This window comes from Mercenaria mercenaria, chromosome 5, assembly GCF_021730395.1.
Source record: "Mercenaria mercenaria strain notata chromosome 5, MADL_Memer_1, whole genome shotgun sequence".
Lineage (NCBI taxonomy): Eukaryota > Metazoa > Mollusca > Bivalvia > Venerida > Veneridae > Mercenaria > Mercenaria mercenaria.
Window position 1 is genome coordinate 20,862,506 of NC_069365.1, and position 72,089 is coordinate 20,934,594.

The 72,089-nt window shown below is 35.6% G+C and overlaps 1 protein-coding gene and 1 long non-coding RNA gene across 3 annotated transcripts in view; one reads left to right on the forward strand and one right to left on the reverse strand.

The window, feature by feature from the left end:
* LOC123556592 (uncharacterized) overlaps positions 1-9,855 on the reverse strand; it is a 24,312-nt gene extending 14,457 nt beyond the window's left edge. The window contains exons 1-3 of the mRNA XM_053544476.1: positions 8,981-9,855; positions 2,389-2,497; positions 1,041-1,179 (exon numbers count right to left, since the gene is read on the reverse strand). Coding sequence (XP_053400451.1) covers positions 1,041-1,179; positions 2,389-2,497; positions 8,981-9,660 — 928 coding nt within the window. The 5' untranslated portion in view covers positions 9,661-9,855. The remainder of the gene's footprint in view (positions 1-1,040; positions 1,180-2,388; positions 2,498-8,980) is intronic.
* A 7,919-nt stretch (positions 9,856-17,774) lies between these two features.
* Positions 17,775-60,282, forward strand: LOC123556593 (uncharacterized). 2 transcript variants are annotated; one of them, XR_008370898.1, is made up of 9 exons: positions 17,775-17,923; positions 27,525-27,670; positions 28,403-28,496; positions 38,055-38,233; positions 40,208-40,366; positions 49,769-49,871; positions 55,522-55,628; positions 57,852-57,955; positions 59,551-60,282. It is a non-coding gene; the product is annotated as an uncharacterized LOC123556593 (long non-coding RNA). The 2 variants fall into 2 exon arrangements; XR_008370899.1 differs by lacking the exon at positions 57,852-57,955.
* Positions 60,283-72,089: the final 11,807 nt, after the last annotated feature.

Genomic DNA, 72,089 nt, shown 5'->3' on the forward strand with positions numbered 1-72,089 from the left:
TGATGTATGCGAGCAACTCCATTCCCAGTGCGCACCCCATTCCCGATTATTTTTTTGTCAAATATGTCCCCGTAAGCAGGATTTGAAGCAAATAATTTTGATATTCGTTACTTTATAACAGTTGAGTTATCATAAAAAGCATCAAATGTCCTCAGATTAGGCATATGAGGTCAGAAACGTCCATCTTTGTTGATTTCATACTTTTTTCACGCTTCTTGCCCCCTGAGTTTTTGTGATAATAGAGCCGAATCATAACTTACAAACCAGATATTTTACACATATGATGTATTATCATATCTGTGTCGAATAGCATTTTGCTTTTTTCAAGAAAATTCATTCTAGTCTCATACTAAGCAAAATCATAACTTCACATACCTCAATTTCGTCTTTTTTTACGCGCAACACCAGCACCGGACGTTGCGCATCCCATTTTAAGCGTATTCCCAGCGGGAATTGGATTGCGCATTTACCACCCATGATTTGAGTCACATTCAAGGATGTCATGATATTTTAGGTGTATGTACTAATCAGGACCGATACTTTCTCACAGAGACAATGACAACTGACCATTTATAAATGTGTTTACTATATGGTATTAGATAACAAATATCGGGTAATATCTGCATTTCTTTTCTAAAATGATTCTGTTGAAGTAATATAAGATTGTATTCAAAATGATGCTTAAAGTGACTAACTCAAACTTTCTAGGCAAATTATTTTCTCTAAAACGTTTATAATAAAACAGAAGGGAAAAAACCGTATTAATACTTTTGATATAATGGAGAAAATCAACATTCTTTTTGCTTTTTTACTAATTTCAAGCAATTATTTTCTCTCACTTTATCATTTCACACAATGTTATATATATATTCAATGCCAAACTTTGTGGAAATGAACATGCTGAAAAAAAAAATCACCACATCTGTGGGCAAGCAGCTTTAAAATTTGGACAAAATACTGCATCATATGGTTTTCATTGAACAACCTTGACATAATGTCATAATCCTAATTATACCATCCAAGGACATAAATCTAAGTACCATCTTCCATTTGTGAAGATATTGTCTCTAGCTGTGCAAATTTCTTTTCTGGTTTTGACTTCAGTTTTGTCACCATGGCTTTCACAAAATCTTTTTTTACTTGTTCTGCTTTGTTGATCTGCTCTGCCTCGATCCTTGCCTGAAACAGGATTAATCCCTAGAATAACATTGTAACTTCTCTCACATTATATTTTATTTAACTGTTACTGCCAGACTTTGTTTAAGCAAATCTTGTAAAATGTAAATCTCAGAGCACACAAATATCTAGGATGACATCGTTTTAGCAGCCTCCTTTCACATCTGTTAGAGTCCAGTATTAACAATGCCTGACTACAAAAAGCAGGGGTCATGGATTCAAGCTCCTACTCTCCAACTAAAATTTCTAACATTGGGATAAGAGTCCCATGTAAACGTGCCTCACACCTGGCCTGTTAGAGAACCAAGGAAGCTTCAGACATTGGGGTGTTTTCTGTATCCTGCACTACCCTTCAAGTAAAATAAGTAACAGTCTTCTGGAGGAGTCTCACATTTTGATTTCCAGCAGCGACTATAAATGAGCCGTGCCATGGGAAAACCAACATAGTGGGTATGCGACCAGCATGGATCCAGACCAGCCTGCGCATCCGCGCAGTCTGGTCAGGATCCATGCTGTTCGCTAACAGTTTCTCCAATTCCAATAGGCTTTAAAAGCGAACAGCATGGAGCCTGACCAGACTGCGCGGATGCGCAGGCTGGTCTGGATCCATGCTGGTCGCATACCCACTATGTTGGTTTTCTCATGGCACGGCTCAAATAAGCTTACAAAAGGTTGGACATTAGTGCAACAGGACCTGACAAATTTGTGCAAAAATGAAGACAGGTGAGACTGAGAGCTACAGTCAAACCTGTATTACACAGACAGTCAAAGTTGTGACACGGTCTTGCAGGTGACTTCTTAAGACTATCTGAAATTAGAATAAAATGTCAATTTAGGAAGTAAGCTGACCCGCTGCTTAAGGCAAGTGACTGCAGATGGTTGTTATGGCAGGTTAAAAAGTCTCTTCCCCCCACCCCACTCAAAAAAAGACAAACTCCTGAAAAAATTATCAAGCGTAAAACCTGCTAGAATTGTGCATATGTCCACTTGATGATTTATAAACAAGTTTCATTTAAAATGAAAAGAAACTGTAAGACAAGTTTAGTACACAAGGTGCAAATGAAGCTGAAGAATAGTAAAGTAAAAAAGTGTGACAGTCAGGTTCAACTTTTAAATCTTGTAACTATTCCCTGTAATTTGTTTGTTCAGTGAATACTGTAATACATGTGTAGAATACATACTAAACCATACAGTGTGCACTGAAATGCTTACTTGTTCTGGATCATGATGAATGTATGTTGAAGGTTCAGTTGGTTCAAATGTATAACTGTAATCATCATCATATGTGGTACCAGCAATATCATCTTCATCATCTGTCAAACTATCATAAAGAAAATTTAATGTAAATCTAATTCACAAAAGCCAGATTCCAAGTTCAAAGGTAAATACCCCTATAAACTCATTTATTTTACTGTCAAATTCAAAATAAGAGTAAATTTGTTTACAAATGTTTTACAAGATAACGGGCTTACAGGATTCTCAGCTCAACAACAGAGTTTTCTGTCAAATCATTTTAAACAAATTTGTTATCAAAACAACAAATTAAAAGAGCTGTCTAATGATGGCATTGTCAACTAATTATTTTACATGGAACAAGCTTACATAAAAGTTTTACAAAATTTTGAAACAAGAGCTGTCACAGGAGACAGCATGCTCGACTATTTCGATGCTGGATAGTGAAACTGGGCATATCTGAGGAAACTAGAGCTATCACTGGAGTGTTTAATGACTCCAATTGTGGATGAAGATATTGCACAATAGCCTGAGTCTATGTCAAAAATATCAACTTAAAGTAATAAGAGAGGTAAAGATAAAATGTATCAAAACACTATATAAGTATATCCTAAGCAAAAAGGGGCATAATTCATTAAATATTGGTGCCAGAGTTATGCAGCTTGTGTCATATAGTGTGGGTGATGATGTTGAACAAATGTTTTAAGTTTGAATCAAATCCATTCAGTTATAACAAAGACAGAGTGAAAGTGCATCAAAACTTTAACCTAAAATTCTAAGTAAAAAGGGGGAATAATTAATAAAAGATTGGTGCCAGAGTTATGCACCTTGCATCATATGATAAGGGTAATGATGTTGAACAATTGTTTAAAGTTTGAATCAGATCCATTCAGTAATAACAGAGATAGAGTGAAAGTGCACCAAAACTTTAACCTGAAATTCTAAGTAAAAAGGGGAATAATTCATGAAAAATTGTGCCAGAGTTATGCATCTTGCATCATATGATAAGGGTAATGATGTTGAACAACTATTTTAAGTTTGAATCAAATCCATTCAGTAATAACAGAGGTAGAGTGAAAGTGCACCAAAACTTTAACCTGAAATTCTAAGTAAAAAGGGGGAATAATTCAGGAAAAAATGGTGCCAGAGTTATGCACCTTGTGTCATATGATGTGGGTGATGATGCTGAACAACTATTTTAAGTTTGAATCAAATCCATTCAGTAATTACAGAGGTAGAGTGAAAGTGCACCAAAACTTTAACCTGAAATTCTAAGTAAAAAGGGGGAATAATTCATGAAAAAATGGAGCCAGAGTTATGCACCTTATGTCATATGATGTGGGTGATGATGCTGAACAACTATTTTAAGTTTGAATCAAATCCATTCAGTAATAACAGAGGTAGAGTGAAAGTGCACCAAAACTTTAACCTGAAATTCTAAGTAAAAAGGGGGAATAATTCATGAAAAAATGGTGCCAGAGTTATGCACCTTGTGTCATATGATGTGGGTGATGATGTTGAACAACTATTTTAAGTTTGAATCAAATCCATTCAGTAATAACAGAGATAAAGTGAAAGTGCATCAAAACTTTAACCTGAAAATCTAAGTGAAAAGGGGGATAATTCATGAAATATTGGTGCCAGAGTTATGGCCCTTATGTCAGATGATGTGGGTGATGATGAGGAATAAGTATTTCAAGTTTGAATCAAATCCATCAAGTAATTACAGAGATAAGTTGAAAAAAGAGAAAGCGCACCAAAACTTTAACCAAGGTGGGGATGCGGAAAGACGCCGACGCCGACGCTGGGGCGAATAGGATAGCTCTCCTTATACTTCGTATAGTCGAGCTAAAAATTGGAAAAAGGGCATTTCCCAAAATGTATAGATATGAAACCTGCTATGTGAGACATCTCATGATAATAAAACGTGTGAGGAGTTTGAACGCATTTGGTGTAGCAGAAAAGTTCAGAAAACTGCTTACATGCTATTGCAAAACATTCACCACAACTTCTTAGTCAAAAAGGGACATAATTTTGATAAATGTAAGCTAGAGTTATATTGCTTATCCTGTGGTGAGGTCATATACAGATGTGGAAGACATGTGTGAAGTTGAAAGTATTCACCTGAAAGGGCACAGAATTCTACTTTATACAGCCAAGCTAAATATCATTTACTTGTGTAAAAGTACTCAACAAATGAACACAAATATTTCAAAATTATATTCAGAATAATCTCAATTGTATGATGATCTGTGTGTTCTTTAAAGCAATACACTTTTTTAAAATGATGTATCGATGGGTATGGAACCTTACTGCTAGAAATTAGAATCTGATTCTGGAGGTTCAGATCCGCATCTCTAGACAATACTATAAAAGATTGTCCAGGAGTACAGAGTACTACAGACATCCTTCTATCAGATACTATAGTACATACCGGTAGCTAATACATACAGGTAGCTAATTTATGTGATTTTGGCCCCATTTCCCTCTCCAAAAATGTTCCATTTCCCCATTTTTAACAAAAATTCCCTCAATCTTTTATACATATTCCCACAAAAACTCGCAGATCTACATATTTATGTAAACTATACCTTCTATTACACAAGATGATGTGATTTTAAGTAGATTTCTTTTTCAAAAGTGTCTATAGGCAGTGGGCATGACGGTCATGCCTATTATTTTTCTTATTCATACGACGGTACTGCCAATTTTGTTTGTTTTGGGTTTTAAACGTCATTTTTCAACAGTATTTCAGTTATATAATGGCGGGGTGGTGCCAATTAGTATCATTATCCACATGACAGGTGTTTCATTAGCGTTTCTAGTTTTGGCATAAGTTATATCATATGTGTAGTAAAAAGACTATTAGCTTCATGTTTACTGTTTAAGATATTATATTAAATCAATAGACATTAATCAGATACATGTATTAAAACAACACCACAAAAAATGATAATATTACAAACCATTTTTTATTAGTTAAACTAAATAATTCATTCATTAATTGCAGAAGAAATCAAGACTGCGCAGAAAACTTATACCTGCATACCTTAATTAGTTAATTATCAACCTAAATTCCTTAATGTCATGTTTCTTACTTTTTAATTCAATAAACTGCGGTCACACATTAAACCGGAATCCACCTAAAAACCGGAATACACCGGAATACACTTTGCATAACCGGAATACACCTGTGTTTTTTAATTTAAAGGTATTTTTGAAGTGTTTTTGATATAATTCAATCATATTTATCATAAATAATTAATATATGAAAGGAAAATAAAATACGTTCACGCAAAATAATTTTATACGAGATTGAAGTTCGGCTTCCGCGCCGGAAATTTCCATAACCGAAATATACCCGTATTTCAATAATAAATGGTATTTTTGTAGGGGCTAATGCAGAAAACATTTGAGTATAATATAAAATAAGTTTACAAAAGGAAAATAAAATACTTTAATTAACGCAAAATGATTTTATACGAGATTGAAATTCGGCGAGCTTACGGAAATGTTGCACGCTTACGTCGCTGTGACTAGATACCGGAATGTTGATTATTGGAAATTATTTAATAGTTTCTTCACATTTTATTTAAAAAATGAAACAAAGAAAATAATTTATGATAAAAAAAATATCGATATTCAATTTATAAATGAATTATAGACAAAATACGGGTCATGACATAACCGCGCTGATCGGAAAGGGCCTGTCATATGTTTATTATTTGAAATTATTAATTGTTTCTTCATATTTCATTTAACAAATAACACAGAAAATAAATTAGGAATTATAAAATAGCAATTTTCGATTTTAAAATGAATTATAGACAAAATACGAGTGGCATAAACCGCGCTGATCGGAAAGGGCATAACATGATCGGAAGGGGCATGTCACGTGTTTATTATTGGAAATTATTTAATTATTTCTTCAGATTTCGTATAACAAATAAAAAAGAAAAGAAATTGAGAAAACAATATCAATATTCGATTTTTAAATGAATTATACACAAAACACATGTCAGCGCATAAACCGCGCTGATCGGAAAGGACCGACCATATGTTTATTATTGGAACTAATTGAATTATTTCCTCAGAATTAATCTGATAATTTAACATGTTTAAGAAGAAAATATATTTTGAAAAATCAGTTTTCAAAAGAATTATATCATGTTTAATATATAAATATACAAACGTTTACTGCGTTCATTGCCATAGCACAATTAACATCCTTTAAATGTATGCAGCGTAACAAACACGTGTCTCTGATTAGTCCCGATAGAGTTTGATTGGATTATCACACCTATTGATAATCAATTAATCAGTATATTTGAAAGCACACACAAGTGACATGTGACAAATAATGTCTAACGAGGGAAGTGCAGATAAATATGATAAGCTTTTATTTAATTTCATTTAATTGTCGATATGATTGCAAATTGAAAAATTGAAGAAAAACAGGAACATTCAGTATATTTTTTATTTTTGCACACGAAAAGCTTATATAGCCATATACATATATACTTAAATGTATCAACACTTATTCAATGTTTTACTAAAACAGCGATGAATTGTAGATTTAATCATACATTGGCCTAAATTTTTTACGAGTTGACATTCCAGATACACCATAGAAGGCACATTTATATATTAATGCATATTGCCCTTGGTATGATTTTCCAGGCGTGTAACATAACTGTCACCAAATATTTTTGTCTATGGTGAATATATCATATTATTGAATGAAGCATATTTACTCGACGGCAGATTATTTTGACAACGAAAAGCCGTAAAAACATCTTTAACTTTCTTTAAATATTTTGATTGATACTATAGCAATCAGTGTCCACTCAACATGCTCAACTTGTTGATTGACAGGTGACACTCGAATAACATGCCTGTTGTTATTAACAATTATAAGGTACTTACGATTTGAAAGTATATTTCAAGAAAATTGGTTATTATTAAAGCTCAGTAAATAAAGAGTGGTCTGAAAGAGAGAGGAAAAAAACGATGATTTTAACAACTCAGAATTTATACAAGTATCATTATTTCTTCATTCATGGCGGTAAAATAATTCCTCTGTTTCCTGAAATATGTCATAAAGGAATATCATATTAGAATATAAAAAGATATTTTGAAATAATTTGAACTAAACAATTGAAACTTGAAATTTACCTACCTAAGTTGAAAGCTAACAAAATTATGGCGATTGTGGTTCATCAAAGAATGCGCAAATTTCCCGTGCGCTCAACAAATTTTCAACCTCGTATAAAAACGTTTTGCGCGTGTTAATTTGCTTTTGTAAATTAATTTTTCATTTTAGATATGATTTAATTCTGTCATTAACCCTAAAAATACGATTGATTTAAGAAATACGGGTGTATATTACAGAATTTTAGGACATGGAAATTCATCCACGAATGCGCAAATTTTCAGTGCGCACGCCGATTTTCAATCGTGTACAAGACGTAATGCGCAAAAGCATTTTAATATCCTTTCGAAAATTAATTATTTATGATAAATATGTTTGAATTCAGTCATAAACCACTTCAAAAATACCATTTGTTGAAGAAATACGGGTGTATTTCGGTTATGGTAATTTCCTGAGCGGTCGCCAAATTTCAATCTCGTATAAATCGTTTTGTGTTAAGTATTTTATTTTCCTTTTGTAAACTTATTATTTATATTAAACACGAATGATTTCTGAAAAAAAAAAAAAACACTACAAAATACCATTTATTAATAAAATACGGGTGTATTTCGGTTATGGAAATTTCCAGCGCAGTCGCCGAATTTCAATCTCGTATAAAATCATTTTGCGTGAACGTATTTTATTTTCCTTTGGTATGTTAATTATTTATGATAAATATGATTGAATTATATCAAAAACACTTCAAAAATACCTTTAAATTAAAAAATACAGGTGTATTCCGGTTATGCAAAGTGTATTTCGGTGTATTCCGGTTTTTAGGTGGATTCCGGTTTAATGTGTGACCCATAAACTGCACATAAGTTATTCAACATGATTATTATAGGCATCGTAATCGCATGCAAAGAGGTACATGCTAAACTGTAAAATAATCAGTACTATGAGGATCTGATGAGCAAGCAAATTACTTCAGAAAATCTTAACTGAATTTTACATAATATGTATACAGTACGTTTAGCCCCATGTATAACAAAAATAATTGGCATGACTTTCAGACATGATCATCATGATTGTGAATAACGAAAATAATCGGCATGACTGTCATGTGAATAACAAAAATAATCGGTATGACTGCAATGTGAATAATGAAAATAATCAGCATGATGGTTTCGTGGATGAAGAAATTTATCAGCACAACCGTCGTGCGGATAGCCTTGACCTATTTATGAAAAATACTGAAAATTCATAATTTCATTACGACGTGGTTGTTTCTCCAATATAGTTGTTATGTCCCTCTTTCCCCACCTAATGGACCCTACCAAAATTACCCCAAAATTAAAAAAAATCAGTGTTCTAGAATCAGAGTCTAGGGGTACAGATCCTATTTGTAGACACTCCTTTTTTAAAACAGCTGTTACTTACGACTTCCCATCATAGTCTGGAGCAATGTAAGATCTATCAAGAAGGCTTTCATCTTCTTCTGAATAATCAGTGTATGTCCTGGTGGAATATGAGTCAGAGTTCTTTGACTGCTCAGATCTATAACTATGTCCTTCTGTCTCATCATATTGTGACTCTGCCTTAGTTCGCTCACTAGACTCAAATGTATCAGAATATATATGTGAATCAGATGTATGTGTATCTAGAAACTCCCGAGATAACTCTTTAATTGTATCCAGTTCATTGCCAGTTTTATGGGTCTCTGACATTCCTTCTGAGCATGAAGCATCAGAGTCCACCTCTATGACAGTTTCCAACATCTCAGTTTTAGCAGTTTCAAGGTAAGATGCATCCTGTACCTCAGATGCATCTACAGATGTTCTCAAAGATATAATTGTTTTGATATCTGTAGCCGAGCTTTTGTCAGAGCCATTTCCTGTATGTGAAGAACCATTCACAAATGTATCAGAGTATGAATCACTCACAAATGTATCGGAGTATGTTTGCTGTTCTGAAAGGTCTTCAAAATTTTCAGAGTAAAGATATTTTTCTGATACTGAGTCATTATGGACTGGCACTGTCTGAACAGGTCTATAACTGTGTCTGTCTTTCATATTTTGTGGAATATTCCATTTTACAGACACTTTTCTGTTAGAAGCCATTTTACAGAACCGCGAAAATACGTGATAAATCAGTTTATAACAGAATTTGCTAAACCGAAATGTTTAATTTCAATAAAAAATTATCAGCTATATACTTTAGATGCATTCAATGGCTAAATACTGATGAAACACACGTTTCATTATAATAAATCATCTTTAATATCTCCATGCAAACTTGCCCAGACAGAAAAATCTGAGTAACCAAACGCTTTTGAGGCTAGTTTAAAGACTGTCCTAAGTCGTACTTTCATACGGAAGATGCTAAATACGGAATAGTTAATGCATGAAGCTATTTGCCAAATATTTACTGCCAAACCGGTAAAGTAATTGTCAAACGGAAAAATGATTATTAAATGCAAAGTGCTTATGAAGGACTGAATGTATAAGTGGAGGAATGCATCGTTTAAATAGTTGCTATTGGCCTTCGTTGCACAACCTTAACTCTGTTAAAACATTTTTGTAAACAACTTTGACCCTATATTCCCATGACCGGCAGAACGTTTTATTGATTCAGATCATACTGGTAAAAATACCCACTAGTATACATTTTCATAGAATTAAAAGTTAAAAAGAAACAGATCATTAACTGACACGTTAAAACATTTGATGATTAACAATAGGCCATTAATGATTGGCAATCGTTCTGAAATCAAGTTCACATTTAGCATTTGGCATTTAGCAAGACATAAAACGTGCGTATGTAGCATTTAGCATTAATTAATTTGCCTTTAGAATTAAATATTTGGAAATTAGCATCATGCAAGTCATTTGATATTGTCATGCCTAACCATAACAAAAGCTCGATCTTTGCATTTTTAGATCAATGTTTGGTTATTGTAGAAAACGTCGAGAATGGCGTTAAAGCTGACATTTGTATTAGAATCTGTCTCAATTATTATGTATCGCTCCTTAATTATACCAAACTGTCGTAAAACTCAGCTGAACTCAGAATTTTGTTTTTAGATATAATTATATCCCCATCTGACACCTATAAAGTATTTATTTGTCGAAAATAGTGCAATGTTCACTAGCACATTTTCAGTTAGAGTGCTCTTTCCATACACTGTACACAACTTCTACATTGCCCCTAATAGCTTAAAATGGTAGAGTAACGTTTTGAACGAGGGGATCCTATCATACCAAAGATGTGAATAATGGTACGTGACACTTGGTATTTAAAGGGTTGTACCAGGAGGTAAAATAAGCCCAGGTAAGTTTCTCTAATACCGTGTTCACACTAGCAGAATGGTTTTATTTTTATTAGGCACTAATTGGCTATAATTGGTATTTGACATTCAAAACCCATCAAAATATAATCTAGTTTGCGTCCACACTTGGCAAAGAAATGTGGTTTAAATATATACATGTAATGTTGGAAGTTAACAAATATCTTGCAATAAGCAAAAAAGGTTACAAAGAATTGAGGCTAACAGAAACAAGAAGGGGTCATCAATATTTAAATTTCTGTGTTCATCTAAGAATTTCTGTTCATTCCATCTATTGTCCATTTTGAGCGTCAGCATGACTCCATATCGCAATTTAATGTTTTTGTTTCAACAACAGTCCAATTACTTTTGCCAGCCACAGCATCAATTGTTTGATACAAAAGAGAAACACATGGTATTCTTCCTCCAAAAGGTAAGATCTGTGGATTTGGGATTGTAAAACCAGTTATAACCCACATTTGCGTTCACATTTGTAAAATAATGTAGCATTACTTTTTAATGTAGTATTAAAACCACCTCCCGAGGTAGTTTTAATGCTACATTACAGAAACCACTTGACCTTTACAAAATTCACGTTTTACACCACATATAGTGTGGACGCAAACGAGTTTAAAAAATAAACCCAAGTTAATGTAGGATTAAAAACGTAGTCTGAACACGGTATTACTGTATGCTTAATTCGTCGCACGAGAGTTTAAAAGCTCATGTTGTCTGTTGATTATATGCGACGTTAAATAAATCTTACCTTTACCCCTTCCTTAACCCCATCCCATTGATATGCATTCTTGAAATTCTCACACCGTTTGAAAAATATATTCTGACTAGCATTGACATTTCAACAAATTGAGAAATGCAATGATATTACGATTCTACCCATTCTCACTCTATTATGGCAGAATATAGACGTCATTTGGCTGTCTGTAATATTTTTTTCTGTTCTTTGTAAATTCTAGGCATATATAAGTATATTTCTGACTTTAAAATTAGGTTACGGTATTACTTGATTTTGGTGAAATTTCAAAATGCTATTACTAACATACTTTCCTATCTTTATCAGAAAATTCATAAATGTGCTACTGGTTTTATAGGAGATAAGTCTCAATTACCGAGTGGTGCATTACAAGTTTCGTGAATTGTATTTTACTATCGTGAAGTGATTTGGCGTTCCGCAGAAAAAAAAATGAGGCGCCTCTCAGCGCTTTAAGTTATTCGTAGGACAGTATGCTCAAACACCCAAAAAAGCTAACTTCAAACAGTTCCTTTCGATATACCGAGGCAGACCGTTTGAGAGAGGCCCTGGTCAAAACTTTGCACAAGTGTAATTGACAGGTGCGTACCAAGAGCACCAAGAAAGTGTTCACAAATTATCTAGTGATTTGAGAAATTTTTGGCGTAGTCTCGAACGTCTTTGGTAAAATCTGGAGCAATTCCACAGTATTACTGTCTTAATTTCACGAGTCAAATACCTGTAAGGCGCCTAAATCCACAAGTTATAATTAACCTTTCGATAAAAAATGGAACTATGCATAAACATTATCGTTACAGAGGTCTCACCGAGATCTGCATTATGACACCGCTTTGAACATTCAAACTTGAATTTTAATAAAATTCCATCATTCAGCTATGTTCAATCCATTGAAAAGAAAAAAGCATGTCCTCAGTAAAAAAGGGTAAGCTTTAGAGTTTTAAGATTTTTGAAATACATTTGGACCAACCGAAGTTAACATTTGATGCAAAATCTACACTTTGATACATATAAATACGCTTTTTATTGATTTATTGTGGACATTAAAAGCTGTTCTTGTTGAACGATACAGTTTCTTATCAAAAGCACTGTTTCGCTTTTTTTCTCATATCTACTCTTTTTATGTACATCTCATTTACCATTTTGTTTATAATGCCGTCTGAGACCGTATATATATTGCATGGTAAAATCAAATGTATAAAACCCCTTCTTCACACGTGCGACTTTTCCAAGAAACATTATAAAAAAAGATTACTGTTTGGTTTTCTTTTCTGAAGAGTTATCTGTGTCAATATTGTCTGTGCAGTGTTCCTTGCTGTCTGTATGGGGAGATTGTGGTATGGTAGAGAGAGGGAGAGTGGCGTTCCCAGTCAAATTACTTTTAATTAATGCATTTGATCTTACTACTATTACGTCTGCTGTACCTTTTCGAAGATGTAAGGAGCCGAGTTTAAGTGGTGTATTTCGAAGATGTAAGGAGCCGAGTTTAAGTGGTGTATTTCGAAGATGTAAGGAGCCGAGTTTAAGTGGTGTATTTCGAAGATGTAAGGAGCCGAGTTTAAGTGGTGTATTTAGGTAAACGGGTTGAAGGTTTGCAATTAGTTTAACTTCAGTCTTTTAATTTTATTAAACAAGAACTGTCACTATTGGTGACAAATGCCCCGAAGCGTGCCCAATATCTGCGCTAAAACACACATTATTTCGTAACTTTGACCTTGACCCGAAAGATCTGGGTCATAAGCGTGACACACCTTCTCAATATGGTTAACATTTGTGTCATATTATTTTCAAATACATTGAAAAATAGCAAGGTTTTGGACTAGACAAGAAACACCTTTGACTTCTAAGTGTGACCTTGACCTTGGAGCTAGTGGTCTGGGTCTTGCGCACGACACGTCGTCTCACTATGGTGAACATTTATGCCAAGTTATTTCAAAATCCCTTCATGGGTGACAGAGTTACAGCCCGGTCAAGAATTTACACGGACGCACAGACAGTGCGATATTAATATGCCCACCTTCGGGGGCATAAAAATATGTCTTGGTAAAATCCTTATATCTATATGATAAGTGAGATAATTAAATTTTAAATATATCTTCACTAAATACGTTTCTTGTTACCGTTATCGATACAATTACCTTTGCAAAAGAACTTTTACCAGCGGTCTGATAGCCAAATTTCAAGGAATTACGAACGAACTTGGCCAAAATTTCAACAAATAATGACAAGAACAATATCAGTACAACTGAGTTTGTATATATTATGGAACGCCGGGACTGTCTGGTGTGATCAACTGTAGTTTTATGATGTTAACATACAGTATTAACTTGTTCATAAAACTGCAGGGCCCGACCAAAAAAGACCGGTCGTACTTAAGAATATTAGTCGAGAGATCCCCAATACTTACAAAACTCTTCCAAAATCCCTGCAGTCCAGCACTCTGCCAGATATATGGAAAATGGCAAATGTTGCTCCCATCTTTAAGAAAGGCTCTAGGTCAGACCCAGCCAACTATCGCCCGATCTCTCTTACCAGTACCTTGTGTCAAACCCTGGAACACATTGTATCCTCTAGCATAACAAAACACTTCACAAAGAACGATATGTTCTATGAATTGCAGCATAGTTTCCGAGAAAAGAGGCCTTGTCAAACTCAGTTTCTAATGTTGTAGAAGATATCCTTCTTTGTACACTTAGTACAGTAAGAAGGGCATGCACACATTTTACTTAAGAATAAAAATACTAAAAACAGAATAGAATGTTAGATCTAAGTGCAAAAAAAAAATATCCACGTTCAACATTTGATTCATCAAATGCTACTTTTAAGCCATCATTTCATCATTTTCTCTGAAGTAAATCAATGACTGCAAGCGATTTTTTACTCTCAGTGAATGTATCTTTGAATGATAGACCTATATATTGCATTATCGCAAAACAAAAATTTGATGAACCCAAATACCATCATATTCATAATGCCGCGTAACCAGTTGACCATGCAGTATCGTGATCAAAAGGTTTGAGTAAATTATTAACATATTAAAACATTTCCTAAACGTTGTGTTACACTCGTCAGAATATTGTAACGATCGTAACCAAATTAAATCCCGGGAAAAAAGTGCAGTTTATTTAAGGTTAAAGCCCAGTTCTAACTGATGTTAAAAGAATCCGAAAAACCATAACTTTCCGTTGTAGCCACCGCCCACTGCGCTGCAGCCATATTTGGTCACCATTTTTATCAAAATTCTACAAAATCAGAAGTCTCTCATCAAATTGTACAGAAGTGTTTACATTATTGGCAAGGAATAGCACAAAACAAGTGTTTGTGGCTGGAAGAGTACATAAGTGGGCTCCTGTCTCAGTGAGTCACTTGTTTCCAGCCAAAAGTGACAAAAATAAGATAAACCCTTCAGAAAACTAACCGATGACCGCGGAAATACACTCACTTGGCCATATTAATCCACGTTTCTGGAACCACCGCTTCTGCGAAAGCTATGGCCATTGCGATCTTAGTTACTTGAATGTTTTATGCGACGAAATGATTTAAGGTTTTAATGTAATTGTTATCGCAAGCAATTTTATAAAATTTTATTGAATATTGCAATATTATGATACTTTTGATGCTAAAAATGAGGTGCGCCTTTTCTTATCACTTTCGGTCATTTATATTGATAGAATACTGTTTAATTGTTTACTGTAATTTTCATATTCAGTTGTATTTTCCATCATATATAATTAAATGACCAGATTCACATGTTTCATTTTTCTTCGTATTTTTTGTTTCTTAAAAAATGTAAATAATAAGTTATAAATGTTTACATTGTCTGAAAAAAATAATCAAAGATTGACAGACTCCAGTAGTCACGTTGCCTTGAGGCGGGATCCGGACAAACTCCCCTTGACACAGGAAGCCGCACCATGTTTTTCCTTTGCTTGTTTTGTTTTGTTGGGTTTAACGTCGTATATACCGACACAATTATTGGTCATAAGGCGACTTTCCAGCTTTGATGGTGGAGGGAGACAGGTGCCCCTCCGTGCATTATTTCATCACGGGCGGGCACATTGGTTCCGTAAACCAACTGGATGGCTTCATCACATGGAGAATTCAACATCCTAAATGAGGCTCAAACCCACATCTGTGAGTGGAAAGTGACTCTAAGTCAGTGACTTTAATCACTCGGCCACAGTGCCCCCATGTTTTTCCTTTGTGAAGGACTTTTGATGATCCGTACAGGAATATACATTACTTGACACTTAAATTTGAAATTTGTACATGTCTTTTAATTATTGAAAGCACAATGCCAAAATTGTACATACTTTAAAAACTCATGGAAATCGAAGTTTCACTGTGTGAACTTTCTGTAAAATCGAATTTCATTATTTGGAAACTATGATATCCAACGAACCATGCATATACGTAACGGAATCTTACACCAAATTAGTGAGTTACCGTATTTTTGTAAAAATGAAATATCTATGGCATTATTTCCTCATAAATGGTCTTCAATGTATTTAGAAAAGATCGGTGTGGTAAAAAAAAATGACCGCATTATTAGATTTTATTGTAATTTTATTATGTGATTGACAGGAATATACATGTAGTTCTTTTTAAAGGTATTCGAAACAAGTTTGATAATATTCCCTACGGCACTCGTTCACTCCGTGGTGTGCTTCTACAATAGAAGGATTAGCGGCTATTGCGTTCGACACACCTGATCTGCATGTGTAGAGAAAATCGCCTTTAAAATCATCAACATACTATTATCTGCTACGTGAGTTACAATATGATCCGTGTGTCTACACTCAGTGTAAATACAAAATTAGAAACCCAAATTACCCTATCTCTCTCTCTCAACGTCTGTTCAGTCATTATCGCCAGATGGTGAAGTGGTAACACGCTTGACTGTCAATTCAGAGACCCGGGATTCGAAAGGTCCGGGGTTCGAATCCCGGTACAGAAACTGGAAATTTCTGAGATGCTCTTAAGCGTCTCCCACCTAACTAAGAGGTCAGTACAGGTTCTTCCAGGAAGGACGACTTTGCGTGTATCGGTGCTTCACACCGGGCACGTTAAGAACCAGCCGGACAGGCCTGTATCTAAAAGGAATTGTCTCTCTCTTTCGATTCTGTGGGCTTTGTCTCATTCTGCCCCTCTGGTCAGATCGCTCTGTGTTTGTACTAGTAGAGGATGAATTCGGCACCCCGAGTGGCTGTCTTTGCGCTATATAAAGCACCTTTGAACGTGTTTATCATGCATGAAAAGGAAGCCATATAAATCCGGTGTAATAAAATATATAATATATGTAACCCGTCTGTTTCTTTCGTTTAATACACCTGTCTTTTTTATCATTATACATGTATATCTTTTGATCCAACGTATCCTGTCAGTGTTCCTAGATTCTATACCAGTATCAACCTGTTCTCCACAAGTAACCGTCAACTTTTCTACATGAGTCAGACGTAGAGGACGAATGGTTTCAGAAACAATTGTCTTTTATCAAAACATCACAGTGTACAAACTCCTCACCCATGAATCGAACTCACGACCTAATAAAATGAACCGTGGGGCCGTGAGTTCTATTATGTTAATAAATGACATCATGTCTGGAAACATACGTATTCCACACCTGTTCCTTCTTTATAACCAGTTTGTTCAATAATTCATGTCCCGTTTGTTTATTAATCATAATCGTTTGTTCCATCATTATATCTGCCGCTTGAGTTCCATCATTTCACCCATATGTATATGAGAGCGTTCTTTTGACGAGCAGAAAAGTTCTGTTTGTTGTAGCTCTTCGCGACTGCAATAATATATTTTATGCCAAGACCCGCGGTCGATAAATGGTCAGTAACTGGGTGAAGTCCGTTCATATAAGAATTTAAAATCCAGTTGTAAGCTATGTCGCGCTTCTTAATACCAGTTGAGAATTTTTGTTCCATTTTCTTTAACCTAGGTTTGATTTTTAGCCATAGAATTCCATATCGGACAATGTAGTAATACTCTTTCAAAACTAGTCATAGCAAAAATCTGAGTTGTGGTGCAGAAAAAAATAACAGTGTTCGAGAAAATAAATCGTATTCCATATGACATACATGTATCACTGTTCGGTCCAATTGTTATCCTAGTGTAGCAGGTAACGGCTAGTGAAAGTGTAGTTTATCCTAAAGCTAATCAATTTGCGAATCACGTGACATATGTTGGGAGTGAACTCGTGTTCATTTAGTAGGCAGTCAGTGAAGCACGAGGAAGGACGCAAAGCGAAGCAGCGAGGAAGGACACAAAGTTAGGAAGAAAGGTAAATATATTAAAAAAGAAATGTTTAATTACAGTTTCGCTTGTTAGACTTTTATTTGATGTTCAGATTGTGTTTTTTTTTAAATATGCGTCACTTTTCTAGATTTTCTCGAGAGTGATTTGGCGGGAAGAATTTTTTTCTGATGATGTACTACACACCCTATTACCTGATGTCCACCACGCCGAGGGATGCGGCTGCCACAGAGGTCAGAAATCAATAACGATGAATAGTGGTGTTAGTTTTTTTAGCTGTATTTTTTCATTTCGACTTTCCATGAAAATATTCTGGTGCAAGCATACGTGTAAATGCCTTAACATATTATATAATTATTCCTGGTGGCCAACTTTGCGAAATAAAGAAGTATTCAGCTGTTTAAATTGGACGTTTATTAAAATTGATGCGAAAATCATATTCAACGGCCCAATTCGAAGTGTTTACAAAATATTTTGATCGAATTTACCTCTCACGTCAAACGATCAATCATCTGGGGATAATCCTGGCAAGTTTCAAGTCTGTCCGTATGTCTACACCGACGTTATGACCCTCCAAAGGGACCCGGGTACAGTCACGTATGATAAACTTTACCGCAGAGGGCATTTTTAAATGATGCCCATCCCACCGAGGAGTCAAAATATAGGATACCGTTTACGGCAGAGGGAAATTTGGTGTACAAACGTCTTTTTTGGCTGTTTGTTTCGCTTTTAAGTCTTGGGAGGTCATGGAATCATTTGCAGTATGCATTGTTTATATACTTATGTTTTATAATGGGCGATTTTCAATGGCAAACACCGCTGTAATCAGTCTAGATTGTATTTCTATCTCCGACACTGCATACTATCTGCTACATGTATAGATTGGTTCTGCTGCTGACTGTAAACGTTCATTTTGTAAATTCATTTTTGTTTCAATTTCTTTTATGATGAAATATACAGAAATAATGATATCTTAAGTCCTGATACGTGCGTTCTTGCAGGATTCAGTGTTGAAGTTACGGTTAATATTAGATATTAAATCGTTTGGCATTTGTTATATACAGCTTTCATTTAAATACACATCAGATCATATAGTTAAACACAGTTTGTCGAGTAGTATATTTAAGCATATATATTTGAAATGCATGAGAATTGTTTAAAAAAAGCAAAGACACTGATTTGCAACTTACGCTAGAGTGATTGACCATTTAAGTACATGGAACTGGAATACGACGAAAACATTTGGAATGCTGGATATAGGACAGAAAACATATACCGACGTGATTCCAAATGAAGGTGAAATATTCATTTCTAGTGACCAGCGTGTGGTAATGTATCGAAGTTACAGGGCAAAATATCAAAACTGAATACATCTTTAAAGTTTTCAAGAGAGATCGATCAGAATGAAATCTTCATTTCAGATAGTAACTCGGTAATAACAGATGGTTTAGTTATTTCCATTGCATTTTGATAGATCTCTCTTGACATGACAATTAACTAAATGGTCAATCACTCCAGTGATCATTGTTACAGTAATAGCACCTGTATGCCTTCATCTTTGGTTCTGAAACTGAATACAAAATAAATTGTTTAGAACATTTCTTTAAACGATTAATGAATAACAGCTTTATTTAGAACCGATCACTTGACTTATGTCACTGACAAATATATTTAAATTTTATAGCCTAACGGATCTTTTATGTAGAGTATGAAAGCTTGATAATGCAAAATAATTTGATATTTAATATTAACCTATATTCAATTAACACTGAATCCAGCAAAAACGCAAGTACCGGGACTTAGGATTTCATTGCTGGCAGCAAATGTCTGTATATTAGGATAAAAAAGAAACAAAAATGATTTTACAAAACGAAGACTTTCAGTGGCAAAACAACTCTATTCATTGTACAGTATCAGATTGTATGCATATATATACTGATTGCAAGACGATTTATCATTTAATATAAACCGTAAATTCAACACTGAATCGAGCAAGAATGCAAGTACCGATACCATCAGGACTTGAGATATCATTATTTCTGTATATTTCATGATAAAAGAAATTGAAACAAAATTGAGTTTACGAAACGAAGACTTATAGTAGCAAAACAACGTCGAAGATAGATTGAAGTTCAATCTAGACTGATTACCACCATGTTTCAGCGGTGTTCGCCATTGAAAATCGCCCATTATTAAACACAAGTATAAACAATGCATACTGCAAATAATTCCATGACCTCATAGGACTCAAAAGCAAAACAAACACCCAAAATAGACATTTTTACACAAAATTTCCCTCTGTCGTAAACGATATCCTATATTTTGACTCCTCGGTGGGATGGGCATCATTTAAAAATGCCCTCTGCGGTAAAGTTTATCATACGTGACTGTACCCGGGTCCCTATGGAGGGTCATAACGTCGGTGTAGACGTACGGACAGACTTGAAACTTGCCAGGACTATCCCCAGATGATTGATCGTTTGACGTGTGAGGTAAACCCGATAAAATTATTTTGTAAACACTTCGAATTGAGCTGTTGAATATGATTTTCGTATCAATTTTAATAAACGTCCAATTTAAATAGCTGAATACTTATTAATTTCGCAAAGTTGGCGACCAGGATTAATCATATAATATGTTTAGGCATTTACACATATGCCTGTACCAGAATATCTTCATGGAAAGTCGAAATGAAAAAATACAGCTCAAAAAACTAACACCACTATTCACCGTTATTGATTTCCTACCTCTGTGGCAGCCGCATCCCTCGGCGTGGTGGACATCAGGTAATAGGGTGTGTACTAGGCTTGAACCAGTTTCGTGAAGGTTGATGGCGGCGGACGTGGTTTTGGGAGAGAATATTTTAGCCAAGTTTTAAAAAGTTCTATAAACTTTAGTTGTGCTGGAGTGACCTGACCCAAGGCAGTTCGCAAAGTGTGATGAAATAATTTTAAAGGTGTTCTAACCGACAATGGCGAACTTTTAGGCTTTACTTTTATCAAAAAGAGTTGGCGTGACCGAGTGGAAATAGCTGCGTCATCTTGAATTTTTCCTATAAAATAAATTTTAATTAATCACAGGTGGCTTTTCATGCATTTGTTCTCATTGGATAATATTATCCTTGTTGAACCTTGGCCCATTTACCATACTGTAATTGAGCAGTGGTTAGTATACGAAATTAGTTCCTTTGTTTTCTTTTGTTTTCCCGTATTTACAGCTTTTGACCAGCTAGGGTCAATTGATATACTCGTGATTTTGTAGATAGCCTATAATCATGATTATTAAGAGTGTTTGATTTGTATAAATCTCAGATTTTGAGGTCTGAATTTTGTAACTGACTGTCAGCTCATTTGGAGCACACTTTTTGTGTGTGTGTTTTGTAGCCAAGGACAATATTGTCGTCCAGCTTGCAGATACTAGTCCATTTTCCTTATTCTGCTTATCTTCCGTGCGTTTGGTACTCCTGAACTGAATTAGCTGCGCCTAAAATTTATATGCTAGCATATGTGTGCATTGTAACTCATCGGTTAGCAAGTGGTAAAACATTTGTCTAGTGTCTCAGTACCTTTATGTAAATGAAAGGGGTCCTCGGTGTACTTGTGAATTTAGTTGCTTCTTATTTCCGTAAAATCCGTATTCTGTAAATGTTTCAGCACTTCGTAATACCCGGATAGCATATGCCCAGTGCAATTGCATAGTGTTTGTTCACGTTATAGTGTACTAGTGAATTTATAATTTACAGGAAAGAAGGAAGAAAAAAAATGACATGCATGAGCAATCGTTTTTATATTTGGCAGAGAGCATACGCTCCAGTCTCCTAATTCGAAGGATATGGTCATATATTTCTGGGATCAAAGGGAATACAGCATGTCCAAACTGTAACATTGACATGCATGGAGCAGTCTTCATATTATTTCACATAAATACTTGTTGAAAGTCAAGGTCACATTTCGAGGGTTCAACGCAATAAGGGCGTATCTACATATGATTATTATATGTAGATACGCCCTTATTGCGTTGAACCCTCGATTTAGGAGTCAAAAGTAATATACAGGTCTAGTATATTGCCAGATTGGTGCATCATGCACCGATTGGTGTATTAATGCACCAATTGGTGTATTCAACAATACACCGATAAGTGTATCGGCTCAGAAAATTTATGAACTGACCATTATTTCACATGTATTTTATATTTCCGCATCATGGGAAAAACTAAAGAACAGCCCTTCGAGATGAAGTTTTCAAATTATTTCATTATTTTTTAAATATATTAGGTAACGTAATGATAAAACACATTTACATGTACTACTTACATATTATTTATTGTCGAACACAACAATTTCTAGTGTTAAAAAGCATTTTTGTTAAAGATTTCTCAATGCCACTGCAGCATGTGTTCCGCAATGTTGATTTTGAGTGATTTCCCTTTGATTCGGCGCCTGAACGCTAAAAAAATCAGCATCTGTCAGAAAATTAGACTAAAGTATGGTGTCCAAAATATGATATTAACCAAAATATAAAATTACCGCAAATAATGATTTTCTTTTTAAAGTTATCTAAGCAAGTGGTGTGTAACCTACAAAATGAAATAATAAATGCACTCATACCATTGTGATAATACAAATTTTAACAGACTGAATACTATGGAAAGCAAGACAGAAAATGACACAATAATAATAATAGTCATGTCTGATGTCACTAAATCCATGCTAATCATCACAGAGGAGAGATAATATCGAAATTAAAAGAAATTAAAGCTTTAGATAATTATTAACCAAACTCCTTGATCCACTCTTGATTAATATAACAAAATGGCTTATATCATTAATAAACCAACATGTTACTAACTTTGATATCACTTCTTATTGATAATACAACTGTTAAATTAACTTTGAATATTACGAGGTTTCAAAACTGACTGAAAATTTATTTCATATTTTATTACGTCGTTACAGGTACTGTGAGGTACACCATACATATTTAAGGTAATACGCATGTCAATCAAATTATGGGATGCTGGGAAAAGTGTGCAGCGTTATGCGTAGATCCGAATCCAACATGGCTACGATTGTATAAGGCAAGGGTTATTGAAGGAAATTTGGATAAAAAATCACATTTGTTGGGGTATTTAAATGGTGTTTGCTTACCTGTCAATGAATTATAATTATGTGACAGTGCATTCAATGTAAAAACCGCAAGAAATGCAGCAGTCTGTCCAAAAAAATGTTGTGGCGACAGAAAATGGCCGATGTCATCAACAACGTGAAGGTATCGGAATGCGTTTTTTTCCGGTTCTCGAAATATTTTGTTTTAAAGTAGCATCCTACGTGTTGATACACTGATTGGTGTATTGCTGAATACACCAATTGGTGCATGATACACCGATCAGTGCATGATGCACCAATCGGGGAATATACTAGACCTGATATAAGATGTTGTCAGGGCCATAACTTTTTTTCAGGTAATTTAGAGCATTTTTAGCTTGACTTTTCATAGAAAAAGTAGAGGTAGAGGTAAAAGTAAGTTTTATTTACCGTTGCTTGGTGCAACAATTGACATAAGCTCTATAGAGCTTTTCTGTGACCCTATATTAAGAACAGTTAAAACCAATTATACCTCACCCCCAGCAATTTGCTGGTACCCATTTACAGCTGGGTCGACTGAGGCAATCGTGATAAAGTAGAATTTTTGGTTAAAGTTTTTGATTAAGTCAATATCTCTGTTACAATAATCAAAGTTATTGACTTGAAACTTGAAATAGTTATTTACTATCAAAGTCTACACCAGGAGAAACAATCCCTATAACTTTGATTTGAATTTTGACATAGTTATGCCCTTTTAACTTGGAATTTTCGGTTGAAGTTTTTGATAAGGTCAAATATCTCTGGTAATATCAAAGCTATTGACTTGAAACTTAGAATTAAAGTTACCTACTATCAAATTGTACACCAGGAGAAACATTCGCCATAACTCTGATTTGAATTTTGATGGAGTTATGCTCCTTTTCGACTCAGATTTTTTTGGTTAAAATTACTGATAAAGTCAAATATCTCTGTTACTATCAAAGCTATTGACTTGAAACTTAAAATAGTTATTAACTATCAACAGTGTACACTTGGAGAAACAATCCCCATAACTTTGTTTGAAAGTTTTCAGAGTTATGCCACTTTTTAACTTAGAATGTTTGTTTAAAGTTTTTACTGGCAAAGCTCTAATTTTGAGTCAAGCACTGAGAAAAGTTGAGCGCGCTGACTCTTTGGGACAGCTCTTGTCTAAGCTTAACTGTTCAAATAAGAGTCTTAGTTTATTCTACTCCCCCTGGCATAGGTGTCAGTGTCTCACCTTGGTTAACTGCATGCAAGTACATATGGCTATCATTTAAAGGCATATTTTTGTACTTTTTATCCCCCGCCGATGAAATCAGGAGAGGGGTATTGAAATGGCATTGTCCGTCAGTGCGTGCGTGCATCCGTCCGCAGTCATTTCTCAGTAACTAGCAGGTAGAATTTCATGAAACTTGAAATAAACATGAACCAACATACTGCAATGATGCCTGTCAAGTTTTTTTGGGGATTGGTCAATTTCCCTTAGAGTTATTGCCCTTGATTTACTGAAAAATGCCCAAAAATGTCTGTCCGCAGCCATTTCTCAGTAACTAGTTGGTAGAATTTCATGAAATTTGAAATAAAGATGAACCAACATACTGCGATGGTGCCTGTCAAGTATTTTTGGGGGTTGGTCAATTTCCCTTAGAGTTATTGCCCTTGATTTAATGAAAAATGCCCAAAAATGTCCGTCTGCAGCCATTTCTCAGTAACAGTCAGATAGAATTTCATAAAACTTGAAATAAACATGAACCAGCATACTGCAGTGATGCCCATCAATTTTATTATTTGATTCAGTTTCCCTTAGAGTTATTGCCCTTTAATTGTTAAAAAATCCACAGATTTGTACATAACAAACCAACCAATTGGTAGAATTTCATTAAAATTCTTTCATTCTTTTCCATGAACATTAATAGTTTATTATAAACATGAGAAGTTGTGTACCCACACCTGGTCACCACCTTGCCTTGGTCACCCCCCCCCCCCCCCCCCAAAAAAAAAATCCTTTTTATTTTTTATTTCAAATCTTCCATGAATATCATGAATATTTTATCAACATGCAAAGTTGTACCATTCCCCCACCTCACTCTCCACTCAGTCATGCCCACCACCCCGAAAATGCATCCCCCCCGCCCCCCCCCCCCCCCCAATTTTTTTTTTCATTTTGCTCATCTGATTTTTTGTGAAAAAATGATGCGTTATTGTCATCACTTGATTGGCGTTGGCGTTGCCTGGTTAAGTTTTATGTTGAGGTCAACTTTTCTCCTAAACTATCAAAGGTATTGCTTTGAATCTTGCAACACTTGTTCACCATCAATAGCTGACCCAGTACAGCAAGAAACATAACTCCAGCCTGCTTTTTGCAAGAATTATGGCCCCTTTTGGACTTAGAAAATCAGATTTCTTGGTTAAGTTTTATGTTTAGGTCAACTTTTCTCCTAAACTTTCAATGCTATTGCTTTGAAACTTGCAGCACTTGTTCACCACCATAAGCTGACCCTGTACAATAAGAAACATAACTCCATCCTGCTTTATGCAAGAATTATGGCACCTTTTGGACTTAGAAAATCAGATTTCTTGGATAAGTTTTATGTTTCAGATTTCTTGGTTAAGTTTTATGTTTAGGTCAACTTTTCTCCTAAACTTTCAGTGCTATTGCTTTGAAACTTGCAACGCTTGTTCACCATCATAAGCTGACCCTGTACAATAAGAAACATAACTCCATCCTGCTTTATGCAAGAATTATGGCACCTTTTGGACTTAGAAAATCAGATTTCTTGGATAAGTTTTATGTTTCAGATTTCTTGGTTAAGTTTTATGTTTAGGTCAACTTTTCTCCTAAACTTTCAGTGCTATTGCTTTGAAACTTGCAACGCTTGTTCACCATCATAAGCTGACCCTGTACAATAAGAAACATAACTCCATCCTGCTTTTTGCAAGAATTATGGCCCCTTTTGGACTTAGAAAATATCAGATTTCTTGGTTAAGTTTTATGTTAAGGTAAACTTTTCTCCTAAACTATCAAAGCTATTGATTTGAAACTTGCAACAGTTGTTTACCATCATAAGCTAACTCTGTACAGCAAGCAACATAACTCCTTCCTGCTTTTTGCAAGAATTATGGCCCATTTTGAACTTAGAAAACCATGGGTAGGACAATATTTCTATTATACAAAAAAATCAGATGAGCATCAGCACCCGCAAGGCGGTGCTCTTGTTAATTTCCCATCAATATTTATAATCAACATGTGAAGTTTTGTACCCTCACCCGGTCACCCCCCCTGCCCCCCCCCCCCCCCCCCCCCCCCCCCCAAAAAAAAAGCATTCATTTTCTGTTAAAATGATTTTGACTAATGAAATTATTTGCTTCTTAGTAACATCCTTAACTTTTTGTCGGGTATATTTTTTTGCCATTCCTCCACCACAAACCTTTTCGGCTGGGGATACCAATTCATTGAGTTTGCTTGTTTTACTTATTTTTTCTTTTTCTATGTCAATTACCAACCTCCGTATATAAGGTCATGGTCTCATAAAACTGACATGTTATTTGGCCAAATTATGCCCCCTTTTGGACTTAAAAAGTCCTGGTTAAAGTTTTACATGCAAGTTACTTTCTCCAAAACTAATGCTGATATTGAATTGAAACTTCACATGTGGCTTCTGGGTTATAAAACTAGGTGATAGCATCAAGTCCCATAACTCTGACCTGCATTTTGACCAAATTATGCTCCCTTTAAAACTACTGGTTAAGTTTTGCGTGCAAGTATATTTAGCTATTAACAATAATAGCATATAAAGCTCTGAAACTTTTTTTTTTAACTTTTTCGAGGTCAATTTCCAACCATACTGGGTCAAGTCACATATACCTCTGAAAAGTCCTGAAAATTTAACTGTCTCCAAAACTGATGCAGACATTGAATTGAAATTTCACATGTGTCTTTAGGGTTATAAAACTAGGTGATAGCATCAAGTCCTGTAAGTCTGACATGCATTTTAGCCAAATTATGCCCACTTTTGTGCTTAGAAAATCGTATTTAAAGTTTTAAATGCAACTTACTATCTCCAGAACTATAATGCAAATATTGGTTTAAAAGTCTAGATATCTCAACTTTAAGGGTAATATTCCTGCTTCTGGGACAACAATCGAATAGTTGTGCATTGGCTGTCTTACATGCATGTGCTCTTGTTTTAGATTTTCTTAAGTTCCATGAACTTGGTGCTGCAGATAATTCTACAAATCAAGTCATTGATAGATATTTGATAATCCCCATTATAACTTGCTTATTACTGGAAGAACATATATCAATGCAAAAAAAAGAAGTTGTCAAATACATGCATATTGTATGACATAAGAAAATGTTTTGAGTGTAATAAAATAAATTCAGATTCTTTTTTTTCTTTAGTATTTACTGTGAAAATGGACAATAGGTGTATACATAAATGCAAGGTAGGATTATTTGTGTCATGGATTAATCTCTAGTAGTAGATCTAAGCAATGTCAAGAACAATAAACAATTTATTTCAGGCTGATGAGTCTACGCCTTCATAACCCAAGTTTGTTCTGATGTCTGCCATCATTCCAGTTGACTCTCACAGTGCTGAACTTTAACAGCTGTCAGAATGGGAACCAGAACAACCCCAGTGAAAGCCAAGACATTTTCATTCTTAAAAGTGAGTACATGTAGATTAGTTTGGACAGAATCTAGCTGTATGCAAGTTTTCTAGAGATATTTAAAAAATGAGCTTGTACAAAATTGACAGCTCCTGTATTTGTACAGTAGAACTAAATAGGTAATCAAGCAGCAGTTGGATAATGGAGGAAAGAAAGAATCCTCCATCTATAGCTCAACTATACAAAGTATAAGGAGAGCTATCCTACTCACCCTGGTGTCAGTGTCAGCGTCTTTCCACGTCGCTACCTTGGTTAAAGTTTTTTTTACACTCTCTTTTTTCACCTTATCTCTCTAATTACTGGATGGATTTGCTTTAAAACTTTAAATAGTTATTCCTCATCATCACCCACATCATCTGGCATAAGGGCCATAGCACTTGCACCAATATTTCATAATTTATCTCCCCTTTTTATTTAGAATTTCAGGTCAAAGTTTTAGTGCACTTTCACCCTCTCCCAGTTATCACTCTACAGATTTGATTCAAATTTAAAATTGTTGTTCCACATCATCACCCTCTTCATATGACGCAAGGTGCAAAACTTTGACACCAATTTTTCATGAACTATGCCCCCTTTTAAATGAAGCATCAAAATAGTCGAGTGTGCTGTCTCCTGTGACAGCTCTTGTTTTAAATGGGCCTGGCTATGACTGTTACAGCTCTCAGAAAATTGCTAATTTTATATAGAACATATTGGAAGTTTATTTACTACTGTATACCTTTTTTCTACAGTTAACCAATGCAAATCATGCTTGTTGAGAGTGCATGTTCATTCAGCAGACAGTTGGTAAAGGACAAAAAAGTGAACACAAAGCAAGGAAGGAAGGTAAATAAATTTAAAAAAGAATGTTTAATTAGAGTTTTGCTTTTTAGACTTGTATTTGTTGTTCAGATTGTTTTTTCTAGATTTTCTTCAGAGTGATTTGGTGATAAGTAATTTTTTCTGATAAAGCAGTGGTCATATTGTGTTAGGCTTGAATCAGTTTTCTGTAAAATCCATGGTTATTTGCTAGCTAGGTCTTATGTCTGTCTAATTTCATGTGCATGAGCAGTATTTTTTTTTTTATTATTTGACAGATTTATTTGCCTATAGAGCACAAGCTGCAGGCTCCTAACTCAAAGGTTATGGTCACAGTTAGGGTATCAAAGGGAATACAGCATGTCCAAACTGCAACATTGACATGCATGGATCAGTCTGCATTTTATTTCTTGAAGGTCAAGGTCACATTTAGGGGTTAAAGTTCATGTAAGGTCTTGTCAAGGCCATAACTATTCGCCAAAGTGAAAGTGTTTGGAGTAAGATGCAGGTTTCTATCTCAAAGTTCAAGGTTTCATTAATAAAGAGGTCAAAGGTCATGTTAGATCTTTTCTGAGCTGTAACTTTGACATGCAAGGGGCAGTCTTTTTTTTTTTAAATTGGTGTAATATTTTTGTCTCAACAAATATTGTGCCCTTCCGGCTTGAAAATACTAGTTTCATCCTAGATACCAGTACTTATATCAGATAATTGTATGAATTCAATAAGAAATATGAGGAGAAGATAAACTTGTAAATAATCAATTCAGAGTTATGTTTCTTGCATATTGCATTTCTTCTCATTGCCATCTGTCAATATATTCAGTGTAATTGAGTTCTGTTTAGTACATTAAACTTGCCATCACACAAAGGGGAAATGAAACTGTACATATCCTAAAATTCAGTTGATGGTTCAAGGTCTTGCACCATGGACCATCATTCCATTTGTCACTTACAAAAGGGGAAATAATTGATTTGTATGGTTTTGCTGTTTTAATATTTCAATGTGCAAGCAGTAGTTTATGTAGGCTATATATTTTGAAGATCGTCAAGAAATTTAATAGATGAAACAGTTTGGTTTACTATTAATATTTGTGTATTTGGATGTGGTAACCATTAAAAGGGCCATAACTCAATTATTTTATATAGCACATGTATAATTATGCTGATTATATGCTCAAGTTTGTTGGTAAGTAAGTTTTTAATTGTTTGGGTCAGGTCATTCAAAAATATGAAATGGGTTATCTGGAAAGCAAATTGCAAAATTTTAATTTGCCAGAGAAATGAACCAGTATCCTCACAATAAATTAATTGGGAAAAACATACCAGTGCTTTAAACCAGGGTACTCTCAATAGTCGTTGTCTTGATTAGCAATAGATCTGAACCAGTGTACTCAGAAATATTAATTTTGGAAAAACATGTGAATGTTGTGAACAAATATCTTAACAGATTTAGACATTATTTTGATTTGCACTAGATCTGAATTAGTATCCTCCAAAACGCAATTGGGAAAACCACATCAGGTCTAAACCAGTATTCTCTCAATATTCAACTTGGTTTACAATGGATTTGAACCAGTATCCTCTAAAAGTTAATTGGGAAAACCATGTCAGGTCTCAACCACTATTCTGTCAGTCAACTTGGTTTACAATAGATGTGAACCAGTATGCTTTAAAAGTTAATAGGGGAAAACCATGTTAGTTCTTGACCAATGTCCTCTCAATATTCAAGTTGGTTTACACTATATTTGAACAAGTATCCTCTAAAAGTTAATTGGGAAAACATATTAGGTCTAAACCAGTATCCTCTCAATAGTCAACTTGGTTTACAATACCAGTATCCCCTAAAAGTTAATTGGGAAAACCATGTCAGGTTTCAACCACTATTCTCTCATTAGACAATTTGGTTTACAATAGATGTGAATCAGTATCCTTTAAACATTAATAGGGAAACCCATGTCAGGTCTTAACCAATGTCCACTCAATCAAGTTGGTTTACGCTATATTTGCTAAGTTAATTGGGAAATGTGTGTCAGGCTCTGAGCCAACCAATATCACTATTGCAATCATTTACTTGCATAGTAGGGCTCTTAACAAGTTAATTTCCTTTGAACAGCATTGTCTTAACTGGGAACAGATTTTGGGGTTCCAAATCTAAAAAGCCATTGTCATAATTTGAAACAGATTGATTGGCTCTCTGCAACCAGTATTCTCGAAAAGTTATTGTTTTGGCATTTATCTTTCTGTACTAAATCTAAATAATTAGATTTTGCAAATTGGTTACACGTTATAGCACATTTAAGCCTAATTAAATTGCTCTTGTTCTGTTTAGCTTAAATAAAAATAATATTTTGTAAAAAATTCAACAATTTGGTAAAATTGGTGGCAGGCTTTTTGCATAATATACATCTGCTGTTACATTATCTTTTTATGATGGTTCCACAATTTTCTAAGTTCATTATACTACAGTTTTGACCTGGGAATTTATGTTCTTCCTTCCCTTTGCATCATGCCCTTGCACTGTTCTCCAGCATTGTTCAGCATCCCAGCATGCACCTTGCACTATGCTTGCCACTTCCTCGTAAATTTCCAAGTCAAATTTAGTATAATGTACCATCAAATTTCGACTATTTTTACGTTCTCATATAATCACACTGTTAGTTTCTCCAAAACATCTAGTGTAATTTAAATGAAATGTTCAGCATGATGTTATGTTATGGAAAACAGTCAGTCTGAAGTCAGTACATCAAATGTCAAGGTCACCAATATTACGCATTTAAAGGACTGTAATACTTATTTACTTATTTTGTGTCTTAGCAAAATTTAAACTTTTAAACTATTCAGTGGATTCCAATGAAACTTTTATCAAAAGTTAAGCATAATGAGAAGGTATGTTGAGAGTCAGTTCTATCCCTCAGATTAGGTCACAGACAATGGGACTTTTCCTCCAGACTGTTCATTCAGAAATAACTTAAGTTTTCAAGGGATTTCAATGAATCATTATCACATGGTTCAATTTTGAAAACCCTGGTTACCAAGTTTGGGGTGCTAGTAAGGTAATGTGGGCTGACAAGCATGGTCAGTCTGGGTTGTAGTCCAAATTGATATTTATTCATTGAACTTTTGTTTAGCCCTAGCTTGGGATTGTATTGAGGCAGTTGGGGTCACTGTATACAGTTTAATGCGAATTGAATTTGGTTAAAACAGTAGGGCTAGGTTAACCGCATCAAATGAGGATTCAGGTCAATAATTTAGTTGTCACCAAACATGGTGAGTAGCAAGTTTGAATTATGAATTAGATATTGCAATGAAATTTGATAGAAAGCTTTCGAGGAGAAGAGGCTTAAGACTGGGGGTCTCCAGGCAAAATAGGTCAAGGTCACCATTACTAAAACAGCATACAATGTCACCAAACTTAGTGTATAGCAAGTTTATATGTTTATACAGTTTGTATTTAAGGCTACTGGAGTCTGGTCACTGGTACTTAAAAGTAAAAAACAGTTTCTGGTCAATAATTACCCAAGATAAACTGGCAAAGAGGTACTGGTTAAAGGTTTATGAATAAACCAAAGTGTCAGAATAATTTATTTTTGGCTTCAAGTTAAAAGAATATCATTTAAAAGGAACTGGATTCTTCAAATAGCATGAAAGGGCTCTAGTGATATTAGAGTATTAAATACTTTTTGTCAAATTTCTTTACATAAATTACGTCAGTAGAGGCGGGAGTGCTTCTGGTTCAGGTTTAAATTGCATTTAGGGACAATATTCATTTTGGAGGCATTTGAAATCTTTCAACTTCTTTTATAGCTGGTATGGGGAAATTGTAAAGAAACATATGTATGTTAGATAATGTATTTTTTGTTATCAGTATTAGATGATTACTAGAAAATCAATACACTTTTGACCAAAATACCACCAATCTTTCAAAAACACTGAAAAAAGTCATTGACAAGGGAAATAGGTGGAATGGCTGCTGGTTCATGTATCTGCATTTAAAGACACCTTCATTTTCTAGGTCAAGATGTGAACTGTATTACAGGTAATTTTTCAGCTGATAAACACAATTTTAAAAAGTCACATTTCTTCTGAGTTGAGTCAAACATTCTTGTGTTGATCATCTTTCAAAAATACTTGCAGCTGGTTATAATAGCTTGCTGTTTGGAACATACATCACAGGATTGGGTTAAGAAATATTGGCTACTGACTAATATTGAACTACTGTATTTCAGGATTTAGAGATCAGTCTCACAGTTTACCATTGGCCTATCAACCCTATTACCACATACAAATGTATCCAATATTTATTCAAGATAGTTTTCATACAAGTTAGAAAAAAATCTGTCCTATCTACCTTATACTTTATACTTGTTTGTTACTAGATATTCAGGAAGTAATAGTTTAAATTTTAGGATGTATACAGATTTCTTAAAGTTTTATGCAAAGGGGATAATAAGGGGAAAAGGCATATTTTTGTTAACGCTTACTTTAAGAACTTACTTTATTTTGAATGGTATTTATTTCAGACATTGCATGATTCTTAAATTTGTAGGTCATGAAGACTTTTCTTTAGAACAACTTTTTGATAATTTAACAGGTAAATAAATTAAATTGATACAATTATACCTTTCTTTCATGAGTTTTATTTTTATGAAATTCAAAGCATATATTTGTAAGACCTGTCAGCAACAAGGGAAGGATTTTTAATATGGAAAACTTTTAATAGAGCATTTCTGTCTTTGCAGTGAAAGTGTTTGTTTGAAAATCTATGAAAAATTAAAATCTTAACATTTTTAAAAATTAAAATGCATTAAGCAAAATTATAGCTGAGTCCAGCACTGACTTAAGCAAAGCAAATGTTCAGGTCTTCACTTCCCTAAAATGTTACATCTTAGTCTGCTGACTTTGGCAGTATTCATCAATGTGGTTTAATTTGTACTATGAAATAGAGACCAACATTTCACTAATTTGTGCTTGTAAATTTAGAGCTAAAAATAAAAGTATGACTTTTAATAAAATTCTAGGATTGGCTTTGCTCATAAGTTTTTGTCATAATGATTGGGGAATCCTTTTAAGTCCTATCAATTCAAGGTCACTACAGGTGGTATGGTGAGATCAAAGGCCACATAGGCACCATTTTATTATGTGTGCTGTTGTTTTTTTCTTGTTACCTATTAGAAATTTTTTCAAGAAGTTGGCACATGGTTTACTAAAGTGAAATGACCTGCAAGACTATCTTTCAGTCATGTTGGTTCAGTATCAAGGTCATGTAGTGAGAGCAAAGGTCAGATAGGCAGGTTTTCATGTGCATTAGATATCAGCATCAATTTTAAGTCTTTAAAATGCATATGCTGAAAAATTGGAAAAAAATGTATAAGAACACCCTGTGGAAGCCTACTGGCATAGTTGGTACGAATGAGAAGTTTTGAGAGGTAATGAACTGCTATACCTCTCATGCCCACATAGCATAAACTTGAGCACTGGTTACTGTAAGTAGTTTTCCATATATATTTTGTTGAATTTGAATTGAAATAACTATTGATCACATGGATTATTGATTGTACTATTTTGAAAAAAGCTCTGTATTTAAAGACTGAAAGATAAGATCTAGTTTCCTTATTCTACACTGTTGCTTTTCTATCTATGCAGCTTGTTCGCTGTGCTTGTATCTGTATTTAGCTAACTTTCCCATCTAACTTCTTCTTCTATCCTATATTACCATGATTTCCACCTTACTCTAGCTAGCTATCCCATGGTGTTCCCCTGTGATGCTACTAGGGTATATATTTCTTCCTGCTAACTATCATATTCACCTAACTCTAGCTAGCTATCCCATGGTGTTCCCCCATGATGCTACTAGGGTATATATTTCTTCCTGCTTACTATCATATCTGCCTAACTGTAGCTAGTTTATCACATGGTGTCCCTCCATGATGCTAATATGGTATATATTTCTTTCTTATAACTGCCATTAGGACCAATATTATACCATCTAGCTCTCACATGTACTGCCAGGTTGTATATACCACGTCCATCAAGCTAGCCAAAGCTGCTACCAAGAGAGATGCTGCATACTGCCAGCCAGTCCATGTTACTTCTAGGGAGCATTTAACAGTCTTTGCTTTTTAGTCTACCCTATATATTCCTATAAGCTTATCTATCCTATAGGGTCCTATTGGTAGTATATTTCATTATGGTCTATACATTACATCTAACTAACTTTCTTATGTGCTACCAGGTTGTATATTTCATCCATCAAACTAGCCAAAGCTGCTACATTGTATGGTTGTATACAGCAAGCTAGCTTTCTTTCCTTCTTACAGGCTGTATAACTATACCAGTCAGGCTGTATAACTATACCAGTCATCTACCTGTTTCTCTTCTTGACCGAAGTCTTTCAGTCTTTTAATATTTAGCAACTTCCGATTGCAAAATTGTTTAAACTAGAAGATTACAAGTTAATCATTCTGGAAATACTGGACCTATCAAGTTGATATTAAAGTAACACTTACAGTTTAAGCCTACCACAGAAAGTAATTCAAAACAATTAAGTTTGTATGATTTTTCCATGTTTGATAGAATCAATTTTTTAGTAAATGTAAGAAAACAAAACATGAAGCTTTTAAAATCTGCATCATAATGGTTGTTTTATAAATATTGTAAGAGAGCATTATTTTTAATTATTTAATATTGAAACTTTCAAGTGACTATATAGGGTTATAAAAATAGATGATAGCATCAAGTACCATAACACTGACATTTATTTTAGCCAAATTATACCTCCCCCTCCCCCCTTGGACTAAGTAAATCCTGGTTAAAGTTCTGCATTCGACTCTATAGGTAGCTTAAAAATAAGGGTAATATTCCTGATTCAAATAGTAGAGCATTAATGTCTTAGGGACATTTCTTGTTCATTGATCTCGTGCATATCAGATATTTCTATGTCATTTCTGATAATTTGCAAGTCAGGACCAGTTTTCTAGAGTAATGGCACTTGAATAAATAAAAATTTAAAAATTTAAATCTATTAAGAAGAGTATTATAGAAAATATAAATTAATTTGAAGGGTATATAGTGTGACTTCTACACTCTTAGTATCTCTAGCTTTGTTTGACAAGGTTCCCCTGAGTGAAGTGTTGCTTGCTATTTCTTAGTATTTGTACTATTCTCTGTGACTGCTGTTTAAAGGCAAGCAAGGCATGAACTTAGTTGATTCAATGATTTTTGGTTAATGGTGCATTTGATTTAAACAGGGTTCATTAATACTGACTAGGTGACCCAGTTAGGCCAAGAAAATAATAAGTTGCTGTATCAAGGCTTTAATGGGTAATAGGTCAAATGTCTTTTGTGACATTATGCAATATTAAAGTTGTATTTCTGGCAAACAAAATGAAATATACCATTATAAAACTTTGGCATTTTGTGTTAAAAAGTTTCCTTTATGAATCAAATTTACTGAAATGAATTATGTTTTTAAATTCATTGGCATTTGCAATGTCTGTTTAAGGAATAATTTTGCAAGATAAATTGGCAAGGTCTAAAGTTGATATGATATGGAAAGTTAAGTGGTATGGCGAATGAGATGAATGGATGCAAAAGTTGATCTTAACTTTCTTCAACATTTAGTTCTATGGGAAACTTTTTGTAAAGCCAATCAAAATTTTAAGATATTTGTAATTAGATAATAGAAGGTATCTTGTTCAAGTTCAGTAGTAGACAAAATTATTTAAAAACTCACCAAGGTTACATATTACATATCCTAGAATGTTTGTGATAAGATTTTTGGCAACATTATTTTTTATAAAACCAGTTATGGCCCTTGAACAGTCTTATAGAACATAATACTGAGAACAAATTGTTGCAAGACAATAATTGGCACGACTGATCCACTAACTCCTGAGTCATTAGCTCTTGAGTAATGTCTTAATAGTGTAATGTCATCTTGTTTTCCTATCCTATTAATAGGAAACCAAATCAAAATATTTTTTTTAAAGAAGCAGATACAGAGTACAATGTATTTACTTTGTTACCAGCCATAAACTAGGCCAATAAGTCACATTGTAAAAAAAACCATGTTAGCACTATAGAGGAGACATCTTCTACCTATCTTGCAGAAAGCTGTCAGAAATGAAGTTGATATACAAGCTTGGTTATCCTGAGTAAAAAAACATAAAAAAAAAACTAAAAAATGATACTGAATAGAAATCCCATGTTAACGCAATTCTAGAGATATTTTCTACCAGTCTAAAGGTCAAAATAGAAACTTGGTCATTTTTGGTATTGAATTAAATTTAAGTTAAACCGGGTCATCTTGTGTTTTAAGTCGCCAGGTATTATATAAAGTGGAAGGTTCAGTTGGAAACTAAACCATTTGAGGTCAAAAACTAGATCACAGAAAAACTTTGGTTACACTCTAGTTATATAACCTTTTAGATGTGAAGCATGGTCAGGCAATCTAGCACCATTGTGACCCACTTAGTTTTCGTAAATTCAGTCAAGAGGTTTTAAGCAATTTTAGTGTAAGTTTCGGTTTAAATGATTTTAAACTTGATGTTGCATTTAATTATCGTTAGGGTAAGGACTTCTTTTTTTACTTTTTTAAGATGGTAGGAGTGAGCCTTTTTCGTTTTGTTTTATTTTTCTGCCAATCTTCCAGACTGCTGAGGAGAAGATGCTGCTTCAAAAGATTGGCAGTATTGTTTTTAGATACAGCTGCCAAGGCCTGACAGATCCCTTTACTGTTGATCAAGACATGCTAGCGTGACCATCGAGGACAATCTGGTGCCAATATGTCCGCAAGATTGTGACGTGGAGTAACTTGTTCTACAATTCTGTGCCAGCAGTGTTTAGATGAAGGTTATTCCTGTGTTTTGAGAGATGGGAATCAGGGATTGTGAGGATTTTCATTTCTTTCAGGTACACAGCCTGCCAATGACAACTGACTGTATGTCCCGTCCATACATATGGTCGGCAGGATTTTCTTTCAGCTTCAGGACCTGCCTAGGACAACCTTTGAGGTGGGCAGGATTTCTTCTTTTCCAGGTCCAAAGTCTGCCTAGGACAGCTGAACATATAAAGGTGGCAGAATATTTCTTTCAGGTTTCAAGGCCTTGCAGATCCCTTAACTGTTGATCAAGACTGCTATCGTGACTATCGAGGACCCGGTGCCTACATGTCCGCAAGATACAAGCGTGTGGGGGTGACTGATCTGCAATTCTATGCCGGCAGGTTGCTAGATGACAGTTGTTCCTTCGTTGAGTGAGACAGAAATCAGGGATTGTGAGGATTTCTTATTTATTTCAGGTCCATACCCTGCCTCTGTCTTCTAATGCATGTTTTACTTGGACGGAACATACATTGGGCAGGTTTTGTTTTTCTTTCAGGTTCAAGGCCTGCCAGGAACGGGCAGGATTTTCTCTCTTTCAGATTTCTATGAATGTTTGCCTTCCTCTTCCAGGACAGGCCAGTCTGTCAGAATTGTTTTCATGTAGCTCACTTCTGCAATATTGAATTCTTTCCTTATTTAAGCAAACTTTCTTAACATAAAAAAAATTTGCATTTTTTTTTCCTGTTTTGGCTTATTTAATTTCAGGCTTAAGAGCAGAGACTTTCATTATTTCCATGCATGGATACTGAAATAATGACTGTCCTTGTGTAGAGATCCAGACACTTTGTTCCCAAGGTGATGTAAAATGGTGTGAAGTGTTGTGTATGTATTCTGCCTTCACTCTACTAGACCACTACTGCATGGATCTTCAGAATCTTTAATTAGTAAGTATATCTTCTTTAAATTACCTGAATTCAACAAATTTCTAAAACGGATTTGTCCATCATTCAATTTCGGCAACACCATATTTAGCTCACCTGTCACGTGAGCTTTTGTGATCGCCCTTCGTCCGTCATCTGTCCGTCGTCAGTTCACAATTTCTTGTGAACACTATAGAGACCAGTTTGCAATCATTTTAAATCAAACTTGCACACAACTTGTATTGGCATAATATCTCGGTTCCTTTCGAAAACTGGCCAGATCCCATCATGGTTTCTAGAGTTGTGGCTCTTTAAAGGGCTAAAATTTATTATTTTTGGCTTGTGAACACGATATAGAGACCACATTTTGCAATCAACTTTAATCAAACTTGCACACAACTTGTATTGGCATAATATCTCGGTTCCTTTCATAAACTGGCCAGATTCCATCATGGGTTCAAAAGTTATGGCCCCTTAAAGGTCCAAAATTTGCTATTTTTGGCTTGTCCTTCCGAGAATGTTGTCGTTCCTAGCTCCAAAAGCTTTTGACATAGAGTCACAAAACTTTACAGGAATGTTGGTCAGCATGTGTAGTTGTGCACCTGGGGTCTCGTGTCCGGATTCATTCAGTCCTGTGGGAGTTATGGCCCCTGACTTTGTAAAAATTGGTCATTTTAGTGTTGTGTCGTGTCTAGCTCCAACAGTATTTGACGTAGAGTCACCAAAGTTTACAGGAATGTTAGTCAGCATGTGTAGTTATGCACCTGGAGTTTTGCGTCTGGATTCATTCAGTTATGTAGGAGTTTTTGCCCCTGACTTAGTAAAAAATTGGTCATTTTAATGTTGTGTCGCGCGTAGCTCAAAAAGTACTTGACCTAGAGTCACCAACGTTTACAGGAATGTTGGTCAGCATGTGCAGTTGTGCACCTGGGGTTTCGCGTCCGGATTCATTCAGTCATGTAGGAGTTATGGCCCCTAACTTAGTTAAAAATTGGTCATTTTAATGTTGTGTGGCGCGTAGCTCAAAAAGTATTTGACCTAGAATCACCAAAGTTTACAGGAATGTTGGTCAGCATGTGCAGTTGTGCACCTGGGGTTTTGCGTCCAGATTAATTCAGTATTGTAGGAGTTATGGCCCCTGACCAAGGAAAAAACTGTCATTTTAATGTTTTGTCACGCATATTGTTTTCCCAAGGTTGATCTGTGTCCTTTGTCATGTAGTGGGGGCATGTGTGACCCATGGACACATTTCTAGTTTAGATAAATATTCTGCAGATAACTATGGACTGGTTTTATGTCAAATTACCTCCCTTTGTTTCAAATTAAAATGGGTATATCTCTGTAACTAATGAAGATGCTGATAATGAAGATGCTGATCTGAAATTTCATTTATGCCATCACATGGACTTGGACTATCAGTTTAAATACATATTGAATGAATTTATGACAAATTACTTCCCTTTATTTTTTTATGTAAATGAATATACGTTAGCAGCTTCAAATGAGATTGGTTTCAAATGTTATTTAAGTCCTCCAGGGTAATAAATAGTCATGGTAGTACAAAAAAGCAGCATTTGAGCCTAGGACCCTTAAACTTGGTATGGAGATTGGCCCTGATGAGTAAGTAACCAATAGGTCAAAAAGGACTGTTACAAGAAAATATTTATCCTGATGATATTTAATGTGTATGCTATGTGATCTATATCAAAACTTGATCTTATCATTAAGAGCAATGGTACTCAGGTGAGCGATACAGGGCCATCATGGCCCTCTTGTTTATCAAAGGGATATTCACTGAAAATTTACTGACTGAATAGCAAACAGTGCAAATCTTGATCAGTCTGCACAGATGCACTATCACTTCCCGCCAGCAGGCTAAAGTTTATGGTTAGGATGTGTATTTGTTGTTGGACTGAGAAATTAGATAATATTACTGATATTAAATTCTTTCATTGTATCTGAGGTTAAATGATTCTTCTTGTTTGATGTATCTTGTAGGAACTTGATGACACTGAGGAAATATTCTACAATCTTCACTATGGTTACTGTTGAATTGTAATTCCCATGTAGCAATTGCTCTACAGTGTAAAGTCAGCATGTGTGTTTTTCTAAGAAAGGGACAAGGTGTGTCAAGGCGGAAGCTCTGCATCTGGACAGGTAAGTTTTTTTTTTGAGAATATCATGACTTTGGCTTGATTTTTTTTATGTTTACAATATAGATTCTCAAAAACAATTTGATACTTTTTTTCTCAGCTTGAGTGGCAACCACTAAAATTTAAAAACAATGCCTTTGTTATGCCATTCTTTACTTCCTGCCAGTTTATCTGTAGGCACCCTATGAATTTGTTATTACTGGTATTACACTTAATAGTGTAGAATTTGAAGCAGCCTTAAGGAACTTTGAGTCATCTTCCAGCAAAATCTTGAGCAAATGTATAGCTGTTTGGAAATTTTTGACAAAGTCCTGCCTTATTCTCACATAGAAATTTTAGTGAAGGTTTTATATGGGACTTTGAATGAAGTTTGTCACTTTCAGCTATTATTGTACTGAATGACATGTGATTTTGTTAAAATTGAATGTGAATAGGAGTCAGTAAAAGGATACGTTTATTTATCTTTGCTATGGCAACACACGATAGGATTCCCTATGAAATGCAAGGATTTTCAGAGTTACTGTCCTTGAATTACTGAATATTCAGAAAATTGTGTGTGCACTAAATACATTTTTTTTTTTTTTTTCTTTGATTTCCACAAAATGTAGGTCAGGATTCATGAAAAAGCCAATTTAGAGAAGTTACTTCAGAGTTATGTCCCTTGAATTTATAGACAATATAACTCCAGAACAGATCTCTAAGAGTTAAAGAAGGATGTTCTAAAGTCCAAATTAATGTGCTATATGTTGTGACTGGCACTATGTTACTGAATGTCCAGATATGATCTGGTTAGGTCCTGAGAATATAATCGTGGTGAATTCGATCTTGGTAACTCCAGAAAGGTCATTATTATCTTTCACCAAGTACTGAATCCAAGCTTGCTTTGCTGAATCTACAAACTTTTAATATTGTGATTTTCTTTCATAAATGCTTTAAAAACATTTTTGCAGTCATTTATTTCTCTAATCTTTGACAAGCAACATTCAGTTGAGAAGGTGGCATGTATTCCTCCCTTGCACTGTACACCACCCTTCCTTGCACTGCACTTTGCATGTTTGCTGCTTTCTCAGTAGAAATTTCAAGTTGAAGTGTTGGAGAAATAAGTATGCCTAAATTGGTAGGGAAGATTTGTCTAGTTTCTCATAATTATTAGCTCATCTGATTTTTTGAAAAAAAATGATGAGTTATTGTCATCACTTGAGCGGTTGTCGGCGTCGGCGTCGGCGTCGGCGTCTGCGTCGGCGTTGCCTGGTTAAGTTTTATGTTTAGGTCAGCTTTTCTCCTAAACTATCAAAGCTATTGCTTTGAAACTTGGAATACTTGTTCACCATCATAAGCTGACCCTGTATAAGAAGAAACATAACTCCATCTTGCTTTTTGCAAGATTTATGGCCCCTTTTGTACTTAGAAAATATCAGATTTCTTGGTTAAGTTTTATGTTTAGGTCAACTTTTCTCCTAAACTATCAAAGCTATTGCTTTGAAACTTGGAATACTTGTTCACCATCATAAGCTGACCCTGTACATCAAGAAACATAACTCCATCTTGCTTTTTGCAGGATTTATTCCCCCTTTTGGACTTAGAAAATCAGTTTTCTTGGTTAAGTTTTATGTTTAGGTCAGCTTTTATTCTAAACTATCAAAGCTATTGCTTTAAAACTTGCAACACTTGTTCACCATCATAAGTTGACCCTGTACAGCAAGAAACATAACTCCGTCCTGCTTTTTGCAAGATTTATGGCCCCTTTTGGACTTAGAAAATATCAGATTTCTTGGTTAAGTTTTATGTTTAGGTCAACTTTTTCTCTTAAACTATCAAAGCTATTGCTTTGAAACTTGCATCACTTGTTCACCATCATAAGCTGACCCTGTACAGCAAGCAACATAACTCCATCTTGCTTTTTGCAATAATTATTGCCCCTTTTGGACTTAGAAAATCATTTTCTTGGTTGAGTATTATGTTTAAGTCAACTTTTCTCATAAACTATCAAAGCTATTGCTTTAAAACTTGCAACAGTTTTTCACCATCATAAGTGGACACTGTACATCAAGAAACATAACTCTATCCTGCTTTTTGCAAGAATGATGGCCCTTTTTAGACTTAGAAAATCATGGGTAGGACAATATTTCTATTACACAAAAAAAAATCAGATGAGCGTCAGCACCCGCAAGGCGGTGCTCTTGTTTAAATTAAGTGAACAAGCAGTGTTTCAGTATGCAGTGTTAAGCAATCCATTATCTGCAATCTGGAGGTATACTAGTCACTGGACTCTAACCAGTAGTCCTTAGGGAAGTGTTACACACTTAGCCACAAGGTCATCATCCGCCATTCATTTCATTTAAGATCATCATGAAAGTAATCTTACTTTCTTTTATTTAATGTAGAACAGACAAAATGGAAAGTTCCATAAAATGCATATATTTAATTATCAAAAATGCCATTCAGTGTTCTGGTTACTTGTTATTTGTAATTATAATGACAGAATAAGGCAAAGAGATAAATAAACTGGCTCCTCTTTCATTGTAAAATACTGGAATTATATTATTGTCCAAAATAGAAATTTTTTTCATTATATTTTAGCTAGAATTAATGGCTCTGTTTTTCAAGGTGATTAATCATTGTTCAGGTATTTTTATAATGAATCATTTGATAAATTCATGGCTGCTCTTTTTCAAAAGGTACTGGCTATTCATTGTTAAATGTTTTTATGACTGATTAAGGCAGACAAAAGAGATGTAGGAATATCACCAATTAAGCTTATCCTTTATTGTTATGAACTTTGTCATTAGGTACTGGCAACATTTTATAAGTATTAACTTAATGGTTACCCTTTATTGTTACGAACTTTGTTAATAGGTACTGGCTACATTCTTTAAGTATTAATGGTTACCCTTTATTGTTATGAACTTTGTCATTAGGTACTGGCTACATTTTATTAGAATTAATTTTATAAGAATTAACTAAATGGTTACCCTTTATTGTTACAAACTTTAATAGGTACTGGCTACATTTTATAAGTATCTTCATGGTTACCATTTATTGTTAAGAACTTTGTCATTGGGTACTGGCTACATTTTATAAGTATTAACTCAATTATTATTGCAGAAATGTTTGGCTACTGAACTGCTATTATAGTATAATGCAGGTTGAGTTTCATGCTCATATATAACTGTTATTTCACAAAGTACATTTATTTTCAACCATTGGGTTCTTCTTCTTCTTCTTCTTGTTCACAGCCATTGGGTTCAATACTGGATGTTATTTTTATATTATACTAGTTCATCATTAACCACATTATAGGGAAAAAAAATAAAAAAGGTTACAGCCACTAATGCTTTTAGCAAGTAAATTCATATTTTTGAAGTGTCAGACACTGTTAGGAGGAAGGGGCCAGCCATTGCTTTAGAGAAGGTCAAAATTAAGTCACTGTAACAATGTTGACTATTTTTGTTATATCATATCACCACATTATTAAGTTAGAGCTGGTTAGGTTGGATAAAGCATATCATGTTAATTAAATGCAGGCATTGATAATGTTCTAGATTAAATGCAATAACCATAGTAGTGTTTTAGGAAAGGTGTCTGCCAATATGCTTTATGCTCCAAACTTAAATACAGTTTAAGATACTACCTTATCATTTATTTTGTCAACTCTTATAGATAGCCAGGCCGGTTTAAGCAGAATCAAGTGGAGGCCAGGTAATATAACTGACTACAGTTAAGACTGAAAAGCTACGACTTTCTAAATTTAAGAATAATCTGATAGGGATGTGGTAGGATAAGACAAAGACATACTGGCTACAGGTTTCTGGAAACTACCATATCACTGCATCTTAAGGGTTGTATTTTTGGACTATATTTCAGTGGATAGGGATGATAAGGTATAATAAGGTGTTTTTCTGCCACTGTTAGTGTGAAAGAGAACTGTACAATAGTGTTTAAGTCAGCCCTCAAAATAACAAGGTAATAGGTACTACCATATCATAAAATATATGCACCAGTTGTAGCCAGGCCATTTACTTGGTTTAGTGAAAATCCACGCATCAAAATCTGAGGGTTGCTGGTCATATATTTTTCTTTGCATTTGTAGGACATTTTTTTTTGCCAATTTTTTATTTGTATCTGATTTCAGTGTTCTACCTGAACATTCGTTCAAGACATACAATTGTAACTCACTAATCAATAGTGTTTTTTTTGGAATTATTGAATGTCTTTGAGGGTATATTAGGCGCTAATTCAAAATTGAAGGTTACTGTAAGTTTATATTTCTGACAGCAATATTATAAACAATGGGATTCATCTAAAATTTGTCCAAAATTAAGATAATCATACATCACAGAATCCCAGGGAGAACACTGAATTTCATTGCTAGGACTCTGGTACTGGTGATAAAAGCCAAAGAAAAACTGGCTTCTGGTTAAAATTTAAACTAAACTACTTCTTGCATATTTGTTAATTTCTTAAAGCTGTTAGGGATATGGTAGAATAAGGCAAAGGTTCAATTCTGGCTACTGGTTTTGTATGAAAACTGCCATATCGACACATTTTAAGGACAAAGTAACATTTGCCATCACAATATTTTTGGACAAAATTTCAGTGAATAGGGATGATATGGTAGAATGTAGGAAGATCATCAGCCATCCACTTCTTTCTGAAGCTATATGATATAAATATCTGCATTGCAAGATAAATAATGAACACATTGTTTTTTTCTTAACATTACACCTATACTCAAATGGCTTTACTTATACATTTAAATAAAAGATGAGAGACCTGTTCTAAAGGTTGATAAAGGGAGCTTAACCTTAAAACTACTACTGTCGGCAGAGTATTTCAACAGTATTTATTGGTACAGAAATTAGGCATTGGGTTAATGGCTAGATTCACTTCTAAAATATTTTGAAAATACAGTGGTCAACAATTTCAGAGTTCATAGGTTTTATTTTTGATTATTAGTTATTTGTTTAGAATAATTCTACTACCATCAAGGAAATCTGAACATTCTCTTTTAAATTAGGTATTACTAACTGACTCATTGATTTAAGTTGTTGAAAGAACTGAGGGATGGAATCAAGTCTATTTTACATAGAATAAATGTCAACGTCTCTTTTCTACTTACTTGCTTTTTCTATCCTCATGGCTTTTTGCTCAAAAGCAATTGTCCAGTTCTGCTGCCAGGGTGGATATTCAACCACAGTAGCTGTCTGATACTTCTCCCACAAGTAGCTGTCCAATTCTTCTAAGAGTGGAAACTCAGACCAGTTGGTTGTGGCCAAAACTGCTGCCGTGTAGAATTCAACCAAGCCAGCTCTCTCTCAGCTGCCAAGGACGATATTCAACAAGCCAGCAAACCTCCATACACCTGTCCTTTACTGTCCAATAAAGTCCTATATTTCTGTCCAAATTAGCTGTCAAAACAGCTTGTCCTATACTTCTTTACAAATTAGCTGTCATGACAGCTTCAAAAGGAGGAATTCTACCAAGCCAGCTGTGCCATCCAGCTATTGCGGGAGGAATTCCACCAAACCACCTGACAATGTCCAGTACTTCTTTCCAAATTAGCTGTCATGACAGCTTCAAAGGGAGGAATTCTACCAAGCCAGCTGTCCCATCCATCCAGCTTTTGCAGGAAGAATTTCACCAAGCCACCTGCCCCAACCTGCTATTGGTGAAGAAGTCTTCCAAGCCAGCTGTTTGCGAGGAATTTCCTGGCCAGCTGTCCCAGCAGCTGTTTTGGACAAATTCCACCAAGCCATCTAATGTCCTGTACTTATGGCCGAGTAGGCTGTCAGAACAGCTTCTAAAGGTCCCAACCAACTGTTGAGGAGGAATTCCACCAAGCCATCTGTCCCAACTAGGTGTTGTGGGAGAAGAGCAACCAGTCCTGTACAACTATTTGGAAGGATTCCGGTACAGCTATTGAGGAGGAATTCCAACAAGACAGCTTGCCATTACTGTTGCCATGAGGATAGATAAACAGTGGTAAATGGGAGAAAAATATTTTGCTCAACTTGTGTTTAGATTTGATACTTCATGTAATATCAAGGGCCAATCAGCAAGGAATTTATTTTTGGTTTTCTAAGCTGGAATTGTAAAAAGAAATTGAAATAATTATATGTTACTAAACAAAGTAAAATTTCAATTTAGAGTCAGTTAGTCAATACACTAAATTACTGTTTAGTTGTAGAAGCATAACAATAGAAGAACATTTTCATTTGCATTTCTATTTAGTAACAAGTGTTTTGGAAAAATATAATTTTAGTCTTGTAGATACCAAGTCATCATTTCATTGTAACAGAAAAGATTGAAGTCTTTGTTTACTTTAAGGTAGTGCATCAACCTGTAGCCTAAATGCCAAATTTACTTAAAATCCTTGGGCCTGTAATCATTTTCACAATGTGTATAATTGTATCAAAACTTGAAAATTTCTTGTACTGTGTCTTCAGATATAATATATACAATAAGCTTTTGTTCTGTTCAAAATTCATCATGTGCTATACACTCTGCTCCAAGGATTTTTCTCCACATACTGCCTGCACATATGTTTAGGAATGGCAGCATTTTGGCAACTGAGTTTCTAGTTTTCCATTTCAAAGACAATCTTGATACTTAAGTAGTAAGATATTATTTAGAGTTGAAGGCTAAGTACAAATATGTTTGGTTGTGGTCTTCCTACAGACATTTTTTATTCATTATTTATGTGTGTTTGAGCTGTATGATTGTGTTGCTTATCATTCTGACTGCTGAGGAGATACTTCAGTGAGGTTTACTTATCTCCTGGACTGTACTGCCCACTGTACTGTTTTATAGCCACTGTCAAACTTGACAGTCCGAAGAGTACCATATCATTATTGCTCAACTCTGTAACTGTAGCCAGTTCAGAGAAAATCTTAAGCTGATAAACTTAATTGAATGCTGTTTAGTTCTATTAATGAAATCTGTTTTATCAACAATTCCAACTGTTTAAATTGTATTAGGAATATTGTGTATTTTGGAGTAAATTTCAAGAAATAGGGATGGTAGGTAACAATAAAGGAAAAGATTAGCTTTAGAATGTTTGTTAAAACAGAAATCTTTTGAAAAAAAAATATTTATCATGAAGTGAATGTTAAATGAAAATAGTTACTAGAATAATGTTGTGCAATGTAATGCTTTTGTGCATTAAATGACTGTCAAAGAATTACATTGTATAATGCAGTGAAAGAAAGTGCAGTGAATGAATGTTGAATGAATTATATTGTAAAATTGTGCGAGTGAATATCAAAATCAAAATGTTTAAAGTAAATTGTTTTTAAAACACAATGACCAGACTGTAGAACTAACGATTTTGTAAAGCAGTGGCAGAGTTAGGTTATTCTGTTAAAGAGTCAGTGGCATGGCATATTAGTAATTTTTTGTTTTGTAAAGTGGTAAGAACTTTTGAGTTTATTTAATTTGTAAAACACAGTTGCAAGGTTAATGTTGATTTAATTTTTGTATCACAAAGTGGCAAGGTATTTTTAAGTGGGTTTAATTTCTAATAGAGTTCTCAAGTTACAGTGGAAAATGCACAAAACTTGAGTAAGTTTTCATTTTTTGCTTTCAGTAGAATGTCACTCAAAGGTAAACAGGATTTAGTATTATTCAAGTAAATCAGTGGCAAAAACCTTGTATTTCATATAGTATAGAATGGTTGTACAGTAGCCGATTTTTTCTGCAGTGCAGTGAAAGTTTGGTTATTCTGTTGAGCTGATTTCAAGTCACTCGCATAATCAGCAAAGTAAGATCTTTTTTATTGAGATACAAGTTAAAGCTTGGAAAAGTACATTTTGAAATGAATTACATGTAGCCAGTATCAACTTTAGGATTTATCTTTCAAACGTTAATTTTTCAAAATACTGGCAAAATAGCTGGTTAGCTTTTTTTATTCAGTATATATTGGTTTTGTATCAGATGAAGCTTGGCTAGCTTTCATTTTTGCTAAGTTTTCGTTTACGTAGTCATCTTTGCAGTCTTTGGTCAGGTGAAGGTTAAAAAATAGGAAGCTGAAATGATAGCAATGCATGATGTAGTGCCAGTAGATTTAAGATAGTCATGAGTTTGCTACACCTTGGAAATTTTTAACATGTCTTTCAATTATAATTTTTGCTGCATTAAATTTTGTTATGGTCTTTTAGATATAGCAGTAAATTATTATTGTTAACTTTGGTAAATAAAGTTCTAATACGATAGGTTTCCATTGGTGCTGTTTTCCGGCTGTGGCCAAGTTTTTTTTCCTAAGTTTTTTTACTGATGTCGAGGCCTGACAGATCCCCTTACTGTTGATCCACACAGCTATCGATGCCATTTAGGATCCCGGTGACAATATATCCGCAGCGTGGAGTCGTGTTGGAGATACTAGTCTACAATTCTGGGCCGGCAGTGTTTAGATGAAGGTTTCTCCAGTGTTGAGAGAGATGGGAATCGGAAATTGTCAGGTTCTTTTCGCCTTCTATTTTCAGCATTTTGTTTCTTTTCCGTATTTGAAGGTCTTTGTGTTAAATTCTTTGATCCTTTTGACTGCCAATCAAGACTACTAATGGTACCATTGAAGGATTCTGGTGACAATATATCCGCAAAATGGGGTCGTTTGGGGTAACAGATCTACATTTTCCGGGCCAGCGGTTTGCTAGACGACTGTTGTTCCTGTGTTGAGAGAGGTGGAATCAAGGATTTTCAAGATTTGTCTCTGTACTAGGTCTTAAAATGCCAGCAATTGCTGATATCTGTTTAACTTGTTTGCAATAAGACTGGACAGAACTTCTTTTTCAAAGACTTTCCAAAATGTATTTTTCATTACCAGAATAGGCAAAATATGACAATAGTTTAGTAAGCCATCTGAATTTTTACCAAGTACTGTCTAATATTTTTTCAATTTTTTTTTGTATTCAATCTAATTTCTTTTAAGACATGTTATAAAGTAAGCACTTGTAAGTTTATTGGACATGATAAGGGGTTGGTGTAGCTGCTCATGCAGAACAAGTTCACATGCACTTTCATAATTATAAAAATACTTTTGACCAAGGGTTAAGTTTTGTTATACTCTCCTCTTGAATATAATTCTTTATACCGACACCTAGGTCAAATAGTTTAGATCAGTGAAATGGTTAAAATTGTGACAGTTAATAGCATCTGTTTAATAACTAAATGAATTTTCTTTGAAGTAAGCCAGTATCACAGTAGAAATTATTTAAACTTTTGTTCCTTTATTTAATAGCCAGTTCCTAACAGTGTCTCTGTTTGCCAATTTGATATTTTCTCTATTTAAATATAAAACTTTTGACAGTATCTCTTGATAACTTGATATCTACTAGATTCGAATATCTTAGGCCATGTTTCTTCCATTCTTTTTGGCAGCTTTTTCTTTTCTTTTTATTAACAATTTCAGGATGGGAGTAGTTGTATTCCAATGGCTGTAAGCATAAAATCACCTGGCCTTGTGTGGAAGACATCTATGAATCGATCAATCAGATGTATACCTCTAATTTAAAGTGAGTATTGTGTTACAGAACTAAGACAGGGTTTGGCTAAATCAATCGTCCGACTTAGACACATGGCTGTCACCTTATTTTACTGTAGAACTGTTACACGAACAAGTAGGAAATTTTTCTTGGCAAAAAGGCTCATGCAGCAAGCTAAATTGGCAATATGGAAATAAGATAAATTTGTTGTCTTCTCTGTAGCAGATTCACTGTTGTATTGCACTTAAGACTGCCTTTGCACTATACTTTTGATATGGTATAGACCAAAAATCCAGTGTGTTGCCCTTTCACTGTAAAAGATATTAAGACCCACTAGCGCTGCTTTTGAGAAAAATGCATGTCTCCCACAACCGCCTTATCCTTTAATGATTCAAAGTGGTGTGGGTGGTTTGGATGAATGGTTCTGATCAGTTATGTATTAGAGTTCTGGATGGTTTTGATGAGAGGTACCTATCTTTAATGTCTAGTTTGTCTGGATGGTTCAGACCAGTGGTTCCTATCAAACTTGGCCGATGTCTTATGGTCAAACACATTTTGTTCAAGTTTGGTGAAGATCGAATGAGAACAAAATTTGTGACAGAATCAGTATGTCTCCCACGGGAAACGGACAAAATCCCTCCTGGACAAAATCCCCCTTGCTATTTCTGATCTACCTGGAGAAAATCCCCTGTGAAATTATCAAGGTGGACAAAATCCCCATTGTGAAAATAACAAGTTGGACAAAATCCCTCCAGCCCCTGTGATAAATTTTTGGAGAGGACAATATCCCCCTTTAACAAAAAATATCCCCCTTATCAATAGTTCAGCTACTGTGTGGTGGGAAACATAATTATGAAATAATATTAGGGAAGTGGTGTTCTAATGGATAAGGTGTCGGCCACCCAATCCAGGGGTCATGGGTTCGAGCCTCACTGGAGTCACAACCATGACTTCTCATATGACACTAGTACTGGTTTTTCCAGGAAGCGGACTCGAGAGCGGTTCCAATAAGCTTGAAGTTTTTATCACAATCGAGCTAAAACAAATTAGTATAAACTAATTATGAAATAATTAGTAGACCAGGGGTCCAGGACATTTTATCAAATTAAGTGTTTTCATCAGGTTCAGAGCTCTGTGTTCTTATCAATGATTCAAACATGTATTTTACCTGATTCCACCATTGTTTAATATTAGAGGTAGATGACAACCGATATTTAGCTTTTTATAGGAATAACTACAGTATTCCCTGGCATGTTGTTAATCTCTTAAGTTACCTTTAGATTACTGTTGGCAAGTGATTTTGCCTTTGTGACCAGTGCACACCAAGAACAGCTTGTACGGATCATGGTCTGCACTGTTCACTATTCAGTCAGTAAATTTTCAATGAACACCCCTTTGAATAAGATTTGGTACTGCCCAAACTGAATGATGAACCAGTTCATTTTAGAAATTTAGCAGGGTAAATGTTAAGCACAGTATCAAAATGTAAGAGTTTGAGCGTAGCTAACACAACTAGAACCTCACAGTGTCAGTAAAACACAACCAGAACCTCACAGTGTCAGTAAAACAGTTCATTTGCAAGTTAGGCGGGGTAACAAGAAACCTCGGACCAATATTCATATCATAGTGTTTGATCCTTATTAGAAATTTATGTTTTATTACATTTAATGAAAGTTTACATTTTTGTTTGATAGATGTTGATATATTTCAACAATCTTAACCAACAGGCAAGTTTTAAAACAGTATATAGCTTTGGAATTCATTTATTTCCAATATATTCTGATTGTGCAGCAAAGATAAGTAAAGGGAGGTAATAAGAATGTTACAAACTGAATTTGTCATGAACCTTGGCTAGATATATATTTGTTAAATTAATGTAAATATTTGACAAACATAATACAGAAGTTCTCATATTCATGTGAAGTATCTTTACTGAATTCATGCACATGCTAAAATAACTATCCTGGTTGCTTGGATAGGCAAATCAAATTTTAAAAATACCTAAAGTAGAATTTCAACATTTATCCTACCACTATGCATTTATCAGGCCAATATCTGCCTGCCATATGTGCTATAGGTAGTGTAAACGGGGCCGGGAGTTCCAAGCTCAAACATTTTATCATTTTATGAGGACAGCCACGGTAAAAAAAAAAATTGGTTGTCTCTATCCCAGTAAACCTCAATACGGAATGGTACGGTGACAGTTTTTCTGGGTGAATCCACCTTGACTTTGTGTAGATATTTTGGCGTTCACTTATTAGCTCGACTATTCAAAGAATAGTCTAGCCTATTCAAAGAATAGTCTAGCTTTTCTACTCACCCTGGCGTCGGCGTCGGCGTCACACCTTGGTTAAGTTTTTGCATGCAAGTACATACAGCTTTCATTTAAAGGCATATAGCTTGAAAACTTATTTTTTCTTTTTCTAGGTCAATTACCAACCTCACTGGGTCAAGTTCCATGACTCTGACATGGATTTTGAGCAAATTATGCCCCCTTTCGGACTTAGAAAATTCTGGTTAAAGTTTTACATGTAAGTTACTATCTCCAAAACTAATGCAGGTATTGCATTGAATCTTCACATGTGTTTTCGGGGTTATAAAACTAGTTGATAGCACCAAGTCCCATAACTCTGACATGGATTTTGGTCAAATTATGCCCCCTTTTGGACTTAGAAAATTCTGGTTAAAGTTTTGCGTGCAAGTACATACAGCTATTACTAAATGGCATATAGATTTAAAACTTATTTTTTCTTTTTCTAGATTAATTACCAACCTCACTGGGTCAAGTCCCATAACTCTGACATGTATTTTGGGCAAATTATGTCCCCTTTTGGACTTAGAAAATCCTGGTTAAAGTTTTGCGTACAAGTACATACAGCTATTACCAAAAGGCATATAGATTTGAAACTTATTTTTACTTTTTCTAGATCAATTTTCAACCTCATTGGGTCAAGTCCCATAACTCTGACATGTATTTTTGGCAAATTATGCCCCCTTTTGGACTTACAAAATTCTGGTTAAAGTTTTACATGCAAGTTACTATCTCCAAAACTAATGCAGATATTGAATTGAAACTTCACACGTGTCTTTGGGGTTATAAAACTAGTTGATAGCATCAAGTCCCATAACTCTGATATGCATTTTAGCCAAATTATGCCCCCTTTGGACTAAGAAAATCCTGGTTAAAGTTTTGGGTGCAAGTACATACAGCTATTACTTAAAGGCATATAGATTTGAAATTTATATTTATGCCCCCACTTTGTGGGGGTGGGGGGAGCATATAGATTTGCCCTTGTCCGTCCTTCCGAGAATGTTGAGCTCAAAAGTATTTGACGTAGAGTCACAAAACTTTAAATACAGGAATGTTGGTCAGCATGACATTGTGTAGTTGTGCACCTGGGGTTTCGCGTCCAGATTCATTCAGTCGTGACTTTGTAAAAATTGGCCCCATGTGGTTCTGGGATGATCTATGTATGAAAAGAATTGGAACCACTGCCTTACCCTTGCATGATCATAAGAGGCGACTAATAGGGTCTTAACACTTGGTTTTGCTGTAACTCTGTGATTCCAGCTCGTATGCAAATTTTGATTCCATACCTCATGTTTTTATTTCGATGTAAATTGGATGTGAAACCAGAATTTGTAGTCCTGTTTGGCACCATATAACCTATACCGTGTTGGTGCTCCCTAAAACCCAAATAAATAAATTGTAAAAATTGGTCATTTCACTGTTGTGTCACGCCTAGCTCCAAAAGTATTTGACGTAGAGTCACAAAACTTTACAGGAATGTTGGTCAGCATTTGTAGTTGTGCATCTTTTGCATCCGGATTCATTCAGTCGTGTAGGAGTTATGGCCCCTGACTTAGTAAAAAATTGGTCATTTTAATTTTGTGTCGTGCTTGGCTCCAAAAGTATTTGACCTAGAGTCACCAAAGTTTACAGGAATGTTGGTCAGCATGTGCAGTTGTGCACCTGGGGTTTCGTGTCCGGATTCATTCAGTCGTGTAGGAGTTATGGCCCCTGACTTTGTTAAAAATTGGTTATTTTAATGTTGTGTGGCACGTAGCTCCAAAAGTATTTGACCTAGAGTCACCAAAGTTTACAGGAATGTTGGTCAGCATGTGCAGTTGTGCATCTGGGGTTTCACGTCCGGATTCATTCAGTATTGTAAGAGTTATGGCCCCTGACCTAGGAAAAATTGTCATTTTAATGTTTTGTTGTGCGTAGCTCCAAAAATGGTATACAGCAGCCAAGAACTTCATGCCTGTCTGCATACTTCTCAGACCACAGCAACATAAAAATGCGGTGATGGACAGGTATCTAAAAATCTCAAGAAAGCATATATGTTTATATGTACATTATATATGGTTATTTTTTGCACTTTTTTATTTTTTGATAGCGACATACTGTTTTCCCAAAGTTGATCTGTGTCCTTTGTCATGTAGTGGGGGCATCTGTGTCTCATGGACACATTTCTAGTTTCATTGTCTAGATCAATTACCAACCTCACTGGGCCAATTCCCATAACTCTGACATGTATTTTTGGCAAATTATGCCCCCTTTTGGACTTAAAAAATTCTGGTTGAAGTTTTACATGCAAGTTACTATCTCCAAAACTAATGCAGATACTGAATTGAAACTTCAACTGTGCCTTCAGGGTTATAAAACTAGTTGATAGCATCAAGTCCCATAACTCTGATATGCATTTTGGTCAAATTATGTCCCCTTTTGAACTTAAAACCCTTTTGATATTTAACATTTTGGGTAATATTTTCCTGCTTCTGGGACAGTATTTCGAATAGTCAAGCTTGGCTGTCTTATTGACAACTCTTGTTTAGTTAAAAATTTACACAAATAACCAACTTTAAGCAGTCGTTTATTGTAATTATTGGATCTAAATCATTCATGGTGGAAGGAATTACATTTATCTCACATTGTCTTGTACGGAAACAGAGTAAATTTAAGACATAGACTGCGGGCATTTGAATTGTAGTGATAGTAGGTTTATAAGCCACTTCCAACAGCCTTGCTGTTGTGTTAATCCTTTAGCGACATGGTTAAAGTGTCCACCTACAGATCACTAGGTTCGGGGTTTGAGCCCCAATAGGGACCTTGGTGTTTTCTTTCCCAGTGTTTACTTTAGAATTCATCTCGAGTGTGGTTTTTGGCTGTATCTTATCCGAGTCAAAACCATTCTGCTTGTTTTGTACATGAATGCCCTGGGAGCACCGATGATTTATAATACACAGAACTTCAGAAGGCAAAGTATGAGGTACGAAATGGATGTTTTATTGTAAGAATCATGTGTAACTGGATCAAGCAGTCAAGGGCGTAGGAATTTACAAGTGCGTGAACATCTGGATTATCTTTGTATAGAAAAAAAAATTATAAGAAAAATATATGTTATACACAGATTTTATTGGCTGCAGGATAAAATAGAATATTAGGTTACTGTCTTTCTTAAGTTTATCCACCTTGTCTCCAAAAGGTTTATCCCCCTCGGCAAGCCTCGGGTGGATAAACCTTTCGGAGAAGAGGTGGATAAACTTGTTAAGAATAACCTAATATTCTCTGTGTATTAAGCAGTTGATGAACACACACACAAGTGTTAATGATCATTAATTTTGTTAAACTTACAACCAAATCCATTACCTGATCAGAATCTGATGAAAATTACAGCTTCTGAAAATCCCCATGGTTGTGGGTGGTGCGGACAGAATATGAGCCAGGAAGTAGATCTGTAAAAGCCCAGACATTCCATATGTAGGAGTATCTTCATTCTTCAAGTGAGTTTAATGTATATGAGAATTTTCTCCGAATCTGTATATCTTAAACATCTTTCTGACCCTTATCCCGCTAAATTTGTATAATGAACTTGTCCGTCTTTCAATTTAGACAGAACTATTAACTGTTCTAAGGGGTGCTTGCAGAAAAGATACTGACTGATTGGCAAACAGAGCAGATCTTGATCAGACTGCACAGATGTGCAGACTGAGCAAGATCTACACTGGTTGCAAAGGCAGAATCACTCCTGTCTAGCATGTTAAGGGTTAATTATATACATGAGCCACACCATAAGAAAACCATCATAGTGCATTTGCCACCAGCATGGATCCAGACCAGCCTGTGCATCCACACAGTCTGGTCAGGATCAATGTTGTTAATCCCCCGCCGTGGCGGAGGGATTATAGGAATGGTCTGCGTCCCTCTGTCCTTCCGTCCGTAACAAAATCGTGTCCGGTCCATATCTCCTAAACCCCTTAAAGGATTTTCATGAAACTTGGGTCAAATGATCACCTCATCAAGACGATGTGCAGAACCCATGAGTCAGCCTTGTCGGTTCAAGGTCAAAGTCATAACTCAAGGTCAAAGGTTTGAGCCTGCCATTTTGTGTCCGCTCTATATCTCCTAAACCCCTTGAAGGAATCTTATAGAACTTGGGTCAAATTATCACCTCATCAAGACGATGTGCAGAACCCATGAGTCAGCCATGCCGGCTCAAGGTCAAGGTCACTACTTAGGGTCAAAGGTTTTGAGCCTTCCATTTTGTGTCCGCTCTATATCTTCTTAACTCCTTGAGGGATTTTCATGAAACTTGGGTCAAATGATCACCTCATCAAGATAATGTACAGAACCCATGAGTCAGCCTTGTTGGCTCAAGGTCAAGGTCACAACTCAAGGTCAAAGGTTTGAGCCTTCCATTTTGTGTCCACTCTATATCTCCTAAACCCCTTGAAGGAATTTTATCAAACTTGGGTCAAATGATCACCGCATCTAGACGATGTGCAGAACCCATGAGTCAGTCATGCCGGCTCAAGGTCAAGATCACAACTTTGGGTCAAAGGTTTGAGCCTTCCATTTTGTGTCCGCTCTATATCTCCTAAACCCCTTGAAGGAATTTTATAAAACTTGGGTAAAATGATTACCTCATCAAAACGATGTGCAGAAATTATGAGTCAACCATGCCAGCTCAAGGTCAAGGTCACAGGTTTGAGCCTTCCATTTTGTGTCCACTCTGTATCTCCTAAACCCCTTGAAGGATTTTCATCAAACTTGGGTCAAATGATCACCTCATCAAGAACTCATGAGTCAGCCATGTCAACTCAAGGTCAAGGTCACAACTGAAGGTCAAAGGTTTCAGCTCTGTATCTCCTAAACCCCTTGAAGGATTTTCATGAAACTTGGGTCAAATGATCACTTCATCAAGACGTTGTGCAGAATTCATGAGTCAGCCATGTCAGTTCAAGGTCAAGGTCACAGCTAAAATCAAAGGTTTACCCTTTCACTATCCATAGCAGTGGCGGGTGATTTAGCTGTCTTTCAGACTGCCTTGTTCACTAATGGTTTCTCTAATTGCAATAGGCTTTGAAAGCAAACAGCATAGATTCTGACCAGACTGTGTGGATGTGCAGGCTGGATCCATGCTCTATTTTGGTTTTCTCATGGCGTGGCTCAAATAAGCTTTCAAACAAGCTTTAGTATATATAGTCGCTAACTACACAGAAATACTTCAAAAAAAGCATGTGTTATTCTGAATAATTCCTGTTTGAAGCACTTGTTTCAACAAATCTAGCACTATTTGTAACTCTGACATGTGTCAAATTTCATAAAGATGAAATAACATACTCGCATTTGTGCATTTGTAAAGAGACCCAACAGTGAAAATGAAGATCACAATTTGACACAAAAGATGTTGAATTCCATGTGATACACCGAGAGATCAGCTGACAGCACAATCAGATTGTAAAAAATAACTTCTTGTAATTGCTAATTCCTATTTAATAGTTTTAAGGTGTATGCAGCCCATCTTCATGCATATTAATGTCAAATTTTAGGTGTTAATCAAGAAGCTGTGTTTTGTTATTCTTTTTGAGAATGAAGGTAGAAGTACAGGAAATATTACAAAGCTGAACATGAAATAACATACTTTAAAACATGTAAAACAGTTGGTAAAATAGAGATGGTATATCTTTTGTGAAAACTTGTAATTTTATAGTATTTAATAACAGGTCTGTACAAGAGATCTATGTGCAGATGATTATGAGCCAATATAATACAACGATTCAGCACATCATATCAATCCAACTGAAGGACAAAGTATCCATTGATGCAGGTGAGTTAAGCAGAAAATTACCTGTTTTACCTCACTGACAAAACTGTCCCAAGAGCTAAAGTTATTCATGTGGATTCAGCTTCATGTTTAGACTGTGAACAACTCTAAGCAAGCTTATGTCTCATTTATTACTCTTCACAAAGGAGGAATGAAAGCTGAATTCATCCTCCACCTTTGATATATGTGGGGAAGTTGGCAGTTACTTGCGGAGAAAAGGTTTATACTGGTACAGAATCTAGGTTTAAATTAACTGCCTGCCATTATATAACTGAAATACTGTTGAAAATGGTGTTAAACCCAAAACAAACTAATAAAACACACTATCTTAAATAAAATAAATAAAGTTTGCTAGTTTCTGCTGTGAAGCTAAATGGTTTTATATATGGAAATGCAGGTATAGATGTGTCTGCACCTCAGAAAATCAGCCCACCCGCTTAGCTCAGTAGGGAAAGTGCAGATCTATGAATCACAGGGTTTGTCAGTTTGGTCCTCGGGCAAGGCCCTTGTTTTGTGACAAGTTGATAAAAACATGGCGTCTGAGATCATTTGTCCTTCACATCTGATTCATATAGGGAAGTTGGTAGTTACTTGCAGAGAATAGGTTTGTACTGGTACAGAATCCAGGAACACTGGTTAGGTTAAATGCCCACAGGTACATTATATAATGTTGAAAAACGGCCTTAAACCCAAAACAAACAAACAAATCCTCGAACAATCTGCCACCTACCCACTTCCAACCCTCCATTCACCCAGAAGCAAATAATTTTCTTCTTTATTCCTTTAGCTAGGTCTAGAAACTGTTTTTGGGATCCCATCATACTAATCCCCCCATCCCCCACACATTCCCACATTTCCCCACTACACCCTAATGCAAAATAGTTTTCCATGGCCCTCCGTCTGTAATTCATGTTAGCTCCATATCTTCCTAACTGCTTGAAAGATTTTCACAAAACTTACTTCAGTTTTTTACCTCATCAAGACATGGTGCAGAGTGCATAACCCATTTCACTATGTCAAAGATTAAGGTCACAGTTTAAGGTAAAAGGTCAAGTAGCTTAACTTCATGTCTGCTCCATATCTTCTAAACTGTTGGGAAGATTTTCATAGAAGTAGCATCAGTTACTTGCCTCATCAAGATGTCTTGCAGAGCACACAACAAAAGTTAACTAGTTCCAAGGTCAAGGTCACAGAACTCAAAAAAAATCATATATCTTAAACTTGTGTCCAAACAGTATTTTCAGACCACTAGAATAAACTTCATAAAAGTAGCATCAAATGTTAGCATCATCCAGATGACCGGCAAAGGCTTGAGCCATAATCCAGGTTACTAGGTGAAGGTCTCATTTGATGGTCAAATGTAATGATTTCAGCTGTGTCTGAGTGTTTAGAATTCCTTTAGTGATAGCTCCAGTTTGAAATCTTCTTGTTGGTATAGAAATTTACATTTGAAATGTGTTTCTTCAGGTAAAAAGTATTTTGGGGTGTTGCATTGCTTATTCCAGTGATAGCTCTAGTGCCCAATACATATGTATTATTCACTGTCGAGCTAAGAGTTGTTGTTTCTCTTACTGATTAATATTTTTGCATTATTTCAGTTGCATCTTAGCTAAGAAGTTAACTTGGATCTGCTTCACAGGGAGTAACTGATTATCAACTAAGTAGTAGGATACAGTTTTCTGATCAGATGAAATCGCTTTATCTTACCTGGCTGGAATTTAAAGAGCTGAGGCTACCATCAGGAAAATCTACCATGTAATAACGCTAACCCAGAACATTGCTACTGAGTCTACCACACAGTAATGCTGACAAGGAAATTAATACTTAAATAACTATTGAGTCTACCGGATGCCTCCGTGGCCGAGTGGTTATAAGGTCGCTGACTTCAAATCACTTGCCCCTCATCGATGTGGATTCGAGCCTCACTCAGGGCGTTGAATTCTTCATGTGAGGAAGCCATCCAGCTGGCTTATGGAAGGTCTTCCTCCACCATTAAAGTTGGAAAGTCGCCATATGACCTATCCTGTGTCAGTGCAACGTTAAATCGAAAAAAAATTTGAGTCTACCACACAGTAACACGAACCCAGAGCATTGTTACTATGTCTTCTATACAGTAACATTCAAGTAATGGTCAAAGGTGGTAGTGAAAACTCATTGAATGTGACATCAAAGTTTAGATGACTGTGAAAGAAAGATAGTTATACTTACTAGTAAAAATCTATAAGGTTAGATATTAAAATGTTTAAAAATGACAGTAGGTACACTAAAATGTGAATGATATGATTGTGTTTTGATTGATAATGTCAAATAATAAAGTTTAACTCATTGTTCCAGTGTATTTATATCATTTTGTTGAAACAGTTATCTAAAGAAACAAACTGGACCAACCGTTTTGATCATTTTGGATTGGTTATTGCATAATTTTCCCACAAGAGACCAAAAAACCTCTCACATGTATGCTCTGGGCATTCATACTGTACAATATGCTCCGTCTACTGAACGTTTTAACTCGACTATTCAAAGAATAAGCAGTAAACTTTTCTCCTAAACTATCAAAGGTATTGCTTTGAAACTTGCAACAGTTGTTCACCATCATAAGCAGACCCTGTACAGCAAGAAACATAACTCCATCCTGCTTTTTGCAAGAATTATGGCCCCTTTTGAACATAGAAAATATCAGATTTATTGGTTAAGTTTTATGTTTAGGTAAATTTTCTCCTAAACTATCAAAGGTATTGCTTTGAAACTTGCAACAGTTGTTCACCATCATAAGCTGACTCAGTACATCAAGAAACATAACTCCATCCTGCTTTTTGCAAGAATTATGGCCCTTTTTGGACTTAGAAAATCATGGGTAGGACAATTTTTCTATTATACAAAAAAATCAGTTGAGCGTCGGCACCCGCAAGGTGGTGCTCTTGTTTTGAGCTCACCTGTCACAAAGTGACAAGGTGAGCTAATGTGACCATTTGATGTCCGTCGTGCGTAGTCAATCGTGCGTAAACAATTTCTAAAAAAATCTTCTTGAAAACCACTGGGCAGAATTACACCAAACTTCACAGGAATGATCCTTGGATGGCCCCCTTTCAAAATTGTTCAAAGAATTGAATTCCATGCAGAACTCTGGTTGCCATTACAACCGAATGGAAAAACTTTAAAAATCTTCTTGTCAAAAACCACAGGGCCTAGGGCTTTGATAACCAAAACTGTTCAAATTGTACCCGTTGGGTGAAAAGAGGCCTTGCCCTGGGGGTCCCAAGATTTATATAGACTTCTATAGGAAAAAGCTTTAAAAATCTTGTCTGAAACCATGTGACCTAGGCTTTTGATATTTAGTATGATGCATTGTCTAGAAGTTCTCTACCAAAATTGTTCAAATTATGTCCCTGGGGTTAAGAGGCCCCACCCTGGGTTCACTTAGTTATTATGCAAGTTATATAGGGAAAATACTTTAAAAAATCATCTGATCCTATTTCCAAGACTGTTTAATTATAATTACCTGATGACCCCAAGTAATATGTCACTTGACTGTGACCTTGACCTACTGACCTACTTTCTTGTTTTTAGCATGACTGTTCGAAGAATAGTCTAGCTATTCTACTCACCCAGGCATCGGCGTCGGCGTCACACCATGGTTAAGTTTTTGAAACTTATTTATTCTTTTTCTAGGTCAATTACCAACCTCACTGGGTCAAGTTCCATAACTCTAACATGTATTTTGAGCAAATTATGCCCCCTTTTGGACTTAGAAAATTCTGGTTAAAGTTTTACATGCAAGTTACTACATGTATCTCCAAAACTAATGCAGATATTGAATTGAAACTTCACCTGTGTCTTTGGGGTTATAAAACTAGTTGATAGCATCAAGTCCCATAACTTTGACCTTCATTTTGGCCAAATTATGCCCCCTTTTGTACTTAGAAAATTCTGGTTAAAGTTTTGCGTGCAAGTACATACATCTATTACTAAAAGGCATATAGACTTGAAACTTATTTTATCTTTTTCTAGATCAAATACCTACCTCACTGGGTCGAGTCCCATAACTCTGACATGTATTTTGGGCAAATTTTGCCCCCTTTTGGACTTAGAAAATCCTGGTTAAAGTTTAAATGCAAGTTACTATCTCCAAAACTAATGCAGATATTGAATTGAAACTTCACTTGTGTCTTTGGGTTATAAAACTAGTTGATAGAATCAAATCCCATAACTCTGACATGTATTTTGGTCAAATTATGTCCCCTTTCGAACTTAAAATTCTTTTGATATTTAACATTTTGGGTAATAATTTCCTGCTTCTGTGACAATATTTCGAATAGTCGAGCTTGGCTGTCTTACGGACAGTTTTTGTTTAAGAATCAGTCTTGAAATTTTGATGACATACACAGTTTTGCACACACACAAATCGTAAAACTGGATTTCATTGACCATGAATGTGACCTACTGTCTTCCTTAATATTTTATCATCAATTTGACATTTGAAACATGTAGCTCATATTACTCAGGTGAGCGATCAAGGGTCATCATGACCCTCTTGTTTGATGTGTGTGTTCGAGTTTAATGTCTTTTTCAACATTTTTCAGTCATATAAACGACAGTGTCTACTTGTAGCAGTGAGCACAATGCCCAGCTTCATAGTGCTGCCTCACTTGAATATCATGCCGTAGACATGTGGCATGATACCCCACCCAGTCACATTATACTGACACCGGGCTGACCAGTCCTAGCACTATCCTCTTAATGCTGAGCACCAAGCGAGGAAGCTACTAGTTCCATTTTTTAGCTTTACTATACGAAGTATAAGGAGAGCTATCCTACTCGCCCCGGCGTCTGCGTCCCCACCTTGGTTAAAGTTTTTTTTACACTGTCTTTTTTCAAATTATCTCTGTAATTACTTGAGGGATTTGATTCAAACTTGAAATACTTATTCCTCATCATCATCCACATCGTCTGACATAAGGGCCATAACTCTGGCACCAATATTTCATGAATTGTCACCCCTTTTCACTTAGATTTTCAGGTTAAAGATTTGATGCACTTTCACTCTATCTCTGTTATTACTGAATGGATTTGATTCAAACTTAAACTAGTTGTTCAACATCATCACCCACATCATATGACACAAGGTGCATAACTCTGGCACCATTTTTTCGTGAATTATTTCCCCTTTTTACTTAGAATTTCAGGTTAAAGTTTTATGCACTTCCACTCTACCTCTGTTATTACTGAATGGATTTGATTCAAACTTAAAATAGTTGTTCAACATCATTACCCACACCATATGACACAAGGTGCATAACTCTGGCACCAATTTTGCATTAATTATTCCCCCTTCTTACTTAGAATTTCAGGTTAAAGTTTTATGCACTTTCACTCTATTTCTGTTATTACTGAATGGATCTGATTCAAACTTAAACAATTGTTCAACATCATTACCCTTATCATATGACACAAGGTGCATAACTCTGGCACCAATTTTTCATGAATTATTTCCCTTGTACTTAGAATTTTAGGTTAAAGTTTTAATGCACTTTCACTCTGTCTCTGTTATTACTGAATGGATTTGATTCAGACTTAAAATAGTTGTTCAACATCATCACCCACACCATATGACACAAGGTGCATAACTCTGGCACCAATTTTTCATTAATTATTCCCCCTTTTTACTTAGAATTTTAGGTTAAAGTTTTGATGCACTTTCACTCTGTCTCTGTTATTACTGAATGGATTTGATTCAAACTTAAAATAGTTGTTCAACATCATCACCCACCCTATATGACACAAGCTGCATAACTCTGGCACCAATATTTAATGAATTATGCCCTTTTTGCTTAGGATATACTTATATAGTGTTTTCATACATTTTATATTTACCTCTCTTATTACATTAAGTTGATATTTTTTACATACACTCAGGCTATTGCGCAATATCTTCATCCACAATTGGAGTCATTAAACACTCCAGTGACAGCTCTAGTTTCCTCAGATGTGCCCAGTTTCACTATCCAGAATCGAAATAGTCGAGCACGCTGTCTCCTGTGACAGCTCTTGTTACATCTTTGGTATGACGCGGCCGGGGATCGAACCCACGACCTCCAGTTTTATTTGATGGAACAATGTTTTCAACAGTCAATATCTGAATTAGTCACCAGTGGACCGAAACAGGCCTTAGATTTTGTACCAGAAATAAACACCCAGATACAGTGTAAGATACGTTATATTGAATGAAACACATTTCCCCAAGGCAAAAATTTTGTTTTCTTGTTTTTGTGCCCCCCTCACCCCCTTGAATGGTGGGGGCATATAGATTTGGTCTTGTCCGTGCATCCGTCCGTCCGAAGTTCGTGACGCGCCTAGCTCGAAAAGTATTTGATATAAATTGATGAAACCTTGCATGAGTCTTAATCATGATATGAACTTGCACACCTCCTATTTTTCGTCTGGCCCTGCACCCTATTTTCTGAGTTATGGCCCCTGAAATAGTCAAAAATGCACATTTTTACCTTGTGACACACCTAGCTCAAAAAGTATATGATATAGATTCATGAAACCTTGCGTGAGTCTTAATCATGATATGAACTTGTGCACCTCCTATTTTTCATCTGGCTCCACCCCTATTTTCAGAGTTATGGCCCCTGAAATAGTCAAAAATGCACATTTTCAACTTGTGACATGCCTAACTCAAAAAGTATTTGATATAGATTCATGAAACCTTGCAGGAGTCTTAATCATGATATGAACTTGCGCACCTCCTGTTTTTTATCTGGCTCCGCACCCAATTTCTAGAGTTATGGCCCCTGAAATAGTCAAAAATGCTCATTTTCACCTTGTGACACGCCTAGCTCAAAAAGTATTTAATATAGATTCATGAAACCTTGCATGAGTCTTAAGATAGGAACTTGCGCACCTCCTATTTTTCATTTGGGACCGCTCCCCTATTTTTAGAGTTATGGCCCCTGAAATAGCCAAAAATGTACATTTTCACCTTGTGAGGCACCTAGCTCAAAAAGTATTTAATATGAATGGTTGAAAACATGCATAAGGCTTTATCATGATATAAACTTGCACACTGAAATAGTAAAAAAATGCATTTTTTCACCTAATTATGTGCCTAGCTCAAAAAGTATTAGATGTAAATTCATGAAACCTTGCTGGAGTCTTTATTGTGATGTGACCTTGCACACTTGGCATTCTTCTTGAGAATTTTAGCTCTTATTACAGAGTAATGGCCCTTGAAATTGCCAGAATAGTGGATTTTTTGTTTGTGATGCTCATAGCTCAAAAAGTAGAGGGCCTAGAATAATGAATCCGTTGCATAAAATGTTTGTTGAGGCTATACCCCATTAAGACTGCAAACATTTGAATTATTGCCCCTTATTTGTGACAGATGTACCAGTGGGGGGCACACCCTGTGTCATACAGACACATTCTAGTTCAAAAGAAAGTTCGATAAGACAGGCATAATGCATGTGTGGTAGCAACCCTATAACTCTGATTTGTATCCTTGACCAAATTAAGCCCTTTTCATACTAATTTTTAGCTCACCTGAGCAATGCTCAGGTGAGTTTTTCTGATCGCTCGATGTCCGGCGTCCGGCGTCCGTCGTCTGTCGTCCGTCGTCTGTCAACATTTAGCTTGTGTATGCGATAGAGGCTGTATTTTTCAATTAATCTTCATGAATATTGGTCAGAATGATAACCTTGATGAAATCTAGGCCGAGTTCGAAAATGGTCATCTCGGGTCAAAAACTAGGTCACTAGGTCAAATCAAAGAAAAACCTTGTGTATGCGATAGAGGCTGTATTTTTTTATTTAATCTTCATGAATATTGGTCAGAATGATAACTTTGATGAAATCTAGGCCGAGTTCGAAAATGGGTCATCTCGGGTCAAAAACTAGGTCACTAGGTCAAATCAAAGAAAAACCTTGTGTATGCGATAGAGGTGGTATTTTTCAATTAATCTTCATGAATATTGGTCAGAATGATAACCTTGATGAAATCTAAGCCGAGTTCGAAAATGGGCCATCTCGGGTCAAAAACTAGGTCACTAGGTCAAATCAAAGAAAAACCTTGTGTATGCGATAGAGGCTGTATTTTTCAATTCTTCTTCATGAATATTGGTCAGAATGATAACCTTGATGAAATCTAGGCCGAGTTCGAAAATGGGTCATCTCGGGTCAAAAACTAGGTCACTAGGTCAAATCAAAGAAAAACCTTGTGTATGCGATAGAGGCTGTATTTTTCAATTGATCTTCATGAATTTTGGTCAGAATGATTGCCTTGATGAAATCTAGGCCAAGTTTGAAAATGGGTCATCTCGGGTCAAAAACTAGGTCACTAGGTCAAATCAAAGAAAAACCTTGTGTATGCGATAGAGGCTGTATTTTTCAATTGATCTTCATGAATTTTGGTCAGAATGATAAACTTGATGAAATCTAGGCCTAGTTCGAAAATGGGTCATCTGGGGTCAAAAACTAGGTCACTAGGTCATATCACGTAAAAACCTTGTGTATGCGATAGAGGCTGTATTTTTCAATTGATCTTCATGAATTTTGGTCAGAATGATTGCCTTGATGAAATTTAGACCAAGTTGGAAAACCGGTCATCTGGGGTCAAAAACTAGGTCACTAGGTCAAATCAAAGAAAAACCTTGTGTATGCAATAGAGGCTGTATTTTTCAACTGATCTTCATGAAATTTAGCCAGAATGATTACCTTGATAAAATCTAGGCTGATTTTGAAAATGGGTCATCTGGGGTCAAAAACTAGGTCACTAGGTCAAATCGAAGAAAAACATTGTGTATGCAATAGAGGATGTATTTTTCAATTGATCTTCATGAAATTTGGTCAGAGTGATTGCCTTGATGAAAACTAGGTCGGTTTTGAATATGGGTAATCTGAGGTCAAAAACTAGGTCACTAGGTCAAATTAAAGAAAAATCTTGTGTATGCGATAGAGACTGTTTTTTTTCAGTTGATATTTATGAAATTTGGTCAGGTTGATTGCCTTAATGAAATCTATGTCGAATTTGAATATGGGTCATCTGAGGTCAAAAACTAGGTCACTTGGTCAAATCAAAGAAAAAACTTCTGTATGTGATAGAAGCTGTATTTTTCAGTTGATCTTCATGAATTTTGGTCAGAATGATTGCCTTGATAAAATCTAGGTCGAGTTTGAACATGGGTCATCTAGGGTCAAAAACTAGGTCATATCTAAGAAAATGCTTGTTTTATCGTAAGAGACCAATTTTTTGGTCCAATCTTAATGAAAATTGGTCAGAATATTTGTTTCCATGAAATCACTAGGTCAAACATGTTTTACACTGTTATGGAGTGTTTCTTAGGTGAGCGACCTAGGGCCATCTTGGCCTTCTTGTTTTGATAAACTTCATTTTTAGCCTTCATTTTAAGCTTGCTTGAGCCAAAGGCTCATGGTGAGCTTTTGTGACTGGTCAATGTCCATCGTGTGTAGTGTGTCTGTCAACATTTTCTAAAAAAATCTCCTTGAAAACCACTGGGCAGAATTACACCAAACTTCACAGAAATGATCCTTGGGTGCCCCACTTTCAAAATTGTTCAAAAAATTGAATTCCATGCAGAACTCTGGTTGCCATTGCAACCGAAAGGAAAAACTTTAGAAATCTTCTTGTCCAAAACCACAGGGCCTAGTGCTTTGATATCTGGTGTGTAGCATCATCTAGTGGTCCTCTACCAAGATTGTACAAATTATCCCCCTAGGGACAAATATGGCCCCGCCCCTGGGGTCACATAGTTTATATAGACTTGTATAGGGAAAACTTTGAAAATCTTCTTGTACAAAACTACATGGCCTAGGGCTTTGATATTTGGTATGTAGCATCATCTAGTGGTCCTCTACCAAGATTGTTCAAATTATCCCCCTAGGGTCAAATATGGCCCCGCCCTGGGGGTCCCAAGTTTTACATAGACATATAGGGAAAAAAGTTTAAAAATCTTCTTGTCTGAAACCACAAGACTTAGACTTTTGATATTTGGTTTGTTGCATTGTCTTATGGTCCTCAACCAAAATTTTTCAATTGTACCCCTGGGGTGAAAAGAGGCCCTGCCCTGGGAGTCCCATGTTTTATATAGGTTATATAGGAAAAAACTATAAAAATCTTCATGTCTGAAACCGCACAACCTAGGCTTTTGATATTTGGTATGATGCATTGCCTGGTAGTCCTCTACCATAATTGTTCAAATTATGCCCGATGGGTTAAAAGAGGACCCGCCCCAGGGTCACTTAATTATTATATGAGTTGTATAGAAAAATACTTAAAAAAATTTCTGATCCTATTTCCAAGACTGTTTAATAATAATTACCTGATGACCCTAAGTAATATGTTTTCACTTGACTGTGACCTTGACCTGCTGACCTACTTTCTTGTTTTTTTTTAAGATACAGCCTTGAAATTTGGATGACATGTACAGTTTTGCACACCGATCGTATGACCATTAATGTGACCTACTGACTTTCTTAATATTTTAACATTTGAAACATGTAGCTCATATTACTCAGGTGAGCGATCCAGGGTCATCATGACCCTCTTCTTTAGAAATAACTTCGGTACTATATTTATGTCTCCCACCACACAGTGGTGTGGGAGACATTTTAATTTACTCCAGTCTGTCTGTGTGTCTGTCTGTCACAAAGCTTCTCCGCGCTCTAAGTCGAACATTTCTCATCCGATTTTCACCAAACTTGAACAAAATGTGTTTGACCATAAGACCTCGGCCAAGTTTGATAACTAGCCAAATCGGTCCAGGCGTCTTAGAGTTATGGCCCTTGAATTACCAAAAATCGGTCTTTTTACTCTTGTCCGCACTCTAATTCAAATATTTCTCACCCAATCTTCACCAAACTTAAATAAAGTGTGTTTGACCATGAGACCTCGGCCAAGTTCGATAACTAGCCAAATCGGTCCAGGCATTTTGGAGTTACGGCCCTTGAATTATCGAAAAATTGGCCTTTTAACTCGTGTCCGCACTCTTAATCAAACATTTCTCATTTGATCTTCACCAAACTTGAACAAAATGTGTTTGACCATAAGACCTCGGCCAAGTTTGATAACTAGCCAAATCGGTCCAGGCATTTTGGAGTCACGGCCCTTGAATTATCGAAAATCGGCCTTTTTACTCTTGTCCGCACTCTAAGTCGAACATTTCTCATCCGATCTTCACCAAACTTGAACAAAATGTGTTTGACCATGAGACCTCGGCCAAGTTCGATAACCAGCCAAATTGGTCTAGGCATTTTGGAGTTACGGCCCTTGAATTATCGAAAAATTGACCTTTTTACTCATGTCCGCACTCTTAATCAAACATTTCTCATCCGATCTTCACCAAACTTGAACAAAATGTGTTTGACCATGAGACCTCGGCCAAATTCGATAACTAGCCAAATCGGTTCAGGCATTTTGGAGTTACGGCCCTTGAATTATCGAAAATCGGCCTTTTTACTCTTGTCCGCACTCTAAGTCGAACATTTCTCGTCCGATCTTCACCAAACTTAAACAAAATGTGTTTGACCATGAGACCTCGGCCAAGTTTGATAACTAGCCAAATCTGTCCAGGCATTTTAGAGTTACGGCCCTTGAATTACCGAAAAAATCCTTCTGTTTACTCTTGTCCACTCTCTAAGTCGAACATTTCTCATCCGATCATCACCAAACTTGAACAAAATGTGTTTGGCCATAATACCTTACCCAAGTCCGATAACTAGCCAAATCCGCCCAGGCACTTTTGATTGGATCCACTCATCCAGACCATCTAATTTGATCCACTCGTCTAAAACATCTAGAGAAACTAACATTTTTCATAGGGGCAGTTGTGGGAGACATGCGCTTTTCTCAAAAGCATCTCTAGTTGATAATGACTTTAAACTCAAAATATATCTTTACCATTATCATCAGTACCCCTTTTATACTTGACCTTTAACCCCTCTGAGTAGTAGGGTCTTTTTATATCTTTGTGTATCTTCCTTTTAAAGTAGAGTTCTCTTATTGAGACATAAATTCATTTTACTATCAAATCGCCAAATAGTGGAGCGTGCTGTCTTATGGACATCCCTCAGGACAGTGACAGTCAAAAGTTATCAGAAACGATCATCCACACACAAAAACAAAGGGAAGTAATTCAAAAGAAATTTTAAGACCAACAAAAATGTTTCTCGGCCACAAAAAACTCTTACCAGATACAGCTAGACATGTCAAGATACACCTATAAAACATTTAGGATATCATCCATGTTGTACCACAGAAAAGTGGTCTCAGTTTTCTCTATGGCCATTAATAAAAAAGTTACCAAATAGTTATTTATAGTCACAATAAATTTAAGGGAAGTAATTCTATAAAAATTTGTAAGTCTACAAAAATAAGACAAGAATTTGTAACAGAGTTACCATGCAACGTCACAAGCCATGGACCGGACACAAAACAGACCCTGTTAACATTTGACCACAAGTGTGACCTTGGGGTCTGGATCTGGCGCAAAAAGTAATCATATCAATTACAATAAACTGTTAGACAAACACATTAACTGTTTACGTCAAAAAGAATATCAGTATCTAAAAACTTTTGAAGTCAAAGAAAGTCAATTTTACGGTCTGCCAAAAGTGCACAAAAGCGAATCAGTTCGCTATACTGTCTTGTCTAGTTGCGTTTTGTCCATTTGCTGTACTGTCTTGTCTACTGACCATATTATCCTGTCAAACAGACATGCCATTATGTTTACATACAGTATTAACTTGTTTAAAGTCCGTTTGCTATACTGTCCTGTCTACTGACCATAGTATCTTGTCAAAGAACATGTCATTATAGCAAATAGACAAAATAACACAGCTTTCAATAAGTTATTACTGTATGTAAACATAATGGCATGTCCGTTTGACAAGATAGTATGTTCAGTAGATAAGACAGTACAGTAAATTAACAAGACAACACAGCTTCAAACAAGTCAATACTGTATGTTAACATAATAAAACTACAGTTGATCACATCAGACAGTCCCGGCGTTCCATAATAAACTGTTTATGAAAGTGGTGGTGTTTCCGCTGCTGAGATTTCTAAGGTCGCTTACATTTAATCCTTCAGCCCTGCTGATTCAAGCGAGGCCTTTGCTCTGTCGCCATGTGGAGACTGATGTGAGTTTTATCCCTTCTTGAAAAAATGCCTTTAGCACACTATGTACCCGGATACTCTTGACTCTGTTCAACGACCCTGACTCAGTGACTCAGTGCCAACATGGCTGACGGAAAGACCACGTATGTAGTTTTCTAGTCTTTTTACATGTTTTTACGTTTGTGTGCAATGCAAGCGTAAAACTTTTAATAGCCATAATATCATGTATTGGTTACTAAATATTTTGTTCGACAAATCACTTTATGTCGCTGGAATTCATTAAATGTACCCAAAAAGTCTTCAAAATGAACATTTTTTTTTGTTACCAACCATTTTCGTAACAGAAAATGCAGTAATACCTTACTTATCAACTGTATTAGTTCAGTAAACATCTCTATGACAATGTGTAACAGTATCAAAGTTTTAAATTCATTTTTAGCTCGACTATTCGAAGAATAGTCTAGCTATTCTACTCACCCTGGCGTCGGCGTCGGCGTCGGCGTCGGCGTCACACCTTGGTTAAGTTTTTGCATGCAAGTACATACAGCTATCATTTAAAGGCATATAGCTTTGAAACTTATTTATTCTTTTTCTAGGACAATTACCAACCTCACTGGGTCAAGTTCCATAACTCTAACATGTATTTTGAGCAAATTATGCCCCCTTTTGGACTTAGAAAATTTTGGTTAAAGTTTTACATGCAAGTTACTATCTCCAAAACTAATGCAGATATTGAATTGAAACTTCACATGTGTCTTTGGGGTTATAAAACTATTTGATAGCACCAAGTCCCATAACTCTGACCTTCATTTTGGCCAAATTATGCCCCCTTTTGGACTTAGAAAATTCTGGTTAAAGTTTTGCGTGCAAGTACATACAGCTATTACTAAAAGGCATATAGATTTGAAACTTATTTTTTCTTTTTCTAGATCAATTACCTACCTCACTGGGTCAAGTCCCATAACTCTGACATGTATTTTGAGCAAATTATGCCCCCTTTTGGACT